At 40.3% G+C, this 72089-nt stretch overlaps 2 protein-coding genes across 3 annotated transcripts; one reads left to right on the top strand and one right to left on the bottom strand.

The window, feature by feature from the left end:
• The first annotated feature begins 14539 nt into the window (after nucleotides 1–14539).
• Nucleotides 14540–17817, top strand: LOC101704572 (uncharacterized). The gene is made up of 5 exons (XM_087199879.1): nucleotides 14540–14677; nucleotides 14768–14919; nucleotides 15247–15595; nucleotides 15873–16032; nucleotides 17255–17817. The coding sequence occupies exons 2-5, from the start codon at nucleotides 14869–14871 to the stop codon at nucleotides 17268–17270; spliced, it is 576 nt and encodes a 191-aa protein (XP_087056005.1). The 5' UTR covers nucleotides 14540–14677; nucleotides 14768–14868; the 3' UTR covers nucleotides 17271–17817.
• Nucleotides 17818–22889: 5072 nt separating this feature from the next.
• Nucleotides 22890–67608, bottom strand: Kiaa1210 (KIAA1210 ortholog). Of its 2 annotated transcripts, XM_021250136.2 has the most exons (12): nucleotides 67471–67608; nucleotides 66580–66650; nucleotides 57882–58050; nucleotides 50496–50622; nucleotides 50106–50201; nucleotides 47179–47334; nucleotides 37131–37322; nucleotides 34351–34459; nucleotides 28321–32472; nucleotides 26979–27175; nucleotides 24635–24740; nucleotides 22890–23076 (listed from the first exon to the last, which is right to left on the bottom strand). In XM_021250136.2, the coding sequence occupies exons 2-11, from the start codon at nucleotides 66638–66640 to the stop codon at nucleotides 24657–24659; spliced, it is 5343 nt and encodes a 1780-aa protein (XP_021105795.1). In that variant the 5' UTR covers nucleotides 66641–66650; nucleotides 67471–67608; the 3' UTR covers nucleotides 22890–23076; nucleotides 24635–24656. The 2 variants fall into 2 exon arrangements, with proteins under 2 accessions (XP_021105795.1, XP_021105797.1); XM_021250138.2 differs by lacking the exon at nucleotides 22890–23076 and having other exon boundaries at nucleotides 23423–24740.
• Nucleotides 67609–72089: the final 4481 nt, after the last annotated feature.

Below are 72089 nucleotides of genomic sequence, written 5' to 3'. Positions count from 1 at the left end.
GCCTTTCCTCTGTAATCAGGAGAATGAAAAGGATGTTTCTCTCACTACTAGTTTTCAATATAATATTTAAAATGTTAACCAGAGCAACTAGGCCAGAGAAAGAAAGAAACAGGACACAAATAGGAAAGGAGGAATTCAAAATACACTTGTTTGGAGATGACATGATTGTATACCCAGAATATCCTAAAGAATCCACTAAAACTCTCTTAAAATTGATAAATTAAAAGTGGCAGGATACTAAATCAACATACAAAAAGTGGCATCTTTTTTATACACCAATAAAGAAGGTGCTGAAAAACAATCCCATACACAATGGCCTCAAGAAGCTCTAGGAATAAACCCAACCAAGGGGATGAAAGACCTCTACAATAAAAATTATATAATATAAGGAAGAAATTGAAAGACTCTAGAAGATGGAAAGACCTCCCATGTCTGGGGATAGGGAGAATGTAATAGTGTTAAATGGCCATATTCCCAAAAGTGATCTATTTATCCAATGCAATTTCCATCAAATATCAATGACATTCTCCACAGAACTAGGAAAAACATTCCTAAAAATTATTTACAAGCACAAAATAATCCCAACAGCCAAAACAATCCTAATCAAAAAGAGCAATGCTGGAAGATTTGCAATACTAAATTTCAAAATATATTATAGAGCCATTGCAAAAAAAAAAGCAATATATGCACACCCATGTTTATAGCAGCACAGTTTGTAATAGCTACATCTTGGAAACAACCCAAATGCCCATTAACTGACAAATGCTTAAAGAAGATGTACTTTATTTTTATACAATGGAGTACTACTTAGCCATAAACAAGGATAAACTTGAGACATTTCTAAGTAAATAGGTGCACCTTGAGACCATACTCTTAAGTGAAATAAATTCGACAACATGTATAAATATTGCACTGTTTCTCTGGTGTGAGAAACTGAAAGTGTAAATAAGGACCAAAATGTATAATAGATACTGTGAAATAGGAAGAAAATGTTCAAACGGGAAGGGGAACTAGGGAAGAGGGAGGGGAGAAGGAAGGAAGGGGAAAAATGAGAAAAGAAGGAAAAAATCAAAACAAAGCTTTTGTAAATAAGGAGGGAAAGAGGGATTGAAGGGAGGTTAGGGGAATGGGAAAAATGAAGAATCCAGATATATCATGTACAGGTACAAATTCCCTATGATGAATGTGATTATTATTTATATCTAAAATGTACCAATAAACTTAATTTAAAAATTGTGGTATAGGTATAAAAATAGACACTTAAACCAATGGAATCGAAAAAGAGGACAGAATAATAAACCCATGCATCTATAACCATCTGATTCCTAACAAAGGAGTGAAAAGTATATGTTGGTAAAAAAAAGACAGCCTCTTCAACAAACAGTGCTAGGGAAACAGAACATCCACCTATTGATAATGGTAACTAGATCCTTGTACAAAAATCAATTCAAATTGGATCAAAGACATTAATGTAAGACCTGAAATTTTGAAAATACTAGACAGAAACAGGAGAAACAATTCAACATATTGGTAAAGGAAATTATTCCTGAATAGGACTCCAATAGCTCAAAAAAATAAGAGACAAATGAGATTACATCAAATTAAAATGCTTCTATCTGGATGTGGTGGCATATATCTGTAATCCCAGCACTCTGAAAATCTGAGACAGCCGGATCACAAGTTTGAGCCCAGCCTGGGCAATTTAGTGACTTGGTGAGATCATTTGAAAAAAAAAGTAAAAAGGGCTAAAGGGAGAGGTATCATGGTGAACTAGAGGCAGCGGCACTCAGAAATCCTCAGAAGACGCTCACCAAGATCTGCTGGTACTCAGAATTAAAGAATGAACAAAAGCCAAACACAGGAAGGCACCTTGAAGGAGAAGCCCACCAGATGAATTCTAGTACCAAGGGTTTTTAGAGAAAGAAGCAGAATCACCTCTTGATCTCACCATTGCTTACAACCAGGTACAGTAGACATGTCGTCTTGGGAAAGGGAGAAGCCTCACCAAGGCCACTGCTATTGGTGCCCACATTAGCAGCCACTGACTAGCACCCACATGTGCTAGCTCTCTTCCCACTGGGAGATGGAGCAAGATATTTACAGGACAGAGCCTCCTCAAGGAAGGTGTGGGCCAGAGAAACATTCGGGACGGGGGGGGAGGTGACTGAGTTGAAAATGGAGAACCCTAGGGACAGAAAGAACAAGGGTCCTAGTTAGGAACCAAAATTAGGTATTGAGGGATCCGTGGGATGGTGAGTCACAGGGGCATGCAAGAGTCGTGACCAATGTGTTCCAAGGCTGGAGAAAAAAACACCAGAGCTGTGCCCAAGTGGGCACTGTCTCACCACTCCCCAAAATGCTGTGGAGCTCTTTGCCTGTGTGCTATGTTGCCTGCTGCCTGCATTCCAAATGCTGCAGAGCTCAGCACCCATGCAGAATTGATTCCACCACCCACCAAAAGCTGTTGAAATATGCACCTAGGTGATCTCCCTCCAAGTAACCCTCAAATACTATTGAATTCCTACCAGAAGGGCCCTCCTCATCAAGCCTTAAATGTCACTGACATCTCAGGCTTGATACAGATTTTTGAGAGGTGTAGTCAGAGAGTTTGGCATAGGCAGAAAGCAGAAGTGTGGTGCGGTCAGAAGGTGTTGCATGGCATGCTCACTTGGAAGGCTGTAGATAGAGCAGACATGAGTATCATGGAGGGAAGAAGACAAAGGTTGAGAGAATCCCTCCAAGGATCAGCAGAAGACTCAGTGCTTAAACCAACCAGCCACACTGTGACTCTCTCTGCCCCTATACAATTAAATATGTCTAATCGTAAGACGGAAGCAAAAATCTCCAGCCAGTCACATACTCAAGAGTGCAGCTGAAACTGAACAGAGCTCTGGCTACAGAGGGAACAAGAAGCAGACTCAGCAGTTTATCTGGATCTCCCAGGCACTTCGCTCATTGGTAAGCAAACGGTAGTTGTTTTCTCCTTGCAAAGCGGTGACCTGGACTGACTGTATTACACTGAGAAGGATAAAAAGGTATGGGAATACCACAACATAACCAAAGTCAAGGTCAAATCACACACTAACTAGAGATCTCCACAGTAGGGACACAGTTTTTCTACCCTAACTGATCTTCAACCCTAAGCACAAGGACAATAGGAACATGAGAAAACAAGGCAAAATATGCCTCCAAAACTCTTAACTCCCCAAAAGATGATTGAGTGGGCATTGAAGTGGAGGAAGTTTCTGGCAAAAGACTAAAAAAGCAAATGGTTAAAATGTTTGAAGAGATCAAAGAAGAAACAAATGACCAAATGAATAGGACATTCAATGAGCTTAAAGAAGATGTAAATAAATAGATAAGGGTTTTAATTTATGCAGTGATCAATAACCTTAAAAAGACACAAACAAAAGTTGATTAATTAAAGAAGGCAATGCAAAAATTTTAAAGAATTAGAGATTATGCAGAGGAATCAAGCAGAAATCTTGGATATGAAATATGCAATTGAAAATATGGGCAATGAGAATGACCAGTCTGAGGAAAGACTGTCAGAACTTGAAGATAATGTTGATGTAATAGAGCATACACACAGTGATACCTACAAACAAGAAACCATGAAGCTGGATCCAACATGCTAAATGACAAAAAAAAGAAAAACTAAAAAAACAGAAGACATAAGCATTACAGGAGTTAGGGAAAGAATAGAATATGACACCAAAGGTATAGAAAAAGTATTCTTCAAAATATAGCAGAAAAAGTTCTAAATCTAGGGAAATAATTTAATAGCCAGGTAAATGAGGCATATATTACCCCAAATATCCCTGACCAGAAAAGAATCTCTCTGTGACACATCATAGAGAAAATCCCAGAAATTCAGCACAAAGAGAGACTACTAAAGGCTGCTAGGGAAAAACATCAAGTAACTTAAAAGTGAAAGCCTATTATAATAATAGCTTATTTATCAGTACAAAAGTTTTTCAAGACCTAAAAGAAAATAATTGCCATTCCAAATTACTATATCCTACAAAATTGACAAAGAATTAAAGACTTTTCATGTAAAAAGAATCTAAAGATATTCCTGACCAGCAAACCAGCATTGCAAAAAGTATTGAATGGAGGGCCAGAGATCTAGCTCAGTGGTTCCGCCACCTGCCTCGCAAGCACAAGGACCCGAGTTCAATCCCCGGTACCAAAAAAAAAAAGTACTGAATGGAATCCTAGACAGAGTTAGGCCAATATCACTAAACAGTCCAAAAGAAAAAAGTATATCTAAGTGGGAGAGTAGTTAAACAAAAGGAAAAAATAAAGAAATCAGCACTGGAAAAATAATGTAATGACAGGATTCAATAAATACCTTTCAATAATAACACTCCATATAAATGGTTTTAACTCTGCTATCAAAAGGCACAGACTGGCAGATAAAAAGCCAAAACCAACCATGTGCTGCATGCAAGAGACATACCTCATCCACATAAACAATCAAGCAAATGAACAAATACATACATTGAAAGGACAGAATATGAGCTTTTGGAGAAGCCTTAAGAAAAGATGAGAGAACAAGAAAATTTCATACAACAGCTACCAGATGACACAAACACTAAAGTAAGGTTAAATGGAGTTAGAGAGAAATTAGAAGACAGCAACATGGAATAAAAATATGTTTACAGAAATCATAATGGAAAATTTTACAAATATGAGGAAAGATTTCAACATATAGGTAAGCTACTATGATGAAAAAAGATACTCCCCATGACACATATTATTCAAAATCCCAGATGTCCAACAAAAGGACAGAACCTTAAAAGCTGTCAGAGAAAAGCAAAAAAAAAATCACCCATAAAGGTAAACCCCTCAGGAATACAGCAGACTTCTCAACACAAACTTTAAAGCCCAGAAGAGCTTGAAGCAAAATGTTTCAGGCCCAAAAAGCAAACAAATTTCAACCCGGACTAATATATCCTGCAAAACTATCTTTCCAAATAAATGGAGTAATAAGGACATTCCATGACAAAAAAACACCTCAAGAGATACATGAGAGCTACGTGAAAACTAAATATCCTAGACAGAGACAATGAAGCCAATGAATCTATCAACTAAAAAAAGCCCAGGACCTGATGGTTTCACTGCTGAATTCTATAAGAACTTTAAGGGTGTTTTAATACCAATAACCTACAAAATCTTTCATGAAATTGAAAGGGAAGGAGTGCTTCCAAACTCTTTCCAGGAAGCCAGCATTACTCTGATCCAAACCAGAAAAAGACCTAACTAAAAAAAGAAAAGTACAGACCAACCTTCTTAAATGAATGTAGGTGCAAAAATCCTCAATAAGGTATTGGCAAGTAGAATGCAACAAATCATCAAAAGGATCATACAACATGACCAAGTAGGCTTCATCCCACGGATGGAAAGATGGTTTAGCCTGCCGAGATAAAAAATGTAATACATCACATGAACATAAGCAAGCACAATCACCAAACGATCACATCAGTAGATGCAGAAAAAGCTTTTGACAAAAATCTAACATCCATTCATGATCAAAACTCTGAAGAAAATAGGTATAGAAGGACCCTTACATCAATCTGATAAAAGCCATTATGACAAACTGAAGGCCAACATCATATTAAATGGGGAGAAGCTGAGCGCTTTCCCTCTAAAATCAGGAACAGGACAAGAATGTCCACTACCACTACTCCTGTTTGATATAGTTCTCAAAACATTAGCCAGAGCAATTAGGCCAGAAAAAAAGGATAAAAGGGATACATATATATATACATATGGAATTAAATTATAATTATTTGCAGATAAAATGATCCTTTACATAGGAAACACAATTTCATCAAAAGACTTCTAGAATTAAGAACTAAATCAAGTAATGTAGCAGGATATAAAATCAACACACAAAAAATCAATAGTGCTCCACTCACTGAGAAAGAAATTAGGAAAACTATACTATTCTCAATAGCTTCAAGAAAAATTAAATACTTTGGAGTTAACCTAACCAAGGACGCGAAAGACCTCTACAAAGAAAACTGCAGTACTCTGAAAAAGGAGATTGTAGAGGACCTCAGAAAATGCTAAGATATCCTCTGTTCCTGGACAGGCAGAACCAATATAGTCAAAACGACCATACTCCCAAAACTGTTATACAGATTTAATACAATCCCAATCATAATACCAACAGCATTCCTCACAGAACGAGAGAAAAGAGTCCTCCAATTCATATGAAACCAGAAGACACCCAGAATAACAAAAGCAATCCCAGGCAACAAGAGCAAAGGAGGAGGCATCATAATGCTTAACTTCAGGTTTTAATACAAAACTACAATGATAAAAACATGATATTGGCACAAAAAGGACTTGTGAATCAATGGAATAGGATTTACAATGTAGAAGTGACTCTAGACCCATTCAGCCACCTGACTTTTGACAAAGGGGCCAAAAACATGTGCTGGAGGAGAGATGGCCTCTTTAGCTAATTGTGCCAGGAAAACTGGCTATATGCATGCAGAAGATTGAAGTTAGGCCCATATCTCTCACCATACACTAAACTAAAATCAAAATGGATCAAATATCTAAAGATGAAAACAAAACACTTAACCTACTGGAAGATAAAATAGGTAAAATTCTTGAAATCATAGGTATAGGAAAGGACTTTTTGAACAGAACACCAGTTGCACAAGAAATAACATCAAGAATCAATTGGGGCCGGGGATTTAGCTCAGTGGTTTCACCGCCTACTGTGCAAGCGCAAGGGCCCAAGTTCGATCCCCGGTACCAAAAAAAAGAATCAATAAATGAGTCATATCAAATTAAAAAGCTTCTGCACAGCAAAGGAAACAACTAACAGAGTAAAGAGACAACCTAGAGAACGGGAAAATTTTTGCCAACTATTCCTTGACAGAGGCCTAATATCTAGAATACATAAAGAACTTAAAAAATTACACCTTCCAAAAATAAAAGACCCAATCAAAAAATGAGCCACTGAAATCAATGCCTACATCTCAGAAAAAAAAGTAGAAATGGCCAATAAATGCTTGCAAAAATGTTCAACTTTGCTGGCCATTAGAGAACTACAAATTAAAACAACACTGAGATTTCATTTTTCTCCAGAAGAGTGGCAATCATCAAGAAAACAAATAATAACAAATACTGGCATGACTTTGCTGAAAAAGAAAGCCTCCTACATTGCTGGTGGGAATGTAAACTAGTACAGCCATTATGGAAATCAGTGTGGAGGTTTCTCAAAAAACTGAAAATAGAAATTCCATTTTAGAAATTCCTAGAAGCTGTTCCCCTTCTAGGTATCTTCCCAAATGAACTAAAGACATCATATTACAGCAATACATGCATACCAATTCGTAATAGCTTAATGTTGGAAGCAAACTATATCTCTTTCACCAGATGAATGGATAAAGAAAATGTAGTATTTATACATAATGGAATACTACGTGGGTATAAAGGATAAATTTGAGACATTTATAGAAAAATGAATGCACCTTGAAAACATAATGTTGAATGAAATAAATCAGACACACAAGCTTAAATAACTTAAGAGCAAAAGAAAAGATTGATAAAAGCGAACAGGGCAAAAAAAAAGCGAATAGGGAACTAGATCTTTTGCAAATGTGAAGGGGGAGTCAAGTGATGGAATGTGGGGTAGCAGGGCAGAGTATAGGATGCAAAAAGATTTAAAATGCATCATGTACATGTACCAAATACAATGAATGTAATCATTATGTGTTGCAAACATGAACTAAAAAAATTAAATTAAATTAAATTAAAATGAAGGAAAGAGATCTAGAGAAGGAGGGAGAGAGGAGGGAGTGGAGGGAAAGGGAAATGAAAAGAATCAAGATATGTTAAATACATGTACCTACTCCCTAAGATGAATGTAAACATTATGTGCTACAAACATGTACTAATAAAAAACTTAAAAATTAAATAAAAGCATTCTCTCTAAAATCAGCAACAAGACAAGGAAGGGGTTCTAGTCTCATCACTTCTGTTCAACATAGTGCTCAAAACTTTGGTCAGAAAAATCACACAATAGAAAGAAATAAAAAGGGAATGAACAGGAAAGTAAGAAATGAAACTACTTTTATTTGCAGATGACGTGATCTTTTTCATAGAAAACAAAACAAAAAACCCCCCAAAACTCCACCAGAAGATTCCTAAAACTAATAAATTCAGCAAAGTGGCAGCATATAAAATCAATACACAAAAATCAATAATATACCTGTACAGCAACAATGAACCCACTGAGAAAGAAATCAAGAAAACAATGCCATTCATGGTAGCTTCAGAAAATTTAACTACCTAGGAATTAACCTAACTGAAAATGTGAAAGAAATGAAAACTATAGTACTCTGAAAAAAAGAGATTGAAGAGAACTTTAGAAAATGGAAAGACATTCCCTGTCCTTGGATAAGCAGAACCACTATTCTCAAAATGGTCACATTACCAAAAATGATATATAGATTTAATGTGATTCTAACCAAAATGCCAATAGCATCCTTCACAGAACTAGAAAAAAATCTTAAAATTTGCATTGGACCAGAAGATATTCAGAATAGCCAAAACAATCCTGAGCAAAAAGAACAAAGCAGGAGTCATTACCATCCTGGACTTCAAGTTATACTACAGAGCTACAATAGTAAAAATAGCATATTACTGGCACAAAAACAGACATATTGACCAATGTAATAGACCTGAGAGTGCAGAAACAACCTTTGTACCTTCAGCCATCTGGTTTTTGTTTTTTAAATTTTTTTATTAGTATGTGTTTAAGAGACATAGTAATAATATTTATCTTGGGGCATTGATGCATATTGATAGCTCACCTTGATCATTTTTACTCTGCCTCCCCCCTGCCCATCTTTCCCACATCTCCTTTCCATCTCCAAAGTGTATACTGCCCTTTTTCTTCCCATCTCTCTTTCATTTTGCTCTTTACTTATATTTTGGGCCTCTCAGAGAAAGTATGTGATATGGAAACTTCTGTGTCTTCTTTATTTCACTTAGTAGTTATAATTTCAAGATCCACCCATTTTCCTTCCTGCAAATGACTCAAATTTGTCCTTTATGGCTGAGTAGTACTCCATTGGGTACATATACCACATACTTTTTAGCCGTTTTGTTGGTGGGCAAATAGGCCACTACCACAATTATCTATTGTAAATTGTGCTGCTATTAACATGGGTATGCATGTATCACTGCAATATGATGACTAACTCTTTTGAGAAGATACCCAGAAAAAGTGTAGTTGGGTCAAATGGGATTTCTATTTTTGGTTTTCTGAGGAATCTCCATACTTATTTCCATAGTGCTTGTCCTAGTTTACATTCCCATCAACAATGTAAAAGGATTCCTTTTCCCCACAACCTTACCAGCATTTGTTGCTTTTTGAGCTCATGATAATAGCCTTTCTTACTGGAGTATGGGAGAATCCTAGTGTTGCTTTGATTTACATTTCTCTAATTGCCAAAAATGTTGAACAGTTTTTCATGTATTTATTGATCATTTGTACTTTTTATTTTGAGAAGTGTCTGTTCACCTCAATTGCCCATTTTTGACTGGGTCTTTTAATTTGGAAGATTTAATTTTTTTCAGTTCTTTACATATTCTAACTATTAGTCCTTTGTCAGAGGAGTAGATGGCAAAATTTTTCCCATTCTCTAGGTTGTCTCTTCATTCTGTTGGTTGTTTGCTTTGCTATGCAACAGGCTATAAATTACAACCCCAGACTTCAAGTTATACTACAAACCTAAAATAATAAAAACAGTACAGTGCTTGCAAAAGAAACCACCAACAGAGCTAACAGACAACCTACAATATGGGAAAAAAATTTTAGCAGCTGTACCTCAGACAAAGGACTACTATCTAGAATATATAAAGAATTGAAAAAAAATCAGACCCCCCAAATTCAAAAACCCAATTCAAAAATGATCATCTGAAATGAACAGACATTTCAGAGACAAGGAAGTAAAAGCAGCAAACAAATATATGAAAAAATGTTCAACATCACTCGTCATCCGAGAGATGCAGATGAAAACAACACTGAGGTTCCACTTCACCCCAGAAAGAATGGCTGCTATCAAGAAATCAACAAACAACAAAAGTATGTGATATGGCAGGGTTGTGGGGAGAAAGGAACCCTTCTCCATTGCTGGTGGGAGTGCAGACTGGTGCACCACTGTGGAAGTCAGTATGGAGATACCCCAAAGAACTAGGACTAGAGGTCCCATTTGACCCAGCTATTCCCCTGCTGGGTATCTTCCCTAAAGAATTAAAAGAATCATACCACAGTGATATATGTGCACCCATGTTCATAGCACCACAGTTTGTAATAGCTAAAGCTTGGAACCAGCCCAAGTGCCCATCAACTGGAAACGGGATTAAAAAAAATATGGGTTTTTTGGGTTTTTTTTTGATACCGGGGATCGAACTCGGGTCCTCGCGCTTGCAAGGCAGGTGGCAGAACCACTGAGCTAAATCCCCAGCCCAACATGGGTTTTTTATAAAATGGAGTACTACTCAACCATAAAGAATGAAAAACTAGAGTCATTTATAGCTAAATGGATGCATATCGAGGCCATCCTCTTAAGTGAAATAAATAGGACACACATGTGTAAATACCGAATAGTTTCACTAGTGTGAGAAACTGATAGTGTAACAAGAGTTAAAATGATTAAAATGAATAATTGATAATTTGAAATAGGAAAAAAGGTCCAAAGACGAAGGAGTGAAGGGAGGGGAAGGGGAAAGGAAAAGAGGGAAAGAAAAAACTATGAGAAAAGAAAAAAAAAAGGAAATAAAATCTATGTAAATAGGGAAGGGTGGAGGGGATGAAGGGCACACAGGTAATGGGGAAAAAAATAAGAACCAAGATATATCATGTACAGGTACAAACACCCAAAGATAAATGTAAGCAAATTGTATACCTAAAGTGTACCAATAAAATGTACCAATAAAATTAATTAAAAAAAAACAGTACAGTGCTGGCACAAAAATTGACATGTTGGCCAGGCATGGTAGTGCACACAATAATCCTAGCACTTGGGAGGCTGAGGCAGGAGGATTGCCCTGAGTTTGAGGCCAGCCTGGGTAACATGGTGAATTCAAAACTAGCCCGGACTACACAGTGACATCCTATCTAAAAAATAAAAACTAAAAACCCAACACGTTGACCAACACATTAGAACTGAGAATGCAGAAACAACCCCATGCACATTTAGCCATGTGATATTTGACAATGGAGCCAAAACTATATGCTGGAGAAAAGATATCCTCTTTAACAAATTGTGTGAGGAAAACTGGTTATCCACATGCAGAAGAAGGAACATAGAATCATGTCTCTCTATCCTATCCTAAAATCAAATCAAGATTGATCAAAGACCTAGATATAAAAAAAACACTTAATCTTCTGAAATGTAAAATTGGTAAAACTCTTGAAGGCATCGACATAGGCAAGGACTTTCTGAGCAGAATCCCAATTGCACAAGAAATAATATTAAGAGTCAACAGATGGGATTGTATCAAATTCAAACGCTTCTACACAGCAAAAGAAACAACCAACAGAGTGAAGAGATAGTGTACAGAAAACTCACCAGAGGAGGTGAGCTTGGAGCCAGGCTCGCAGTGGTGTTCACTGCCATCCCTGACATTAAATGCAACCCCATTCAGGTTGTATGGGTTGTGTGACCTTGAGTCCCTCCCCTGTCCCACTCTGACCCTGATGGTATGTCTGCAAAGGTAAAGATGCGGCCATTTTTGTCGACTAACAGAGAGACTAGGGTAGGAAAAGAGTATCTTTCCATACAAAAATCTGAAAACGCATGTTGTGCTTGGAGACGATAAGATCAATGTTCTGAAAAACACGTGAAACAGCTGGAGATGAAGAGAAGGGCACCAACTGCACACCAGAAACAGGGAGTGTGATCTCTTGGATGAGTTTGCATGCCTGTGCAATTTCAAGCAAATAACAGGCTATGGAAATAATCTCATAGACTTTTGGGTCATATACTTGCCATAAAGAGAGTACCAGTGTAGAAGCTGGGACAAGTCTCTCCTTGTTTTACTTCAGGTAGTTTCACTTCACTTACTGAAGGCACACTTGTTCAGCACTTCCCTTGCTCCTTTGCTTTCTGGTGGCAACCAATTCCCTACTCAAAAACTTGAAGCCAACCCCAAGCACCTGGGGATAGCTTGCTGCCACTGCGAAAGAACCATCTCTTCTGGGAGCTGCTTCACTCTTTCACAACATCTTGCTCCATGGCATGCCCAGTGTCCAATTCTATCTACTAGTAAAAAAAAAAAAGAAAGACAATCCAGGTGTGCCCTTCATTGCCAGAGAATTTTAAATTGACAGCAATCATCATGCTGACAGCCCCACTGACAAGTGCAGGAAGCACTGGAGAGAAAGAGATTGAGTATAGACTAGTGTCTTGGCAAATATATCAGAACATTGACACTCCATGCACTGGGGAGGGCTCAGTTTCCAGAGGTCTTGGAAATCCTCTCTCCAGAGGGGCACAGGCACTCTGGGGGATGATGCCCTCAGATATGGACAATAAATAGTTCCACCATATTTGCATTTTTTCAGTTAAACAAGCAACAGGTACAAATGGCAGTTCCAAGACATTGCATAGGTACATAAAAGATACCCAATGAATGTGATAAATGAATAAATGTATGGTTAAATTAATAGTTGTTCAGTTTAGCAGATGAAGAGTATCAAGGGGCAATGACCAGGCAAGTGGGGAAGGGAATGGTGGCACAAAGAGGAGTATGCGTTTGTATGGAAGGCAGAAAACCTACTTAGTAATAATTATTATTAATAATAATCAGTAGTAGTATCAATTATGGTTGCAATTTCTTTTCCAGGGCCACTTGCCATTCTGCTCTGCAGAAACCATTTCATTCCCCTGATAAGCGCGCACACACACACACACACACACACACACACACACACACACAAAGTGCAGACACTGCATTTGTCAAGGTTTTCCAGAGAAACAGAATCAATAAGACATATACATATTTTATACAATTTATTATAAGGTACTTGCTTGTGAAATTATGGAATTATTTATTATAAGGAAGTAGTGTCAATGGGAAACTTCACTCACATAAACTTAACCATTGCAGTCCTGAGAACTTTTTTCAGAAACAGAAGCCAAATATCCCAATTTGTCCTTCCACATAACAATTTTATGGCTCGACAATGGTAAAGAGAGTTTCTTTGTGTGTGACTTTTTTGAGCTTGGAGCTGATACTGAATTATTTTTTGTTGAGAAAAATCTCTCTCAATTATTACTGAATTATTATTGAGTTATTATTGAATTTAACTTTTAAGTTTGATGTTTCTTAATGAATTCAACCTAAAGTTGCAAGGTAAAGAGTGCTTATATGAAATGTACTGTGGTAAAGTCATTTCAATGACAGCAATGTTCCTTGAAACAAAGTAATGTGAAGCTATGTTTTGTACTTCCCAAATTGTCAAAAGTTAAAACAAGTGAAATCTCCATTCTCACACAAATGTGCAACGGGTATATTGCCCAAGCTCAGACTACATTTCTAGCATTTTTCCCAGATGTAAATGGGAAGGAAATTTCCATATTTCAAACTCACTGAATTGTACATTTAAGAAGCTTCCACCTACCATGAATTGTAAGTAATTAATTTGCAATGTAATGAGATAGAAAAAGGCAAGTACCAGGAGAAGAGACTAATAGAATTCTATAAATGCCTTCCAAGAGATTAATATGCTCAATTAAAATAATTTGATTTATATCAGCATTTGGAAGTACTAGGCTGAATCAGGAGGATCACTGAGAGTTCAAGGCCAGCCTGGGCTACATAGTGAACTCAAGGCCAGCCAGAAGTACATAGCGAGACCCTGTCTAAAAGAAAAAAAAAAGAAGAAAGAAAAGAAAAAGGAAGTACCTATCTCTTTAGTTGATATTAGTATGTGCCAATATCTACTTGTACAAAGATATTTTCAAAGATGAAGCTCATTAAAGCTTCATTGCTGATCAGCAGGTGAATATTTACAATTTTGATGACAGAGAACACACTGAACCCCAAGTAAGCAAAATGTTATTCTAAAACAATCCCATTAACGTTGTTAGCAAACCTGTATTATTTTTAAATGTATGCAATTACAATTGTAGTTTTCATTTCAACAATAAAATATTTGAGGAAATTTGTTTTCTGTCCTATTATAGAAGTACTTTAATACAACCTCCCTTTTGCCTTCGGGTCCTCCATTAAATGTTTATTTTCTGCCCTTTACAGATGGTTCCCCAACTCAGGGTGGCATCACTTTGCACCACTTTTTTTTTGGTCAACAATTGTAAAAGTGAAAGGGTAGGACTGGTGTGGACCTAAAGGGTAGCACTGGTTTTTACCGCCTCACTCCCCCCGCCCAAGGATAGGTTATTCTGAGTAGTCCTAGAATGCAAGAGCCTTGATCATTCATTGGATGCAGGGCATGTCAATCTTAACTTTTCAACAAATGAACTTAGAGCTTGCTACGACCCTCATGATCCCACCCTCCACCACCTGCCTTGTGGTAATTTTCCCGCCCAGTCCAGATCGTCAGAGACACCATTTTGAGTGGCTGCTTTCCTGATCGCTCTCCTGCCCTTCCCATTTCGAGGCTTCTCCAGGCACCAAGGTAGACTCTTGTACCGTCAGGAGTGGGCTCTCCTGCCACCCCAACCCCACACCCCCCTTGGGCTCACTGGCATTGGCTTCTTCTCAACAGCTCCCTGTCAACTGCCAACGGTCTCCAGCGAGTGGCCGCCATCTTCGCCGCTGGTGGCACCGTAGCCTTAGCGCAGGCCCTTTGAGGCACTGGCTGGTGTCATGTCTGCCTCAGGGAATGAGGACCCGACCCCAAATGACCCGGATAGCCCGGTGAGCCCGGCGGTAGAGTGGGCTGTGGCAGCCGGAGTGCGTGAAGGGAAAGGGCCTGACTCTGGCACGGGTGGGGGCGGCGCGGCCCAGGCGACCTGTGAGGCCCAGGTCACAGAACCTGGGTTGGCAGGGGAGGTAGTGGGGCCCGAGGCAAGGTCCCTTTGCTTCTCTTCACTCCCCTCGATGGGGCCAGCGGAAGAGGAGCCGCAGGAGGAGGTGGAGGAGGAGGTTAGGGACTGCGGGGCGAACCAGGTCGTGGACGCCCGGCAGTTCCCCTTGGTGAACTTCCAAATCAGCTTCCTGGATCTGGTCCGCTCCCACCTGCAGCGCATCTACTATAAGAACCACGTCCTGATCCACCCCTACTGGAACGCCCTCATGCTGCAGCCCCGCCCTCCCCGCTCCGCCTCCCACCTCGGCCCCGGCCCAGACCCTGACCCCGGCCCCAGCGAGCTGCCGGTGCTCCACATGCTCCCCTGGCCCAGGGGCGTGGCGCCGCGCCAGGACGAGGGCCAGGACGAGGACGAGGGCCAACCAGAGGCGGTGGTCTCCATCCCCGACCTCGAGGAGGGCGACCCCACCGCTGTGCTGGCCTTGACCTCAGAGGAACCATTGAAGGAGACAGCAAAGAGCAGAGAGCAGATGGCGGACTCCAAGGGTGAAGAATGGATGGAAGGTGGGGCGACACTGGCCAGGAGAGGGGACCGCATGCTGGGGATAAGAGGCGGGAGATGGGCCGTGGCCTTAGCTTAGGCGGAGCTGTTGGCCCTGCTCCGTGCTGGCCATGGGTGGGGAAGCAGTGGGTCGAGCCCTGCTCCAATTTAAGGCTATTCTTAGTTACTTGAGTCTGCTACTCCTTCTGAGGGTAGAGTAAGATGCTGTTACTGGTTATGAATTGGGCTGTTTTTTCCATGAGTATCTGCTCCAAAGGTCTGTATTATTTTTCACTAAAGCAGTAAGTGAAAATCTGTTGGAAAACCGGAGAGATGATGACGAAGATGTTGGAGGTGAGGAAGAGAAAGAAGCAAAGGAAGAAAGTGAAAAGGAAAACAAAAATCAACAAGAACCTGAAAAGGACCCAGACCCAGCAGGTGGTAGCCTGGGAAAAGCCAGGTATCTGTCTATAGATTTAAATATCACTCAAAATTCCTGGTATTTATCTGTGACAGCTTTAAGAAAAAATTGTAGTAAAGTAAGAGAATGTTTATTTAAAACTAAGTAAAAACACCATTTTACCCACTTAGAATGTTACTGGTAAATTCATATACCTAGTAATATAAAGTACAGTGCATTCTAAAATAATATTTCATGACTACTCATCTGTCCTTATGAGGTCTTTTGTCCTCTAGCTGTAAGACTGCTAATGGGTGGTAAATGCATCAGACCTAGTACCTGAGACCACTATCTGTTTAGAAAACTGTTGCCAGAAGCAACTGCTACAGTGCCTGGACCAGGCACTATTTGGACCTTCATTTCATTACTTGGCCACAGAAATGCAGTCTTCCTGTACTAACCAGGAGCCCCAGTGTCTTTTAGGATATGACTACTGACAGCAAAAGGTTAGCAACTTCAAGTAGGACCATATTTAATAGTTAATACCTAAATACTTGTTTAGTTGTATATTTTTGCATTTTACATCAGTCGGAGGAAATAGACTATGATTCTTTATCACTGAATGGTATTAAGTATATCTTGTCTTTGAGTATATTTATTTATTTATTATTTGGTTTTTTGAAACAGGGTCTTGCTATGTAGTTCAACCTGGACTTGAACTCAATATGTAGCCCAGGCTGGCTTTGAACTCACAGTGATCCTCTTGCCTCAGCCACCCAAGTGCTGGGATGACAGGCATGCACCATCACGCCCCAGCATCTTTGATTATATTTAAATGATCAAATTTTTTCTTTGTTTTTCCTTTTTGCATTTTCACAGCTGTGCATTTCATAGCAGCCTCTTTTTCATATAGTAAGTATAGAACCCACTGGGAGGGCAAGAGAATAGTATTATTTGTGCAACCTGCACAGACTTTTAAAGCTAGAGAGATGTATTTAAATGCCAGAATGGGCTTTCCAGTTAAACAGATAAGACACAGAGAAGACCCTGAGCATTTCTGGCATTAGGCAAGATGGGCATAAGGTTGGTGTGATCACGTGATTGAAGTCCTTGGTTGCACGAGTACACTGATGTCCAAGAGCTTGAAGTACAAGAAGGAAATGGATTGTTTTTTCTACTAATGCAGCGCAAAAGCAACAGACATACATAGAGGCTGACTATTTTCTTAGATAGAAAAACAGTTAATGTTACATAATTGGTAATTTTCTCTCATTTTTATCAGTACTTCAGAAGACTAGAAAGAAAAGGATGAAGAAAGAATCCGACGTGTCACTCTTTTTCGGTTTTTCAGTGTTTAGCTCAAGGGAATCTCATTAACTTCAGCATTAACTTCATTCCAAAGTTTATCATCCCAATATGATGCCTGACTTTTCTCTTTATGTGTTACAGATTCACTGATAGGATTTGTTCAAGTTAAAAATAAGTTTGTTTTAAATGGCAAAGTGGAACTATAGGCAGATCTTTTTGAAAATAACATTCAAATCCGTTTTACCTTTTCTATCTTCATTTGAAATGAATAACTTTCCAACACTTGGTAAACTTATTTTAAATTCTTTTATTGCAGCATAGTTAATTAGAGTGTGAAGTTTAAATTTTTTTCTAAGGAGAGAGATGGATGTCAAGCCTTTCTTTAAAACTAAATTATATGTCATTTAGCCATGTATGGCTACTGAGCATGTAAAATGTGACTAGTCTGATTTGAAATATGCTGTGTGAAAAACTATCTTAATAACTAATTGCATATTGATAATATATTAGGTTAAATAAAATGCAGTATAAAAATTACTTTACCAGTTTTTCTTGAATTTTTTAATGTGACTTCTAGAACATTTAAGTTACACGTGTGGATCCAGTTACATGTCTGCTGGACAGAACTGCTATAGAACGTAGTTTTGAAGGAAAGCTTATGAGATGGCCAAGTTGCCTGGAGGCCACAAGGTGTTGCTGAGCCTGGGCCCAGACTTTGGTTTAGAGGAGTAGCTCTCCAAGTGTTGTCTCTGGACTAGCAGCATCAGCACCACTTGAGTACTTGGTAGAAATGCAAAGTCTCAGGTAACACCAATTACCTCTGAATCAGTAATTTTGTGGTGGGGTGAGTGATCCATCTTTGTTTTTTAATCAGCCCTCCTGGGGATTCTGATGCCCACTGAAGTTTGAGAACTGCTGGTTTAGAACAACAGGGGAAGTAGCTGAAACTCACCTGACGTAGGACTAGCCTTAATTCACTGGCCTGGTACTGTTGTAGACAAACTGAACAGGAAGTGACACAAGGAGCAAAAATCAGGCGATGGCAGCAGAAAAATGCATAAAAGAGAAAGCTGGGCCCAGAGGGATATAAACAAGATACCATACATGTATGCAAATGAAGTCTAAAAGCCAAGCAAAATGTAGTGATTGTGCACACATGTCTGGAGTAACAAGCATGCACATGAGAGATGCACACGAAGGTAGCATGTGTGGGTGTGGTTGGGAAAAATAAACACCTCATTTAGGGTAGGGAAAGAAAGGGGGGAGGTGGATGCATGGATACTTAATAGTATTCTCTATTCATTTGTGTAGGTCTGAAGTACTTCTTAATACAAAATGAAATAAAAAGAGAAAAGGGAGAGAATGGGTTTAACCTCTAGACTTTAAGTGGGGGAAAGGCAGTCATATTTAACCTGAGTAGAGGATCAGAGATCAGAAAGGTACCAAGGTTTGAGGCTAGACTGCCTCATTTTTGCATTTAGTGAAGATTTAGTTGGTGCTATCTTGGTAGCACTGATACTTTCTCTCACCTACTGTGAGATCATGTTTCATATTCCAGTTTATACTCGCATTTTTTAATTGAAGTTGAAATTCACTTTAAAAAATTAACCATTGTAAACATTTCAGTGATGATTAGTGTGTTCACAGTTTTATGCGTCTACCACCTTTATTTAGTCCCAAAACATTTCCATCAGATTCAAACCATATACTCATTAAGAAGTCACTCTCCATTCCCCCCTCCCTTCACCTCGTCTCTATTGAATTACCTATTCTGGACATTTCATATAAATAGCTTTTTAATCTGGTTTATCCACTTAGCATAATGATTTCAAGATTCATTCACATTGTATCAGTACTTCATTCCTTTTTATGGTAAAATAACAGTCCATTGTATTTACATAATGCAGTTTGTTTATCCATCCTTCTGTTGATGAATAGTTGGGTTATTTCCACCTTTTAGCTACAGTGAATAGTGTTGGTATGAACATGCAAGCACTTATGTATTATTTATATGTGCATATATCTACTCCCCTCACCATGCCATCCCCTGGATTATGAACTTTTGAATGGTTGAGAGCTTAAAGGGTTTTACTTTCCCCTCCCAAAGCCCTAGGCACTGAGTTCTCCACGTACTAGGTGTTCACTTGGAGTTGATTAAAGTGAAGTAAATGTAACACTTCCACAATCCGTTATATGGTCATCACTGTTGATGCTTTAAAATGTACCACCATACAGTATTCCTTATGGAATACTTAGACTTCTATAATGAGACAAATACAGGGCCCCTTGTCACTATTACTTAAATGGAAAGGGTAGGCTAATAGACAATTTCTATATAGTGTGATTTGAGGGGTTCCAAACTGGTTTCCATTTATTCGTGTTTATGTTGTATAAGTTAGTCATATAGTATTGTTCCCAGAACTAAGCAAGAAGGACATATTTCCCGAGCTCCAAGTTTTAGAGGCTCTACTTTGGCTCGCTTCTAGCCATGCTCCTCTCCATAGGGCCAGAAACCTATGGGAACAAGGGCTATTGCCCTGCCAAACCATCCTCCTGAATAGTTCCAAGCCTGATGCCAGGACCTGCATGCTCCTCCTGGAACTTCCCTTGGGAAAGCTGACTTTCCTACCAGGATATGTGCTCCTAGACTTAAAGGGCAGGTGTATGCCTGGAACAGGGCATGGGCCTGGTCTGGAAGCCAGGCCAGGGGCAGAGGAGGGGAAGCAAGAGAGGTAAAGGAGAAACATGAGACTTTAAGGAATATGAAAATTCTGAAATCTAATTTGGCCTTTAAGGCCATCATGAAAGAACATTTGTCACGGAAAGAGATAAATCATGAAATAAAACATGTTATATTAGTTGATTTAAATATGGATCCCCAACTGAACTCATGTTCTGAACCTGGGAAAATATCTGGCTGGCCAGGCTAAATATCTGCTCTAGAGCCCTTCTCCCTCACTCACTACACGCCATACTGGGGGCAGTGGTCCCTGTTTTTGGAAATGGCTTGTTCCAGGAATCCAATCATGCCATCAGATTTAGACTTAGTTCCAGAGCCAGGCTGGAGTACAACCGGCAAACATGAAGTCCCATTTATTTACCCATCTGCACCCCACACACGTACCTGTCACTTTGTTCTCCAGGTGTTCGTATCCAAAACCTCTCCAGCAGCACTTTCCCCATAGCAGTTCCCTCTGGAAGCCACCAGCTCGGCAGCACACATGCACGGAGCCCTTCCTGTGCAGCACAGCCTCAAAAGGACGTTGTGCTCCTCTGGCAGCCCTCGGGCCTGAGTTCTCAGTATGCTATTAAATGTCCCTCCCCACGTCACAGACAGACCAAAACAGACTACAGAACAGGTTTTATTGAATTTATTTGCTTTGCATAGATCAAAAATCAAGAAAGCTAAAAGAAGCTGAAAATTTACCAGAATACGCCCCTAGACATTAAAAAAAAAAAAAAAGTCTTCACTAGAAACACAGCTTTAACAGTGGAAAAGAAATCATTAATGGAATTCTCAGAGTGAGAATAACCTAAAAGAGGTCTACTCCTGAGAAAATACCAGGATATCTGAGTAAAGAGCATCTACATAAAGGAACTGTTCTCTATGGGAATATAAAGGGAATAAAATCCAGTCAGTCAAAAACCTAGCATTATCAAAAAGATAAAGATACAGTATCAGGAAAAATAGATGTTTTGTAGAGAAAATGCAAAACCCCACATTTGGTTGACAGTGTCACATGATACCATCATCAGCAAAACCCAACACCAAGTATTTAAATTAACTCTGAGATCTCATTGTCTCCCTAGACTTTTTTGCACGGGGTAGTATCCCACTCAGAATACAAAGGTACAATTACAAATCAAGGCCCACATTTTTGTTTGAACAAAGTAGCCCCAAAGTGACAGGCAGATATGCTAATAGCTACCCTGAGAAGTCACTTCTGTGTCTCTAGGGAAATGAGCTAGGTTTGCTGCCCAGGCATCTGAACATCTAAAGGGAACTCTCTCTCTCTCTCTCTCTCTCTCTCTCTCTCTCTCTCTCTCTCTCTCTCTCTCTCTCTCTCTCTCTCTCTCTCTCTCTCTCTTTCTCTCTCTCTCTCTCTCTTTCTCTCTCTCTCCCTCCCTCTCTCTATGCCTGGTGGGCTTGGGGGGTGGAATAAAGTGATGCAGGTGGAAAGGAAGATGCATCTATGTTGCAGAGAGTCTGGATGGGACAATAGTGTGGTCTGCACCTTGGAAAGCAAACAAGTTGAAGGATGGACTGGGCTGCGTAAAGGAGGCCCTCATCTTTACTCCTCACTCTGGGAGTTCTTAGTGGAAGCTGTGCCAGCAAGGAAAAAAGACTATGGCAAGATAGAAAAGGAGCCGAAATATGTTTGGCTACTGCCCCTCCCCTTATAAAGAGCAGCCTTCTCATCCTGAGTCTTCCTCTCTCTCTCTGCCCTTTTGGCCTTCCCTCTTCCTCGTGGATGAGGGTGGGGGATCATTGGGGAGGTGGGTGCTCTCTGACCTAGTAAATTTGAGGAGTGTCCCTCTGGGAACAAGGGTGGAGAGGGTGGTTTCATGGCTTAAGGCTTCCAGGTAGCAGAAGGTTCATGTCTCTGTGGATTCAGCATGGAGGATTTGCTTTGGGCTAAATCCTTGTGAAGCAGAGACTTCGGTGGGGGAAGGGATGGGAAGATGATCTGCATGGAGTTCTCCACCTCAAGGCCAGAGCCGGAGGACAAGGAACCTTCTGGTGCCTCCGAACTCAGGGTGGTCAGCTTGTCATCTGCCTGATAAAAGGACAGCTCTCAACATCTGGTGAAGGTTGACTTTTGACAGGGACTTCAGTGCTTAAACAGAAGGATATGTACGACTGAGTGATGTTGGGACAAAGGGCCAGAAACAGATGCGCTAACCATCCAGAGGAGTAGAATAATCTTCAAGAAATGTTCTGTGTGCCAGGGGGCCACTCACTACTGCCAGGCCTGCCATGGCTTGACAAAGAGGGAGCTCGGTATAAGTGCTCTGTGTGTTACTGTCACCCACTATCATTAGGGGGACACAGATACAAGGGGAGGTGCTTCAATGGGTAATGGGCTGATTAAGGGACTGGGTGTGCAAAATTTTTCTTTGAAACCCAGAATTTTCACTTCTACCACATCTTGTACAAGCCTTTGCAAAGTTTGAAGCAGCAACCAAATAGCTCAGTATTTATCTAGGCTCATAAAACCTAAAATCCAATCCCTGGGGCAAATAATCTGAACGTTTCTATCAGAATTACTTTGCGTAGTTGAGGGAAATACAGTCTTTTAGTTTCTCTAACAAAATGGTTTTGCTTTCTTCCTTCTAAGGCACACTGTCCAAAGTAAAAAGATTTCAAAATTCTACAGCAGCACAAATATTTCCATAGTTTTTATAGAGAAAATACTAGCGCTTTGGATGGTGGCAGTGACTATATTGAAGGTTATGCATTAATGGTATTTATTGCATTCAAATAATTAAAAGTTTTAATTCTCATTTCTAAAGCTCTTTTGCTTAATGTAATCATTGCATAAAATTACTATAGCTATTGGCAATTGTCATTTAAAATGCTGACGCTCCACCCAGGAGCCATTTATTGCATGACCTCTGCTATGTGGCTCCATGCTTTGGCTTTCTTCTTGGCCATGGAGAACCAGACAGGCTCAGCAGGTTCCTTCAACTCAACTGACTCATCTAGGTTCTGGAGCCCAGATGGAAGACTTAAAGATTGTTTCATTTCTTTTCCCGTGCCAGATGTGGAAAGCATCTTCTGACCTTCAAATACAACTGGAACCACAGAAAATAACACACAAGCCATAAGAAGCCCCAGCAATACTGGGCTATATTTATAGGATGAAATAAATTGTTTTATCCTTTCAAGTTTCCACTGATCCCCCTTCTCTTAGTACTTTGCTATTCCTGCTCCCGTGGATGCCAGGCTTCTAAAAGTGCATAGGCAGTGCCATGAGTGGTCTGTCAAAGGGTAAAATCAACATGGCTATGACCACAGGGGCCTGGGCATGGGAAGGCCTGAGAGGTAATTCCTAAAGCTACAACTGCCAGGATTTGGTGCTTATTAGATTGTCCTACAATTTTGCACTGAGACTAGAAGGGAAATATTGTATCTGTTCAGTTTTTAAAATCTCATACTGGATAATGTTGTTATTTGTTTTGCCAGTCCATGATGTTGTATGAAATGAAATAACAGATGACTAAATAGATCTAGCTAATAAAAGCCAATGCTAAACAAGGATGTACTGAAGACCCTGGCCATGCAGACTACTTCTCTATTTCCCAGTTCCTCTCCCTCCTTCACCTTGCTCTGGGGCTAATTGACTCAGTGGCCTACACTCAACAACCAGTAGTTCTCAATCCTGGCTACACAGAATCACCTCGGGCTTCTTAAATATTTCTGATGCTCATGTCATTTCCTGAACCAACTGAATTAGAATCACAAGGGATGGAACCAGGGCCATCTGTAATTTTTAAAAAGCTTTACCAAGTGATTCTAATGCTCAGAGTCGAGACCTACTTGATAGGAATGTAGCACCCATAAGGCATTGAGCAGGCCAATTGCTGCTATTTCATGGCCAAACAATGGGTTCCTGAATTCCTAGTCTGATTTCTTCATGAAAGGGATAAGAGAGAGGACAAAGATGGTTCAATATGAATCAGTCCTCTCCTCCTGTTGAAAGAAATCCCTCTGGAACACAACTCTTATTGACGATACCACGTTCTATTATATCCCTTCACAGTATTTTTTCAGCTGTCAGCATTTCCCCACCTCTCACACCCTTGTTCAGAATGCAGAGAACTGAGGCAGGTGGGACACTGCATGCCTTTAATCCCAGCACTTGGGAGGTTGAGGCAGGAAGATTTCTATGAGTTTAAGGCCAGCCTGGGCTAAACACCAAGTTCAAGGCTGGCCTGGACTACTGAGCAAGATCCTATGGATTATTTTCAACAGTTTCATTGGAGGGATAGCAGGTAAAAAAAAAATACTACTCTGCTATGAGCTGGAAAGTGACTTGGTACTTTCCTCTTGCAAACTCAATTCCAGGAAAAGTTTAGTGAGTGACCACAGTTTTGTGCCTCAACAGCTTCTTTAGTGAGGTGAAATACTGGAAGAACCCCTGAAAGTTACATGATGGACTTATATTAGTTATGATAATTAGATTTTCCTAAAGCAAGCTAGCATCTGTTATCATCTCATGGAAGTCATGAGATAATCATGAAGCTGAATTGGGGAAAGAGAGACATGTATTATCTGAGCTTGAAATTGCAAATGTTTCACAACATTCTTCCAGAGCTATTTTTTTGGGGGAGTCAGGGTATGTGCTTCTACCTGACTTGGTAGACTTAGAGGATTACATCTGTGCCTTCTTCTCCTGTTTGTAGATACTGGAAGTGAGAATCTTTTTTGGTTGGTTTTCAGGTGCAGGGCCAGCTCCCTTTAATACAAAAATGAAAACAGAAAGCATGTAAGTCTTAACATAAAACCAGCAAATTACTTACTCAGAACATCATATGGTGCAAACCCTTTCCAGGGTACTATTAGTTCAAGACTAATCAAGAGAAAAGAGATAGATGATGTAGATATGGATATGGATATAGATATAGATATAAATAGAGAAGGAAAGAAATAGCACTGAGCCCCTTGGTTTGGAATTTATGTTCACAAAACCTAAGTTAGCTTAAGCTTATCACCTTTCAGACCTAGAAGAAAAAGCTGTCTAATTAAACAAATAGTATAAACAGAATAATATGAGAATTATTTCATGTAAGAACAATCGTTTCCCCAGCACTTTACCAGCTCTCAATAGCAAGCTAACAGAATGTGATGGTTACAAACAGGTCTGTTCAATTCACTGAAGTGAGTTCATAGAATTTCTACTTTGCAAAACTTGCTGAAGTATGACTAGAAGCACTTCTTTCATTGGAAAGCTATACAACTGTAAGGCTTTTCAAAATTTTACAGTTTAGGATATTCAAGTTAACCTCTCCACAAGTGGTCTAAATTAATGACTTTACATACACTAGGGTATTTTCCCTGAAAGAAAAGCTTTTTTTTTTTTCATACTTGGGATTAAACTCAGGATCTTTTGTTTATTTACTTTTGACACAGCATCTCGCTAAGTTGCTAAGTTGCCCAGGCCCCCTGGAACTTGTGGTTCTCCTACATCAGCCTCCTGGAGTGCTGGGAAAAGAATCTTTAAAGCAGAAAGTTAAATAGATCTTCACATGATCCCTCAACAAATTTAGTAACCACTTAAAAGTTGAGGATCTTAGGGCCGGGAATTTAGCTCAGTGGTTTTGCTGCCTGTTGCTCAAGCACAAGGACCTGAGTTCAATCCCCGGTACCAAAAAATGTTGAGAATCTTAGATATATTTCTTGTATGTAAATTTAATAATTTTTTGAGTCAGTTTTCACAAGAAGGGAACAAGGCATCATCCAATTATCCCTGATCCCATTAGCTTAGTTCATCAGATATTTTAACATCCAAGTAGGTGCCATACCAAACCAAATCTATACGTAGAAATCCAAACATCAAAGGCATAAATTGTTGTGTACTGATATGGAAAGTTTCTCAGAAACAAAATGTTCAATGAGAAAGTAGTACAGTAATCCTTATTTATCTGTGTGTACTCACTTTCCATAGTCTCAATTACATGCAGTCAACCACAGTCCAAAAAATAAGAGGTAGAAAATTTCAGAAATAAAAAAATGTTAAAGTTTTAAATTGCATCCTATTATCGGTAGCACAATAAAATCTCTTGCCACATCACTCCCACTGGGACCAGAGTCATTCTTTTATCCAGTATAACCACACTGCATATACTGCCCACCTGTTAGTCAGTGAGTAGTCATGGCAGTTACATAGCAGATTTACTGTAGTGGAATCACAGTGTCTGTGTTCAAGTAACCCTGATTTTACTTAATAATGGCCAGAGAGTTAAAATAATGATGCTGGCAATTCAGATACACCAAAGAGAAGTCATAAAGTGCGTCCTTTAAGTGAACAGGCAAGAAAGAAGAAAAGTACAGAAAGAAAATCATATGCTGACATTGCTAAGCTCTACAGTAAGAATGAATCTTCTATCTGTGAAATTGTGATGAAGGGAAAAAAGAAATTCATGCTAATTTTGCTTTTTCACTTCAAACCTAAAGTTATAGCCACAGTGCATAATAAGTGTTTAGTTAAGATGGAAAAGGCACTAAATTATAGAGTTCAGTACTATCTGTGGTTTCAGGCATCAACTGAGGGTCTTTCCATGTATCTCCTGTGGTTAAGGGGTACTATTATATTTATAGTTTGATTCTTATTTATAAGACATATGTACATATTTATAGGTATAAAACATCTGTAAAGATACTCAACTCTTATCCCAGTGGTTACCTTTGTTATTTTTAATTGCTTTTTTCTATTTACTCCTTATTTGTCAACAAATTTCATGGAATCCTACTCTAGAATATTTAGGACAGGGTTTGATTTATAGAGCCCCCCCATATTAATTACTTTTCATAAACCCTTTAAATGCATAAGGCAGGTTATATTTATATAAGTACAAAGCCTAATCTTGTCCCCTGAAGAGTCTTCCTGACTTGATTAATACTCTCAAATTGGTTTGGGGGGGTGCTGCATGTCTGGCAAATTCCCAATGGAAACTTAATCAGTGGCTCCAGCAACCTTCTGGAATGTTTTCTGGGCTGCCTCAGGTCTTATCCCATGTCTAGGCTCCTTGGTCTCAGTCTTGGCTCCAGCTCTGCTCTTGGTTTTGGTCTCTTTCACAGGAACGTAGACCTGGGAGCCCTTGTGTTTCTGCCTTGGCATGGTAAAGCAAGCTGGATCTGAGATGTAATAATCTGATTGCCGACCAGGTTTTCCTGAGAAAGGAATAAAAAGAATTAGAATGGAAGCAAAGCAGGCAGGGGTTTATCTGGTGGGGAGTTACCCACAATGATGTCCCAAATGTGTTAATTGCCAAATGAAAATAAATAAATATCAAGTAAAGAAAGATCCTGGCAAGGCAGGAATCCCTGGGTACTTAAGAAGCTGTGCTTAGCCAGAGTAGGGATGCATGCCTGTCATCCCAGCACTTGGGAGTCTGATGCAGAAGGATTGCTGCAAGTTTGAGGCCAGTCTGGGCTCTACAGTGAGTTCAAGGCCAGCCTGAACTACATAGAAAGACCCTGTCCCCCAAAAACAACAACAACAAACTCCATAAACAAAAGAAACACTGTGCTCAAAAGTGAGCACAATGACCTTTTACTGGACCCTTACCTTCCTTTGTCTCCCCAACCCCAAATCAAGGCAAGATGATGGTTGTCAGGTGGACTGGGACAGGTCCAAAATGGTCAGAGGCTTAGGCCATTGATGTCACGCCTCCAACACTGAGGAAAATCTTATAGAATGTGTTATTATATAGTCCCTCATGCAAGTATGTGGTTTCACAGGGATGGCTAGAGGAATCGACAAGAGTATGTGTGGGTGAGAGAGAAGGTACAAAGGTTTGGGCAGAGAATCATGCTCAAAAGATCACCTAGCTCTGAATCTCAGGCATTCCAGGTGAGCGAAGAAGCTGTGGAGGTACATTTACAATACATTAAGATTTCAGGCCAAGAGTCTCAACGTAGTGCGCTTAATGAATTGGCCTTTAAAACCCCATATAGTTAGGAGGGGCATAATACATATAAAAGCATTTTGACAGAGCATACTATTCCACCCAAAAGTATGATGTACAGAGGGTGGAGCAGCGAAAATGGGGAGATGGTCACCTATCCATTATGGAATGTGGAGGGATGGCCAGCACAACACCCCCTTGCCAATAGGTAGATTCAAGATTAACTACCTCCAAATCTATGAATTGAGAATGTGGCACTACCCGGCCCCCCAAACCCCATGCCAGCCCTATCAAAGAATCAGCACAGTAGGAAAGGCTAGAATAGACTCTAAGGCCCATTCAAGGCTCTTCTTTCCAGTTCTTTCCTCCCCTTGGTACCTATTTGTCCTGGAGAGCTAAAACTCTCACCTGGGGTCTTGTAAGCTGGTTGCTTCTTGGCCACACCTTCGTATTTGGCCCTGCTCTGATGCTTCTCCACAAAGGTAGTTTGTGTGGTGAGGTTGTCTGTGGTGTTCAGGTGCACCTGGGAAGTACCTCTTCTCATTTGCTGTTCTCTGCCTCTACTGGATGAAATTGGGCCCAAGAGCAGTGAAGGAAGCTGGGTAAAGCTATCTGGTTTCTCGTTCTTATACTTGTGTGGAGAAGACATTCTTTTCCATTGGACTCCAGAAAGATTTTCAACATCAGCTTCATTGGTGGGTAAATTTGAATGACCATCATTTCTATCACCACTCTGAAGAATTTCCTCCTTATAGTAAGTATCCCCAGAAATGGGTATTTTCCAGGTAGGAGCAGTGATAAAATTCCCTGGCTTAGGAGCTGAGGTCGGGATGCTTTTAGGGAAATATTTGGAGCCTTGGCTGTGTTTCTTGGTTTTCTTTGGAGAAACTGGGCCTTTTGGTAGGGACCAGCTTCCAGGGTTGTTCTCAGAAATGGTTACCTCAGCAGCGGCACTCATGGCACTTGAATAAACCTGTTGCTGATACTCAGCATTTCTAAAAGCTTGGGAAAGATGCCTAGGAGGTTGGTGTTCCTCAAGATCACTCCACTCTACAGGGATATTCACTGAGCCTGTTGGTGGCTGGAATTCAGACCAATACAAGGCTTCAAAAGGGTGTCTGGATTGCACTTCAGAACTCCTCCACTCTTCAGAAGAGATGTCAGAAAGTGAGGAGGCTTCTTGCTGGTACTTAAGCTTCCCCGGGGCCTTCCCAGAAGGTCCCTGCCATTTAGAACTGCTCTGTTTCATAGAAGCCCTCTCTGAAAATGACAGACCTTCTTGTGGGTCTGCAGGCCACCCCAGGGACTTTAAAGCAGGCTTCAAAGAAATGCCTTCTGCAATGTCAGGATTCTCCCAATCTGAGAAAATTTGGTGCTCAATTTCAGGACTCAACAAAGATTTGGAAGGAAGATTTGGAGACAAAGGATCCACATAAATTTCCCTCTCAGCATCAGAGCTCTCTGAAAAGATTTGCTGTGCCATGAACTTCGAGAATGAGCCTGGAGGACTCTTGGGAAGCCACAATTTCTTAGAAATGCTTTCTTCAGCAGCAGTACTCTCCAGGATTGAGGGTATTTCCTGAACTTCAGACCTCACTAAGAAATAGGTGGGATGTTTGGGAGACAATGACTCCTCAGAAATGCCTCCCTCAATAGTAGCACTCTCAAGACTTGAGGACATTTTCTGGACTTGCTGTCTCACAGTGGCCTGGGGAAGATGTCTGGGAAGCTCCCTAGGAATATTCCCTTCCATGGCAACATTCTCTGGACCTGCAGAGACTTGTTGCTCAAATTTAGGGTTTGGCCATGGCTGGAAAGGGTATCTGGAGGACACTGGCCCCAAAGGACCACACCATTCTTCAGAAGTATTCATTGAATTTGAGATTTCTTGCTGGATTATTGGTCTCCTCAGAGGCTGACAGTATATGGAAGGCTCCAAGTCCATAGAAATGTTCCCCTCAGTTGCAGTGCTCTCCAGACCTGCAGAGACTTGTTGCTGAAATGTAGAGCTCACCCATGGCTGGAAAGGGTGTCCAGGAGGCATTTGCTCCACAGAACTGTTCCACTGTCCAGCAGTGCTTACCAATCCTGTGAAGACTGGTTGCTTGACAACTGACCTCCTTGGGGGCTGAGAAGGCATTCTGGGAAGCTGTGGGCCCATAGAGATGTTCCATTCAGCAGTAGTCTCTGGACCTGCAGAAACTTGCTCAAATGTAGGTCTCAGCCATGGCTTCCCAGGGTCTCTGGGTGGCACCAACTCCTCAGAAATGCCCCACTCAGCCTCAATGCTCTGTGGACCCACAGAGCCTTGCTGCTTACATCCTGGGCATATCCAGATCTTGCAAATGTGTCTAGCAGGCACTGGCTTCACAGCATTGCACCATTGTGCAGAAGTGTTCACCGACTCTAAGCTCATCTGTGGCTGGAATTTAGGCATCACCAAAGCCTGACAATGGCACCCAAGAGGCAGCTGCTCCACAAAAATGCCCTGTTCAACACCGGTGCTTTCTGAGTAGATTGGCTGGACTTGAGGATTTGGGAGAGAGTATTTGCTGTACTGTGGTTCCACAGAAATGGCCTCAGCAGCAACACCCTCTGAACCTGATGACATGCTTTGTTGGACTATACAGTTCATCAAGGGCTGGGGAAGATATCCAGGGGGCAGTGGCTCCACAAAAATGCCCCCTTCTTCCACAGTTGGGCTCTCTGAAGATGAGAAAACTTGTTCTATTTGAGGGCTCACCCATTGCTGGAAAGGGTGTGAGGGATGCCTTAGGGCCATGTAAATTCTCCCCTCAGCAGAAGTGCTCTCTGGATATTCAGAGGCTTCTTGCTCAACTATTGGTCTTGTCAGGGGCGGAGAATATCTGGGAGGCAACACCTCCATAGAAACTTCTGCCATAGAAGTAAGTACTGGACCTGAGGAGGATTTTTGCTCAGCTGTAGGATTCATTAGGTACTTAGAAGTCATTCTGTGAGGCAGTGGTTCCATAAAACCGCCCCACTCAACAGCACTCTCTTCATCTGCAGAGACTAGTTGCACAAATTCAGGGTTCACCCATGTCTGGAAAGGGTGGCCAGGAGTCACTGGCTCCACAGAACCATGCTGTTCTGCACAAATGGTCACTGAATTGGAGGAGATGTGTGGTTGAACAATAGGCCTCACGATGGACTGAATAGGGCATTTGGAAGGCATCTGCTCTTCCCAAGCATTCTTTGGAACTGAGGGCACTTCTTGCTGGTCTTCAGGTTTTTCCAAGGCCTGGTTAGGGTATCTGAGAGGTAGACCTTCCTCTGAGCTGTGCCAGTCCTCAGCATTGTTGTACTTTTTAACATAACCATTTGATCCTGTGGAGATTTCTTTATCCTTGGGCTCCAGGATTACTTGGGAAGAACATCTGGGAGCCAGCTGCTCCACAAGAAAACTTTCTGACTCTGAGAAGACTATTCTATGCTTCCCCAAGGACTGGGATGAGTGACCAGGACCCGCTTCCTTTGGGATACTCTCCCTGTCAGCAGTACTCTCTGACTTTGGGGAGCCTTTTTCAGGTTCAGGCTTTCTCAAGAACTGGGAAGAATATCCAAGAGCCAACTGCTGCTCCACACTGTTCAATTCCACAACTAAAATTTCTGATTCTTCAAAGACTTTTTGTTCATCTTTAGGCTTCTTAAAGGACTGGAAAGCATGTCCAGTGGCCAGCTGTTTCTCAGAATCATTCCCTTTCTCTGACACACTCTTTGAATCTGGAGAGACTTTTGCAGTTTCAAGCTTCTCCATAGACATGCCTCCCTCTTCTGTGGTACTTGTCATATTTGAAATGCTCACTGTACAGTCCTGGAGAACATTTCCAGGAGGCTTTTCTTTGGAGACAGTTGGGACATTCTCTGTTTTAGAGTAGACATTTTGCAAACCAAGGCTGGAAGCTTCTTCTTCTTCTGATTGGATAGGAGAAGGATCCCTAAGCACCTGAGCCTCTGTTGTTACTAAAAAAATTGCCTTTTTGGGGGTTGTAGAAGGTCTTCTCACTACTGGCAAAAGAGAAGTTCTGGATTCTGTCATTTTGGCTAAAGAAGCCCCATCTTCATGGTTTGGTGGTGGACCACTAACCATAGACTCTTTTGTGTCTTCAGGTATGGATTGTGATGCTAATGCTTTTTTGGCTTCAAAATCTACACTAGCATTTCTCCTTCTCATATCACTTTTATCTGAAAGCAGCTCCTGAGAGATAGTGATTTCTGCTTGTGAAGTTGTCAGCTGCTCCAGGGCTTGCTTCTCTGAGGGCGGGTGCCAGGAAAGGCCATCTCTGGCAGTCTTATCAGTAGATGGAGACTCAGGTCTGTCACCCAGGCCATGACTTTGACTGGATTGTGTAAAGCTTCTTCCTTTGGTTCCATATTGATTTGTTATTGAAACACATGTTCCTACCCTTTTACATCTTCTGCCATGAGCTGCTGACACTGGGTTGCTCAGGTTCCCAGCAGCATTAGTGTTTGTACTCTTATCCATTGTCTTTTGATCATAAATCTCAGTATTGTTGCTCTGTTCCTGGCCAAAGTGGCCTGTACCAAATAGAAACAAAAAAATGAGAAACATGTATACTTTAGCCTTCCTAAACAAAAATACTCTGCCCTAGCCCAATGGGTACCTACTTGCTACTCAATTCCCTAGTATGAAGAGGCAGCTTCTCAGAAGACAGACAGCAACCTGGTCACTATTTAAACTTTCTGCAGTTGGAACATTTTAAATCAAAGGTAAATTTAAATTTCATAAACTGATTCCAGGGTTGCCGCATCATTTTATAATTAGTCTGGTTCACCATTAGATATGAGGAACATCAAGAAACAAATTTTGAGCTGGGCGTGGTGGTGCATATTCTGGGAGGCTGAGGCAGGAAGCTAGTAAGTTGAAGCCCAGCCTAGGCAATTTAGAGATCTAGTGAGACCTTGTCTAAAAATAAGAAATAGAAAAGGGCCGGAGATGTAGTTCAGTGTGAAGGCCCTGGGTTCAATTCTCAGTACCAGGGGACTGGGGGTGGGGGCAAATTTTAAACTCATAAAAATGATTATCTTTGATGAAACTGACTGGGGCAGGGAAAAGGGATATTTTTACTTTCTGATTAGGATTTCTATATTCTACTTGATATTTATCTGAACTGCTTGAAATTCCTTATCAAGTGCTCGTATGCTTTATTTTTTAGAAGTGTCAACAGGAGCTGTCTGGAAGGTAGGATTATGGCCTCCTTTTCTTTTGCTTTCTACTCTTGTGAATTATAGTAATCCTATGTAATGTATATGCAAAACAATACTTGATCATCTTAACAAATGCATCAGTCCACAGGCTTTAAGGCAAACACACAAGATAGCAGCTGTCCAGATTGCTGCCCAGGTGGGAGGGCCCCTCCTTGGTCTTCTTCCTTCACCATCCATTGTATCCCTGGCTCCATCTAGTGGTTCCATATGGGAATACATCATTGAGAAGCGCTGGCTGTGCTCCAACCATTCATTCCCACTTATGGAATGCCAACCAAAACATCTGCCTCTACTGAGTATTGATTCAATTCTACTGAATATCAAAGATAACTATTAAAAATAAATCCAACAAAAGATTAATCATTTAATCTTTCTTTCTTCCTCTTTCCTTCCTTTCTTTCTTTCCAGGACAGTTTTGTGGTTCTGCTTTCATGGGAACATGTGTTCAGGAATATCCTATGTCTGAACCCACATGTGAAATCTTTCGTGGCAAAAACTTGAAACAACTATTCAACTTAATTTGTGGAACTAGATTTTTGTTTTATCAAATATTGCTTGAAATTAGCTTGCCATTGGCTGGAGCCAACATGCATGCGCGCACGCACACACACACGCACACACACACACACACAGATTTTCACTGTAGTGGTTTTTGTTTGAGAATTTGATAGGCTACCAAGGACATCTTCCTGGAGCTGCACAAGCCCTCTTTTCCCGTGGAGATGGGAACAGGTCTCACTGTTAGGACAAGGCCTTTCCTCTGTACTGGGAGAGAAAGGCAATTTTAAAAACAATCCTATTTTTGCCCATTCTGTTATTCTTCTCTGGTTCTGCTGTTGAAGTCACTAACTACATTCTGATACCTGGCCTTACTGAGGAACTCAACATGTACATTGACCTCAAAGAAGAGTAAACAAATTTGCAAACAAACTAAACACTTCTTTGGTTGGAATTCATTGAGGTAAAATAGGTGCCCAGGCATGATCTTTCACCCAAATCCCATACAAGCGGTTCTTGCATTAATTTGGCAGTTTGAATGGAGAAGCCTGCCCCTCTAGTATGCATCTTAAACTGAAAGCTCTCTGAAGACCAAGTGTAGCAGTCCAGGGTAACTCTTGTCCTGTCACATTGTACTGTGCAATCAAGCCTGTAATACATGTTTCTGAGAGAGAATGAAGATGTACCAACCTGCACCTTCTATTTTCACCTTCTTTAGGTCAGCTTCTTTGGGTTTGGTTGTACTCTTTTCTCTTTCAGAAACCACTGAAAGATCTGGCTCCTCCTTCTTGTTGTCCACCTAAAACAGGGAAAAAAGCTTGAATCTTCCTGATGCGTTCTCCATTCACTCTTCCATGGTTGCTCTCCCCCCAAAATAGGTTCATAACAATACCAGTAAAGATGGGAGTTATTTCTAATGGCATGCATCTAGAGAACCCTTGGGATCATTATACCTATTGGAAGTGGTTCATCCAGATCTGGAGTTCCTAATCCCTGCATAATGTGCTGCAGGGATTAATTTACAACACCTTGGAAACTACTGAATCACCCTGGAAGGCCACAAACCTGAACATGAGGTTATTGGGCCTGACAACAATCATGCCCTTGGCAGCATTGCAATTCTCAGATTTGCCTCACTGGATCATGATCCAAACTCAAATCCTGTTTGGTTTCTTTGCAGGGAATTAGTAAAAACATGAATTATGTCTTTCCAGTTCAAAAGAAGAAAGAGGTTTGGGGTTTTGTTGGAAGAGGAGACAGAAAAAGACGAAGGACTCAGTCTTTACACTGAATGGGTTGAAATGGGTTTAGTGTAAACAAGGTTTTCAGATAACTATAGTGCAGCTCTGGAATTATCCAAGTAGCACTACCCTGAGCAGTGTCTGGGGTTTGCTTAGTGTAAGCACTTTATGGCAAATATTTAAAGATAAATGCACAACTTTTTATAATCCTGTTCACAGTGCCTATCCAAACCCAGTGCAAAATCATTTATTTTTGAGCAGATGAGGTCCAATAAACCTGAGTTTAAATTTCTTCTTCATCATTTACTTGCTGTGTGACCTTGAGCAAGTTGCTCTCTGAATTTATATGTCCACATCTATAAATTAGAGGTCAAGAGTCCTGTGGGACTTGCACATCTGAGAAATTGCAGAGCAGGATGAAGTAGTAGCAACCCTGAGTCATAAGTGATCCTGGACCTTTTTGCATTCTTCCCTGTGTGAGGAAGAGAGTCATAGGGAAGAAGTAGATGTCCCTGCCCGCTCAGAAGCTGCTGCCCAGAACTTTTCTCAGTTAGGTTATACAGAAGAAGAATGCAAGGCCAACATTCCCTTTCTCCCAGGTTTGTGGTAAGGTTTCTAGGGGGAATAATGCATGTATAGTTTAGTGTCTAGTAATTGGTCACCCCCTTGCATGACATCAAACCAAGGAGATCATCTCAGGGCCACTAGCAGTCCTCATAAACTCTCCTGCTCCTCCAACTGTTCTTTCAATTTATATTTTGCCCACTTTCTAAAGCAAAAATTGCAATGTCCAAGCTAGAAGCAATGTGATGTGGTGAAAAGTGTACTGGGCTGGAAGTCAGAAGACTGGATTCTACTCCAGCTCTGCAACCACCTCAGTGTTTGACTTTGGGCAAGCACCTGGACTATTTGTGGTTAAATGTCTTTCCCTGTAAAATGTATGTACTACACAATCTTTCAGTCTCTTCCCACTATGATTTATAGCCATTTACTTTTAGCTCTGAATCACTGAGGAATTGGGTGTTTGACAAAAGTAAATGTTTCAGCTAACTGACACATCCTTTTAAATTCCAGCATCTTTAAATTCTTAACTTTTAGTGAAAATCTTTTGCAAAATGCATTAGTTCCCTATCATCTTAAATAGGGATCAAGGAACATTAATTTAATGGTTCTTGATGACTTGGACAAATAGTGAACATGATTTATTACATTGGACTACATTAATGTGCAGCCCTGAAGGACCTTTCAAGGTAGCCAAGGTTCTGTCTGTTTTCGTTTTTGAGAGAGGGTCTCACCATATAGCCCAAGCCAATGTTGAACTTGCAATTTTCCTGCCTCCATCTCTTGCATAGCTGGGATTACAGGTGTGCACCACCACACCCAGCATGAGCCAAATTCTTGACTTCTTATACTAAACAATCTTTGATTGTTCCTGTCATCTCTCTCTGTTATCAACTTTCACTTCTCTGTGTCTGATCTGTGGCCATGGTTGTTTCATTTCATTTTTATTTTTCTTTTGTTTTTTCTTCTCTCTCCTCCTCCTATCTCTTTCTCTCTCTCTCTCTCTCCCTCCCTCCCTCCCTCCCTCCCTCACTCTCTCTCTCTTTGGTGCTGGGCATTGTACTCAGGGCCACACACATGCTAAGTAAGTGTTCTGTCACTGACATACTCCTGGCCCATTTTTTGTGTGACTATATTTTAACATAGTAAGTTTGCCTAAATATAGCTCTGCTTGCTAGAAAGTCATGTGTCAGAACTCTATGGTATCTATGTGGAAGTCTGGAGGGAATAACAGCCCAGTTCTGAATGTCCGGGGTTGCTAGAGGCTTGACCTCCAAATGAGTGAGTTGGTGTTGCGATTTGTAACTCCTGGGTCTCACCTGATTAACAACTAAAAGAATCCTGATGCAGGTTAGGGTTGAATATCCTCTACAAAGAGGGCTGAGTGAATTCCCAGATGCTAAGCTAATAAACAGGTTCTGGGGGCATGAAATTATTATTTCTGCTTTCTTTATTCCCTTTTATATAAGTTCTAAATGGATAAGACTCCCCATCCAATAGGCTTGAGCTTGCCCACCCTTTTGAGTGTCAAGGTCAAAAGAGTGCCCTTGACTTTGCTAACCCATATGGGTTTCCCAAACCATACCATTTCCTAGGAGCAGTTTATAAATGTTGGACTTCAAGTTATCTTATACAAGAGTTTATTCCCAGGTCTCTTGAAGAACTTACAGTTCCTTGAAGGCTTTTCTTTTGTTGTTTTCTGGGATTTAAAGCTATCTTGTGTTGAGCAGCTGAAGAGTCCAAACAGCTCTTGCTGGTGGCTGGGCTGCTGAAACCAGCCAGCTGCTGGGTACTGCTGGGAGAGGCACATGCAGTAGAGGACCGTGAGTGACTGGGTCCAGATGATGATTCAGAGAGGCTCTGGAAAAAGTGGAAGAAAATAAATGAGCCAACCCATATGCCATCACTGGTCTCAAAGTTGAAAATGCTTCTGGGAGAAGAATTCCTAAAAAAGAAAATACCTCATGAACTACTGCCCCTTTTTCCTCCCCTTCTGATCAGTAGGCTCATTAGAGGCAAGCTCAACACCTCCATTGTAGATAAAAACAAGAAATAAGAGGAAATTTGGGTTGCTCCCCTGCTTACAAAGTATTCAGGTTCAAGCCCAGCCTGGCAACTTCGTAAGACTCTACATCAAAATATGAAATGGCTAGAGATGTAGCTCAGTGCAAAGGCCCTGGTTTCAATCCCCAGTACTGCCAAGGAAGGAAGGAAGGAAGAAAAGAAGGAAGGAAAAGAGAAAAGAAGAGAAGAAAAACAAAGAAAAAGAAAGGGATTTAGGGATGATGCATGAGATAGAAACATAAGCACTCAGTGGAGTTTGTAAGGTTAGAGGGTTAGGAGGGCATCTGGCTGGCTGAGAGGCACAACCCATGTCACTCTACAGGGATCTCTACATTGAAAAATAGATGAAGGTTGGGTGGAGGGAAGAAAATCAGGTTGGAAGAGGGCCTTCAAATTCAATCCCTGGGAACTGTTGGGGAGAGAAGCCTAGGGTGAAAAAGGTCTACTGGTTCCTTAAGGGATAATACTTGTTTTCCCCCTCTGTTGGCCTCAGTAGGGGCCAGCATCTCATGAAGAAAATACAATGGTGAATTTTAGTCTTCTCTGCTTGGACGCTTTGGTCCTCTACTTAGTTTCCTAGTTGCTATGCTGAGTGAGAAACCAGTAGGGATTGGGCTTGTGGGGAGGCACTTGGGGATATAAGAGGTAGAAGTCATAATTTATAAGCAGCTTGAAGAAACATCTATCAAAGCCAGCACATCTGCCTGAGATGATGATTGGAGATGCTTCTTTGGATTCTGTTGTTGCTGTAGCTGTTACTTGCCTTCCATGACTTTACCACTATGGATAGTAAGTCTGAAATCATGGCAAAAATAAGAAAGCCTCATGCCTGTAGGTAGTTGGGATTTGACTGAAGCCCCGAGACTCAACTTTCTGCCCGCCAGCCTACCACCTAACTTATGTTAACCTGATTCAATTCTTTAATAGAGAATTTATGTTCCAGAAAGACAAATTTTTGGACTGGGCTTTGAAATGCTTTTCTCCCTTTGTGAGTTACTGGGGATTGAACCCAAGGCCTTTGCACTGAGCTATATCCCCACTCCTTTTTATTTTAATTTTTTAAATTTTGAGATCATGTCTCAGCAAGTCACTAAGTTGCCCAGACAGGGCTTGAACTTGTGATCCTTTGGCCTCAGCCTCCCAGAGGTTGGGATTATAGGTGCATGCCATAAACACTGGTTTGAAATGTTGACTTGAAATAATTTAACTTTGTGAGCTTACTCCAATCGATAGAGAAGAAACTACATGTTTTAAAATGTGATCTAATTTTGTTGATGACAGAAACTAAGAAAAAAGTACATAGTTCTATAATAATAGTTGGAGACTTCAGCACCTTACTATCAATAAGGAATACACAATTAGACATAACATCAATAAGGAAACATAAACTTAGAATAATACTATAAGTGTCTTAAACCTAACAGATACACAGAACTCTCCAACAACTGCAGTATACACACTTTTCTGAAATGCACGTGGAATATTTTGTTGGATAGACCATATGTTAGGCCACAAAATGAGACTTAATAAATTCAAAAAGATTGAAATTTTGCGAAGTATCTTCTCTAATCACAATGGAATGAAATTAGAAATCTGTAACAAAAAGAAAACGGAAAAATTCACAAATAGGTAGAAAGAAATTAAACAGTATATTCTTAAGAAACCAATGCCCCCAAGGATGGAGGAGGAGCCTACTCCCTGAGCAGCAACAGCCCCTGGCCAACTGTGAGCTTGCAGATTTTGCCCTCTGGCCATGGCCACCCACAAACTCCAAGCTCATTAGGTGTTTCATTTCCCCTTGACACTGGGCAATACAGGCACCAACTAACTGATCAACCTGATTGTAGATGAGGTCAACCCTCTGAGAGAAAAGGTGAACCCTAGAGACTTTACAGCTACAGGTAGAGATAAAAGATCTGGCAAGCAGCATCAGCTCCAAGAAAAGCCCACACAGAAAACTGTGACTTGCTGGATTCCAAGACTGTAGATCCCGGAAAGAAACCATTCATTCAAAAACACAAAGGAATTCTTTTTAATGACTCATCTTTTTTTCTTTTTCTCTTGATTTTTCCTTTGTTGGCTTTTTTGGGGTTTGGAGTTTATTCTCTCTCTTTCTTTTTTCTCCTTTTAATTTTTTTCCCTTCTTATCTTTTTCCTTTATTTCGCTATTTTTTTCTCTTCTTTTTCTTCTTCATTTTTTTCTGTTACTATTATCTAATAAATCTCCTTTTACTCCTCAATAGGATCCCCTATTTCGCTTTTCTATCCTTGCTGTCAACTTCCATTGATAAGTGCTTCAAATTTTACTTTTTTCATTGTTCAGTTCCCCCACCCCTCTATCTTTACTAGTACAACCATTAAACTTTATTGATCTTTAGACAGTTAATTCTATGCTATTAGGGTTGAATAATGTTCTATTCTTAATGGAGGTACAGTTATTCCATTTATTAGATATTTTCTGTAGGTCAGTATCTAGTTTGTCTGGTACCTCCATTCATGAACTTAATTCATTCCACAATCCTGGAAAACATGGCCACTTTTGTGTTGGTGTGGGAAAGATGGCCGTGGTTGTGTTTGTCACCTGAGGTACAGTTTGCAAACAAAAACAAAATTTTGCCAAACACTTCTGTTCACAAACAATAGCATTTGTGAACCAAGGTACCACTGTGTTATAATCATAGATGTCTTTCCTATGGTTAAGGATTTATATTATTGGTTCTTAGGTTAAGTCAATATCTAGTTTGTTTTTAGTGTTATTATTGTTGATTTTATTACTAAAGCCAAGCAATATAGTTGTTGTTGTGTATTGGTTTTCTCTGTGTGCCAATATCTTGAATGCTTTTCTGTCATTAAAAATACTAGGGTCATTTCTTGAAGAAGTGGATACTGGGCCGAATACACTGCAGCCTTCCTCCTCCCCAATAAACAAAGGTAGTTAGATCCTGGGACAGAGATAAAAGCTTATATTTAGCCATAGCCAGAGGGCATCACTGAAAAGCAGACATCACCTAAAATGGTCTCCATACTACCAACCTAGACTTCTACTACAATCAAACAGCAAGACACAGCAGAAGAAAGAAAGAAAGAAAGAAAGAAAGAAAGAAAGAAAGAAAGAAAGAAAGAAAGAAAGAAACAAACAAACACAGGAAGATAAGACAATAAAATGCCTCCCAAAACTCCTAACTCCTCCAAAGTTGACCCTCAGGACATGTAGGGGAGGAAATGAAATGCCCCACAGATGAATTATTCAAAAGGGTAAGAGAGGAGATGAAAAAACAGATGAATAAGGTGTACAATGAGTATAAAGAAGATATAACTAAACAGATATTGGACCTAGTAACAAAACAATCAGCAAGTCTGTAGAAAACACTAATAAAAAGCTACCTGAGGGCTGGGGATTTAGCTCAGTGGTTCCACTGCCTGCCTCGCAAATGCAAGGTTCCTTGTTCAATCCCTGGTACCAAAAAAAAAAAAAAAGCTACCTGAGCTAAACAAAATGATACAAAACATGAATGGCCAGCATTAGAAAGAACCAAAGTCCATTAGAAGGTACCAAACAGAAATTCAGGAGATTAAAAATTCTATCAAGACTATGGGCAGCAGACACAACCAATGTGAGGACAGAGTGTGAGACCTAGAAGACAAGGTGAGTGTCAATGTCCAATTAATGGGAGATATCTTAAAAACAATAAAAGAACGCGCCAGGGATTTAGCTCAGTGGCACCATGCCTGCCTCACAAGAGCAAGGTCCTGAGTTCAATCCCCAGTGCAAAAAAAAAAATCAAAATCAATGAGAGAACATGAAAAATGGATCCAACAGCTGCTAGATGACACAAAGAAGAAGAATCTTAGATTAGTTGGACTTAGTGAAAAATCAGAAGACAGCACAAGTGGCATGAAGCGTGTTTACAAGAATACTAGCAGAAAACTCCCCAAATAGGGAACAAGAATTTAACATACAGATAAATCTGGCACATAGCCACAATAGCCCAAATATCCACAATCAGAAAAGGACCTCTACACAACACATCACAGTCAAAATCCCAGAAGTTCAACACAAGAACAGAATCTTAAAAGCTGTTAGAAAAAGCCAATGAATCACTTACAAAAGAAAACCCATTAAAATTACAGCATATTTCTCAACACAAACATTAAAGGCCAGGAGAGCTTGTAGTGAAGTAGCTCAAGCTCTAAAAGAAAAATTCCAAGGGAAGCAGATATATTCTGTAAGACTATCTTTCAAAAACTAATGGAGAGATAAAATATTTCCATGATCAAGAAATTCATGACCACTAAACCAGCACTCCAAAAAATTCTCAGGTATATCCTAGAAAGAGGCAATGAAGCTAAAAACGTCAAAAGTTCAAATAGAATGAATACACCAGGTAGGGTAAGTGATTAATCAGGAAGAAAGTGCAGGAGACTGCAATATAGATTATGCCCCAAAGCAGGCTATAAGCAGTGCAGGCTGTAAAGAGTTAACCCCACAACTGGCTTGTTTTGAGAAGTGAGTGCAGCTGAAGCCTACATGAGAAGGTCAGAGTAACTCCACCCAAATTCCATTCTTAGAATTAAAACCTTCTTACTAGAATGACAATGTTCTAATTACAACCATATATTTTGTCTATTCTGTTCCTAATTCGAGAATGTTTTGTCTTGTCCTTCACGAGCCTTGCTTACATTAATTTCCATAGAAACTGCACGATTGCCTGTCTTCACATATAGTTCTGCCCTTGCACATAGCTTGCTTTTACCTCAATTGATTACCAATAAAAATCAGTGGCTTGGACTTGCCAATGCCTTTGTTGGTTGCACAGGCATTGGTCATCCTGGTACCCTGCTTTCTGTCTCTCTTAGTTTTGTCTTTTAGGTTTTTTTCCCTCAGGCCTATGTCATACACTAGGCAGGAGACTGGAGCCTACTGCAGAGGTTTTCAGTAGCATTTCAGGGGTCCCCAGTAGGGAAGAAAAAGAAATCAGCAATAGAAAAACAATGCAACTATTTCACAAAACTGTACATGAATAAATGAGAATTCAGAAGAAATGGATAGATTCCTAGATATACATGAATTACCAAAACTGAACCAAGAAGATATAAAAACTGTAAATAACTCAATAACAGGCAATGAAATTGAAGCAATAATTTTTAAAAATCCTACCAACTAAGAAAGGCTCAGTTTCTAATGGATTACTGCTGAATTCTAGGGAAGATTTCATGTCAATACTCCTCTATCATTTTGATCAAGTTGAAAAGGAAATAATACTCCCACAGTCATTCCTAGAAGCTAGCATTACCATAATTCCGAATCCAGACAAGGATCCAACCAAAAAAAGAGAACTACAGGTCAGTCTCTTCAATGAACACAGATACAAAATCCTGAACAAGACTTTGGCAAAAAGAATGCAACAAATGATAGAAAAGATTGTACATCATGACTAAGTAGGGCTCATCCCAGGGATGAAAGAATGGTTCAACATATGCAAATCAATACACATAATACATCACATAAACAGAAGCAAGGATGAAAATCACATGGTCATCTCAGTAGACACAGGTAAAGCCTTTGACAAAATTCAACATCCAGTTGTGATAAAAACTTGAAAGACCTTATGTTAATCTGATAAAAGTATCTTATGAGAAACTGATTGCCAATATATTAAATGAGGAAAAGCTGAAAGTTTTCTCTGTGAAATCATGAACAAGGCAAATATGTCCACTATCAACACTCCTGCTCAATATAGTACTCAGAACATCAGACAAAACAATCAGGGAACAGAAAGAAATAAAAGTGATGTGTATAGGAAAGAAAGAACTCAAATTATCATTTTTGCAGACAACATGATCTTTTTCATAGAAGATCCAAAAAGAATTTCACCAAAAGACTCCTAAAATTAACAACCAAATTCAGCAATGTAGCAGGACATAAATCAATACAGAAAAATAAACAGCATTCCTGTACACCAATAATAAACTTACTGAGAAAAAAATTAGGAAAAGAATACCATTCACAATATGATTGAGAAAAATTACTTGGAATTATCCTAACCAAGGAAATGAAAGACCTCTACAATGAAAACTACACTATTGTGAAAAAGGAGTTCAAAGTGGACATTAGGAAATGAAAAGATATCCCCTGTTCCTGGATACATAGAATCAGTGTAGTTAAAATGGCCATATTTCCAAAACTGATGTACATATTGAACACAATCCCAATCAAAATACCAATAGCATTCCTCAGAGAACTACAGAAAACAATCCTAAAATTCTCATGGAACCAGAAAAGACCTAGAATAGCAAAAACAATCCTGGTTACCAAGAGCAAAGCAGGAGGCATCAGAACCCAAGATTTGAAGTTATATTATAAAGCAACAGTTGTAAAAGCAGCATGATACTGACACAAAAACAGACATGCAGATAAATGGAACAGAAAAGAGAACACAGGAACACATTCAGGCACATTCAACTATTTTATCTTTAACAGAGGAGCCTATGTATGTGTTTATATATATTTTCAAAAAGCCATCATAGCATTATCCACAATAGCCAAGAAGTAGATGAGACACAAATCTCCATCAATGGATGAATAGCTAAACAAAACATGATAATACATACAATGGAGTATTATGTAGCCATAAACAAGAATGAAGTTCTGATATACATTACAACATGAATGAACTTCAAAAACATTATGGTGGCCCTACCAAGGTCCTGAGTCACACAGAACATGCCGAAACACCCCGCTGCAGACAGGCAGCCACCTGGTTCCACACTACAAAGATGCAGAGGACACCAGACCACCAGACCAAGGCACTGAGTCCCACTGCTCCCGGCCCAGAGGCAGGGGCTTCTGAGCCATCGTCCCACTGCTCCTGGTCCAGAGGAAGGGGCTTCCCAGTAACCATCACTCCCGCTGCTCTCAGCCCAGAGGAAAGGGCTTTTGGGCCACCTTCTGTCCCGCTGCTCCTGGCCCAGAGGAAGGGGCTTCCGGGCCACCATCCCTCCCACCTCTCCCAGTCCAGAGGTAGGGGCTTCTGAGCTGCCGTCCCACTGCTCCTGGTCCAGAGGAAGGGGCTTCCCGGCCACCATCCCTCCCGCTGCTCCCAGCCCACAGGAAAGGGCTTTTGGGTCACCATTCCTACCGCTGCTCCCGGCCTCTGACCCACCTCTCCCAGCTCAGAGGAGGTAATCCGTGCAGGCGCTAACAGCCACCTGCCCCGGTCTAAATGAGAAAACATGTAAATAAGTCTCAAAACCATATTTCCAGATCACCTACAGCAACCCCAAAGGGAAATGAGAGGGAACACTCTGATACTCAACCACCTGGACCCACTGAACTGGCAACAAAAGGGGATCTGGAAAAAATGAAATCAGAAAAAATTTCTCAGATAACAGAAGAAATTGTGCCCCTAGTGCAAGACATGATTAATAAATCTAGAAAGAAGCTCAAGAACATGAAGGAATCCCAACACAGGAAACAAATGGAATCCATAAAACAGATGCAAATAGATTTCCAGGACATGAAAAACTCCATTGAAAATCTACACAGCAGAATGAGCCAATGTGAGGACAGAATTTCAGATATAGAAGAAAAGATTGCAATTAGTGACCAGGAAAAGAAAAATTGCTTCAAAATTATAAGGGAACATGAGAAATCAATCCAGCAGCTGCTAGATGATGCAAAGAAGAATAACATAAGACTGATTGGGCTCAATGAAGAAACAGGAGAGAGTGGAGATGACATAAAAAATCTCTTCACAGAAATAATGGCAGAAAACTTCCCAAGCAGGGGAAAAGAGCTTGACATACAGATAAATGAGGCATATAGGACTCCAAATAGCCTTGGTCAAAAAAATTCTACACATAGGCATATAATTGTTAAGATTCCAGAAACACAACAGAAAGACATTATGGTAAGTGAAAGAACACAAAGACTGCATATTGAATGATTCCATTTATATGAAATGAACAGAATAGGAAAATAAAAATACAGAAAGCAAATTAGTTGTCAGGAGCTAATGAGAAGATAGAATGGTACATCACTGCTTAGTAGATATTGGGTTTCCACTTATGAGAACCAAATTGGTTCTGGACCTAGATAATGGTGATGGTTGCATGACATTGTGAATGTACGTAATGCCACTAAATTATATACTTTAAAATGGTTAAAATGGTAAATTTTATGTCATCTGTATTTTCCCACAATAAAAATGTTATTTAATTCAATCCTCCCACCAATTCAGAGTATCCCAACTCACCTGATTTAGTGGTATTTTGCAGAAAATATATATAATTATGACCCAAGTTCATAAATCAGTGAATATCCATCCACCTACTGCCAGTCTGTGTTTTAGATCCTAACCTATTTTTTGACATATATAACCAATGGTTGTTTTCATTCATGGGATCATAGGTTAGGTTCTAATCTATTTTTTGATGTATATAACCAAAGATGGTTTCCACTGATAGGATCCTTTGACATCAAAATAGAGTTTTATTCTGACTGGCTGTACTAGTCACTTTCCTGTTGCTGAGGCAAAATACCTGACATGTGCAACTTAAAGTAGGAGAAGTTTATTTTGGCTCATAGTTTTAGTGAGTTCAGTCCATGGTCAGTTGGCTCCAAGGCAGAAACAGCATGGTGGATGGGCACGGTGGGGAAAACCTACACAACTCATTGGAGCCAGGAAGCAGAAAGAGAAGGGAGGAGCTGGGAACAAGAAGACACCCCTCCAGGTCATGCCCTCAGTGATCCACCTTTTCTGACTAGGGCCTGGGTCTGGACATATAACACTTTTGGGGGACATTTTAGATCTAATCTATAATACTGATCAATTATTTCATTATAAATTGTTTCTGTTTATTTTTTAGCTTCCAAGTTTATTCTAAAATCTATATCAGTCTAAAAGCCTTCCACATATAACCCAACTAATTAAGCACATATCAATTTGAAAATGAAAGTATTGATATGAGTAAAATCTACTAATTTGCCAACTGTTGATAGATATTACTTGGTTAACAGACCTGAAGATAAACATACACACATATCCTCTCATGTGTCAACTGATATTTCATGTGGAGGTGTGTCTATAAAATAATACTACATGGCTGAACCTTTGAGATTTTGAATTTGAAAGTATAGAGGCTTTGCTCTAAAAAATTTCTATGTTTTTTAAACTGAGGGTAGTAGTACACTCCTGTAATCCCATACTCTGGAAGGCTAAGGCAGGAGGATTGCAAGTTTAAGCCCAGCTTAGGCAACTTAGCAATTTAGTGAGACCCTGTCTCAAAATAAAGTAAGAAAGGGCTAGGGATGTAACTCAGTATGAAGGCTTCGAGTTCAATCCCGAGTACTTCAAAAAATCTCTATTTTTGTTTTCATAAAATAACTGAAAACATCTGCAAACTACTACTTTTTCTCAAAAACTGTCCTCCATTGTTTATAAATTTAAAAAGTGATTATTTGGTTTGTAGCACTGGATGGAAAATGTAAACCACAGTGCGAATCAAAGCCAAGAATGGCAGCTCCTTCCCCAAACAATCACTCTAACTTCCCTCTTACATTGAGTTATAGCAGTAGAAAAGAGAATGTAAGAAGAAATGACATCTGTGATGGGTGACTCCCTCACCCTGTCCCTTAAAATGTAGCTAATACCTTCTTTTCTGTCAAGATCTTTTTTGATGAAGCCTTCATTTGTGGACTTTTAGGTGACTCATCATCAATAGAGATTTCTTCCAAGTCCTTAGAAATTGTGTCAGATCGGATAAGTGGTGGGCTGAGGCTGGGTGGGCGTGGACGCAGTGGTGGGATCTGTCAAAGGGGAGAATAGAAGGAAAAAGTTGAAACTTGTGTGATTTCCTTCAGGTTACTGCTGCTGTTTCATTCTTTAATTGTTGAAGAAATAAAAACCTTGTTAGAAAATAAAATAGGCCCAGGAAAGAACCACTTACCTCTCTGTTATCACTTGGAGTACCTACCTAAACCAAAGACTGCCAGCTTTGATTTACCCTCTGAGTTGCTGCACACATTTGGCAATCTCCAAAGGCAGCAACTTCAAGTTGCCTGTGTGATCAAAACCAGTGTTGTCTCCTTACTGATGTTAACTACAAATCTTGCTTGATTTTGGTATTTTTAAAAAATTTTGTGTCTTGTCTTAAGTCTAATTCTTGGAGAGGTGAGTTTGTGGGGAGAATCTAAGTCTGGGCCTGACATCCAAGCTACACTCCTTGCTCCTATTATTCCAAGAATTGTCTGGACTGGAATCTGACCATGTTGATTGCTTATCTTAAGCCTGTCAAGATTTATCTTTCTAGAATTTTTAAGAAAATTTATAGACCTAGGCTAAGGGTATAGTTCAGAGGCAAAGTGCTTGCCTAGCATGTATGAGGCCTTGGGTTTGAACCCTGGAAAGAAGGAAGGAAAGGAGGGAGGAAGGGGGAAGAAAGGAAAAGTAGAGTGGAGAGGAGAGGAGGGGAGGGGAGGGGAGGGGAGGGGAGGGGAGGGGAGGAGAGGAGAGAAGAGAAGACAAATCTAGTCCTGGTTTCCTAAGGAGATGAAACTTGGTCATTAGGATCTTTTGGGGATTTAGCAGACTAATTTAGGAAGGAAGGAAGGAAGGAAGGAAGGAAGGAAGGAAGGAAGGAAGGAAGGAAGGAAGGCAGCCAGCTATGGATCTAGTTTTGGTTTCCTGAAAGGATAAAAATTTGCCATTTGGGTTTTCTTTGGAGCTCAGTAGACTAGCTTAGTTAATTCTAAGTTTAAAGATCATGGTAAACTTGACTTGGAGACATTGGTCCTTGCCATGGTCTTCTTGATGTGGATCAGAATCCTGATTTTATCCTTAACAAATATTGGATAGGCATTTATAATATGTTACACCTGAGTCCAAAAAAATGGCCCTACAACAATGAGACTCTGTCAGGAGCTCGTGGGAAGAGGCCAGATCAACCATCCTCAAACTCAGTCCTAATAACAGATATGGCTGGCGCTAGTTCTCTTAGTGGCAGGGCAAGCATTTTAAAGGTCTACACAGCTTAAAAGGCTGCGTTCTTAACCACTGTGTTCTCTTGTCTCCAGGGAGGAGAGGTCTCATACTGAAGGTCAAGTTCAGGCAATTTAAAGGCACAATCAGAACAGACGGTATGCCTACTTTCTTAAGAAGAGCAGCAGAGGGAGAGTTGGGCCTGAGAATTATAAGGAAAAACTGTTTTGCAGTCTTGTTTTTTTAAATAACTGAATTTAATTTGATTCAACAGCAGGAAAATGCTAATAATATGCTGTCACATCTTCTTAATTATGTGTGCTCAAGTAAAGAGAAGATAAAATGTCTTAGTAATCTAGGTACCCACATTCCTAACACTTCAAAGGTAACTATCTGGCAGGGAGTAAAACTGGCTCAGTCTTGGTATTTCTTAGTTTTATTTTGTTTTACAGTACTAGGGACTGAACCCAGTGTGTTTACACTGAGCTACATTCTCAGCCCTTTTGTTTTTTTATTATGATACAGAGTCTTAATACAGTAAGTCACTAAATTGCCCAGGCTGGGCTTGAACTTGGAATTTTCCTGCCTCAACCTCTCAGACTGCTGGTACTACAGGCATGTGCCACCATGCCTGGATTAACAGAGGTTGCTGTGCAGACACCAGAGCAGGTATGTGTGGTATTTAGCAGCCATGTCAGAAATAAGCCCCACTTACTTTTTTATGGTTTCTGAGGTACTGGGGATTGAATCCAGGGCCTCCCGTATGTAAGCAAGTGCTCTACACTGAGCTAAACCCCCAATCCTCCCACTTACATTTTGCCAAATGCAAAACAATCAGCTTTCCAGTGGAGAAGTTCTCCTCCTTGTATGGTTTCCCCAGTTACACAGGGCTTAAAGAAGGAAGAGGCAGCTGGGAAGGGTCAACTCCCTGGCAATGTCTCCAGCTCTATTGAAGCATTTCCAGTACAGAGCTCCAGAGGAGTCTGGGTGAGCAATGGCTGTCTTCTATAGTTTATAATAGCTGGGTGCAGTGGCACATGCCTGTAATCCCAGCACTTGGGAGGCTGAGGCAGGAGGATTGCCATGAGTTCGAGGCCAGCCTGGGCTACATAGTGAGTTCAGGGAGAGCCTGGACTGCACAGTAAGACCCTGTCTCAAAAAAACAAACCACAAAAAACCAAAAAATATAGTTTATAATTAGCTGGTGGTAAGACATTATCCTATGTCCATACTATATTTTATTGGGGTTAAAAATGTGCCTTGTCTAGGCAAAGACAAAAGATTTGAGCATTTTAGAAAATGGACTAATGAAAAGACCATGCATTTTGAGGTTAACATATCTGTGTCAGATTTCCAAGTCTATAACTTATTGCCTGGGTGAGTCTAAATGACTTTTTTAACCTTCCTGAGTCTTCATGCAAACCTCACAAACAACTCCCTGAGATAAATATTAATATCAAATTAATTGTAGATAAGGAAAAGAAGTCTCAAGTGAGGTTAAACAACTAACCCAGGGTCACGTGTCAGGAAGTGGCAGAAAATGCAAGCACAGATCTGTCTGACTTAGCTGTCCCATGCTCTGAACAATTCCACTCATTACCTCAGTGATCTTGGAACCTGCCACCCAGACTCCACTTCTGGGCATAGTTCCAGGCACAGCTCCACTTCTAGGCAGAGTTTTGAAGGGCTGAGATCTCTGTAGAAGAGAGAGACAAACTCAGAGGTTGATGTGCTAAAACACAAACAGTGTATGTCACTGCCAAAATAATGAAAGTATTATTGGGATATAAGAAAAGTAAATATGGTAATACCAGCCAACACTGTGTGCTGGGGAATAGGTAAGTTATATTTGTTTTTCATTGCTAACAATAGTCTTGTAGAGTGGAATCAGCTAAGAAGCACACACACTTCTTAGGGGGCAGGGTAAGAACAGGGAATGGAAGAAGAGAAGTATTCTAATTAGACACTGATAATTCAAGTCCACTATTACCCGCAGAGTTCTGCCCCTCTGGAACTCTGTAGAAGGGTACATTTCATTTGCTGATCTTTCAGGCTCAGTATCCAACATGAAGATGCTCTCATGGGACAGGGCTTTGTTCCCCATGCCGCTCTTGTTTCTGGAGAGAAAGGAAAGGTCCTGTAAAAGCAGCCTAAAGGACATAGGAGCTGAAGACAAATGTATATTAACAACATAGCCTGCCAGAGACACCTCAGGAGGAATGTGGGGAAACATACACTGACACAAAAAGCTGTCCATAAGATATGAAGTGAAAAAATAAAACGTAGTATGCATCCACTTGATATATACACATATACACATATATCACATACATCTATACATTTTGTCCAAAGAAAAGCATAGAAGGACATCCACCAAATTACTAGTGGTAGCTCTCTTCCTCTGCAGAATGGCAGTACAGGGAGGGGAGGGACTTCCATTTCTTACTTATGTACTTCTGTATAATTTCAATTCTTTATATTATGAATATAACTTTTATATAAAACTTTCACTGAAATATAGTTTACATACCATACAATTCACTCATTTAAAACATACAATTTTATAGTGGCAGTCTTGGGAAGTGGGTGGAGTTATTAAAGATCTCTCGCATCCAGTTTTCTCTTTAGTGTCTTCATTTTGATTTGAGATATCAAAGATTTTCCCAGATGTAAGAGATTGTCATTCAGCAGTTTTTTTCCTCCTACACACAACAGCTCTGTGATACACCTGTCCTATTTTAAAATTCATCTCATACACCATTCATGTCCCTCTTCTCCCCGACCTTGCTAAACCCAGTTGGAAATCCCTTCTGATTATGAATGGAACCAAGTTAGTTTGATCACAATTATGTGTTAAGGAAAATCAGGGAAAAGTTACAAAACAAATAAAAAACTAAAGGCACAAAAGACTACTTTTGAGATGTGGTGACATATTTTACAATATAAAAGGCATCACAATAAAAGAAAACTACAGACAAATATATATTATAAATACAGTGCACATGGGTTGTTCTCGAAAATAGACCACATACTCACTCATAGAACATGTTTAAGTAAGTGAAAGGAATTGAAGTTATTCACTGTATATTATCAGACCATTGTGCAATGAAACTGGAGATCAATAGCAAAAGAAACCTCAAGAATTTCATAAACACAAGGAAATTGAGCAACACACTGCTGAATAACCAATGGGTCACAGAGCAAATTAAAGATATCAGACAGTTCCTACAATTAAAGACAATGTCAATACAACATATCGGAATCTATGGGACACAATGAAAGCAGTCTTATGAGGGAAATTCATAGCAGTGAATACTCATATTAGGAAAACAGAATGAGCCCAATTAAACAAACTGATGCTGAACCTCAAGCTTCTAGAAAAAGAAAGAACAGGGCACACCCTACCGAGGTCCCCAGTCGCCCAGAAGATGCCGAATCACCCTGCTGCAGACAGGCAGCCACCTGGTTCCACACTACAAAGATGCAGAGGACACCAGACCACTAGACCAAGGCACTGAGTCCCACTGCTCCCGGCCCAGAGGCAGGGGCTTCTGAGCCATCGTCCCACTGCTCCTGGTCCAGAGGAAGGGGCTTCCCAGTAACCATCACTCCCGCTGCTCTCAGCCCAGAGGAAAGGGCTTTTGGGCCACCTTCTGTCCCGCTGCTCCTGGCCCAGAGGAAGGGGCTTCCGGGCCACCATCCCTCCCACCTCTCCCAGTCCAGAGGTAGGGGCTTCTGAGCTGCCGTCCCACTGCTCCTGGTCCAGAGGAAGGGGCTTCCCGGCCACCATCCCTCCCGCTGCTCCCAGCCCACAGGAAAGGGCTTTTGGGTCACCATTCCTACCGCTGCTCCCGGCCTCTGACCCACCTCTCCCAGCTCAGAGGAGGTAATCCGTGCAGGCGCTAACAGCCACCTGCCCCGGTCTAAATGAGAAAACATGTAAATAAGTCTCAAAACCGTATTTCCAGATCACCTACAGCAACCCCAAAGGGAAATGAGATGGAATGCTCTGATACTCAACCACCTGGACCCACTGAACTGGCAACAAAAGGGGATCTGGAAAAAATGAAATCAGAAAAAATTTCTCAGATTACAGGAGAAATTGTGCCCCTAGTGCAAGACATGATTAATAAATCTAGAGAGGAGCTCAGGAACATGATGGAATCCCAACACAGGAAACAAATGGAATCCATAAAACAGATGCAAATAGATTTCCAGGACATGAAAAACTCCATTGAAAATCTACACAGCAGAATGAGCCAATGTGAGGACAGAATTTCAGATATAGAAGAAAAGATTGCAATTAGTGACCAGGAAAAGAAAAATTGCTTCAAAATTTTAAGGGAACATGAGAAATCAATCCAGCTAGATGATGCAAAGAAGAATAACATAAGACTGATTGGGCTCAATGAAGAAACAGGAGAGAGTGCAGATGACGTAAAAAAATCTCTTCACAGAAATAAAGGCAGAAAACATCCCAAGCAACAAAGAAGACCTAAAAATTCTGAACAACAAAATATCAACCAATGAAATCGAAAATGTAATTAAAAACTTACCAACGAAGAAAAGCCCGGGCCCTGATGGCTTCACTGCTGAATTCTACAAGACATTTAGAGAGGAACTGCTGCCACTACTGTTTAAACTCTTCAGTGAAATTAAAAGGGAAGCAATATTCCCAAATTCATTCCTGGAAGCAAGCATCGCCTTGATCCCCAAAGCAGAGAAAGACCCAACCGAAAAGGAGAGCTATAGGCCAATCTCACTAATGAACATAGATGCAAAAATCCTTAATAAGATAATGGCAAACAGAATGCAGAAGATCATCAAGAAGATCATACACCCTGATCAAGTGGGATTCATCCCAGGGATGCAGGGATGGTTCAACGTACGCAAATCAATAAATGTAATACACTATATCAATAGAGCCAAGGACAAAAAACATATGATTATTTCCATACACACAGAAAAAGCATTTGACAAAATCCAACATGCATTGATGATAAAAACCCTACAAAAAATTGGAATAGATGGTCTCTACCTCAAACTGATAGAAGCCATCTATGAAAAACCAACAGCCAATATCATACTAAATGGTCAAAAACTGAAATCCTTCACACTAAAATCAGGAACAAGACAAGGATGTCCACTATCACCACTCTTGTTCAATATAGTTTTGGAAACACTAGCCACAGCAATTAGACAAGAGAAAGAAATAAAAGGAATAAAGATAGGAAATGAAGAAGTCAAATTGTCATTATTTGCAGATGACATGATACTGTATATAGAAGACTCCAAGGACTCCACCAAAAGTCTTCTAGACTTAATAACCAAATTCAGTCAAGTAGCTGGTTACAAGGTCAACACACAAAAATCAATAGCTTTCCTCTACACAAATGACAGACTCACTGAGAGAGAAATAGGGCAAACAATTCCTTTCACAATAGCATCCAAAAAACTGACATACCTAGGAACCAACCTAATGAAAGAAATCAAAGACCTCTTCTCTGAAAACTATGGCACTCTGAAAAGAGAGATTGAAGATGATATCAGAAAATGGACAGACATCCCCTGCTCCTGGGTAGGAAGGATTAATATAGTGAAAATGGCCATACTTCCAAAACTGCTATACAGATTTAATGCAATTCCAGTTGAGATCCCAGAAGCATACTTCATGGACCTTGAGAAAAAAAATCCAAAACTTCATTTGGAACAAGAAGAGACTCAGAATAGCAAAAGCAATTCTAGGTAACAGAGACATGGCAGGGGGTATCACAATCCCCAACCTGCAACTATACTACAAAGCTACTGTGATTTAAAAAAACAGCATGGTACTGGCAAAGAAACAGACCTGAGGACCAGTGGAATAGATTAGGAGATGCAGAAACAACGCCAGACACACTCAGCCATCTCGTCTTCGATAAAGGAGCCAAACACCCTCACTGGAGGAAATAAATGGTGCTGGAAAAATTGGGCTTCAACTTGCCAAAGATTAAAACTAGACCTATATCTCTCACCATGCACTCAACTAAAATCAAAATGGATTCAAGATCTAAATATTAAAATAGAAACTCTGAACCAGTTGGAACAGAGGTTAGGTAGAACTCTTGAAGACATCAGTGTAGGAAAAGATTTTATGAACAAAACCTCAGTTGCCCGGGAACTAGCACAAACAATCAACAAGTGGGATCTCTTCTTATTAAAAAGCTTCTGCACAGCAAGAGAAACCACCAGCAGTGTGAAGAGACAACCCACAATGTGGGAAAAAATCTTCACCTGCTCTTCCTCAGACAAAGGTCTACTATCTCGAATCTATAAAGAACTTAAAAAGATCAGACCTCCCAAATTTAAAGACCCAATTGAAAAATGGGCATCTGAAATGAACAGACATTTCTCAGACAAAGAAGTAGAAGTAGCAAATAAATACATGAAAAAATGTTCAACATCACTGGTCATTCGAGAGATGCAAATGAAAGCAACGCTGAGATTCTACCTCACTCCAGAAAGAATGGCTGCTATCATGAAATCCACCAATAACAAATGCTGGCAGGGCTGTGGGGAAAGAGGAACCCTGCTCCACTGCTGGTGGGAGTGTAGACTGGTGCAAGCACTGTGGAAATCAGTATGGAGATACCTCAAAGAACTAGGACTGGAAGTCCCATTTGACCCTGCTATTCCATTGCTGGGGTCTTCCCCAAAGAATTAAAAGAATCATACCACTGTGATATATGTGCGCCCACGTTCACAGCACCACAATTTGTAATAGCTAAAACTTGGAAATAGCCCAAATGCCCATCAACTGGAGACTGGATAAAGAAAATGTGGGTTTTTTTTATAAAATGGAGTACTACTCCGCCATAAAAAATGAGAAATTAGAGACATTTATAGCTAAGTGAATGCACATTGAGGTGATACTCTTAAGTGAAATAAATAGGACACACATGTATAAATACCGAATAGTTTCTCTCGTGTGAGAAACAAAGTGTAAATAAGGACTAAATGTATAATAGGTAATGTGAAATAGGAAGAAAAGGGGCAAAGTGGAAGGAAGTGGGAGGGCTAGGGGAAAGGATAGAAGGGAATGGGATTAATATGAGAAAATGGAAAAACAGGAACAAAATCTTTGTAAATAGGGAGGAATGGAGGGGTTGAAGGGAGGGCTGGGCAAGGGTGAAAAATAAGAACCAATAGAGATTATGTAAAGGTGCAAATTTCCAATGATGAATGTCATTCTATTGTATACCTAAAATGTACCAATGATTAGAATGAATAATCAATAATGCAAAATAGGAAGAAAAGGTCCAAAGGGGTAGGGGTAGTGGGAGGGGCAGGGGAAAGGAAAGAAAGGAAAGGAAAAATGCTGAGAAATGGAAAAAGTGGAAATAAAGTCTTTGTAAATAGGGAAGGGTGGAGGGGGTGAAGGGAGGGCTAGGAATGTGGAAGAACTGGGAACCAGGATACATCATGTAGGAGTACAATTCCCAGTGAGAAATGTAATTGTGTTGTATACCTACAATGTACCAATAAAAGAATTTAATATAAAAAAAAAAGAATGGCTGCTATTAAGAAATCAACCAGGGGCCGGGGATTTAGCTCAGTGGTTTCACCGCCTGCTGTGCAGGCACAAGGACTGGAGTTCCATCCCCGGTACCAAAAAAAAAAAAGAAATCAACCAATAACAAATGCTGGTGGGGATGTGGATAGAAAGGAAGCCTTCTCCATTGTTGGTGGGAGTGCAGACTGGTGGAAGCACTGTGAAAACCAGTATGGAGATACCTCAAAGAAGTAGGACTAGAGGTCCCATTTGACCCAGCTATTCCCCTGCTGGGTATCTTCCCCAAGGAATTAAAAGAATCATACCACCGTGATATATGTGCACCTATATTTATAGCGCCATAGTTTGTAATAGCTAAAGCTTGGAACCAGCCCAAGTGCCCATCAACTGGAAACTGGATAAAGAAGATGTGGTATTTTTTTTATAAAATGGAGTACTACCCAGCCATAAAGAATGAGAAACTAGAGACATTTATAGCTAAATGGATGCATGTTGAGGCCATACTGTTAAGTAAAATAAATAGGACACACATGTGTAAATCCCAAATAGTTTCTTTAGTGTGAGAAACTGAAAGTGTACATAAGGATTAAAGTGAATAATTGACAATTTGAAATAGGAAAGTGTTCAAAGGTGTAGGGGTGGTGGGAGGGAAAGGGGAAAGGGAAGAAGGGAAAGGAGAAATTATGAGAAAAGAAAAAAAATGGAAACAAAATCTATGTAAATAGGGAAGGGTGGAGGGGGTGAAGGGCGCATAGGTAATGGGGGAAAAATAAGAACTAAGATACATCATGTACAGGCACAAGCACCCAATGATAAATGTAAACATATTGTATACCTAAAATGTACCAATATAAGAATAAAAAAGAAATCTAAGTGCTGACTATGCAGCTCAGTGGTAGAACACCTGCATAGCATGTATCAGGGCTCAAGTTTAATTCCTAGTACCAAATAATTGCCTTCAAAAGCTACTAGAAAGAAAATAAAAAGATATTACATAATGGGAAAGTATATTTGAAATCATATATCTGACAAGGGATTTCTATCTATAATATATGAAGAATTCTTCTTATTAAAAACTCTTACTACTGAACTATTAAGTAATTCAATAATAAAAAGAGAAATGACCAACTAAAAATGAACAAAATATCTGAATATACATTTCTCCATAGAAGACATATAGATATAGATGGCTAACATCACATGGAAAGGTGCTCAACATCATCAGTCAGGAAGGATATACAAATTACAACCATAATGAGGTGCTATTTCAAACCCATTGAAATGGCTAGAATAAAAAATTCAGATAACTAAGTTTTGGCAAGGCTATGGAGAAACCCTCCCTCCCATACACTGCATTTACATGGTAATGTAAAATGGTAAACCACTTTGGAGAATAGTCTGGTGGTCTCTCAAAAGTTTAAACATATAATTACCATCTGGCCCAGTAATTCTACTCCTATGCATACAACCAAGAGGAATAAAAACATATATCTGCCCACAAAATTGTTCACAAATATCGATCGCAACATTATTCATAACAGCTCAAAGACGGGAACAACTCAATATTGAGGAATGGAGTGTGTATTCATCATGCTCCACCCCATTGTGCTGTGCAGCCCAGACAACAAGCATGTGTATACACAGAGATGAGGATCCCTGGACACAGCTGCATTGGCAAAGGCTGCAAGCGTGGCCCCCAGAAGAAGGGAGGTCAAAAGTCCCTGAGACTAAAAGTTCATTGGTGATTTGGCTACCAGAAGGGGACCCAGATCTAACTGCCTGCCCTGGCCATGACCCCACCCTCTGCATTCCATCTCAGCTTACCTAGGGTCATTTAGTTCACCTTCCTGGACTGGTTCCAAAGAAGAAATATAAATATTGCTGCCAGACAAGCTTGGCTTTAACATCCTCCTTCTCAGAGCATCTTCAGTCTCTTTTTTCTTCTTGTTGACAAAAAAGCTCTTGAAGGCTTTAAATTTAGATTTCTTCTTTCCTGAAAGTGAGAAACGGAAGTGAGGCAGAGTATGATGGAAGAAGGGAAGGCAGGAGAAGAAACAGCCTGTGTGACAAAAATGAGGACTATGATCCCAGGGGCTTATAGATCTCACCCCCAGTTCCCACAGCAGCATTCATTTGCTTTGCACCCCTCTTAGGAACTCAGTAACCAAGGATACGAGTTGCTTGTGAAAGAAGCAACCCAGGCCACAGCTTGTGAGCTTTTGGAGCCCTCCATTCAGCTCAAGCTCATCAGGTGTTCACTTGCCTCCCAATTTCAACTGTTAACACACACTCTCCTCTTTTTTTGTCCTAAGAAGTTCATAGGTGTGAAGAGATGATTGAGCCACTGTAAGTACTTGGTACCCCCCTGACTGCACACCAGTGGCTGGAATCATGGCAAATCAGGGGGGATCCAAGCTTCTACATGTGAAAACCCTTCAGACCCCTTAGAAATCCAGGGGGAGGTGATACCCCCAGCCTGTGTGCTGACAGAATGCAAACTGGAAGGGCATGTGCAGCTGGCCAGTGTGGAAGGAGTTTATGAGCAAGGGAGAGGGTTGGGAATCAGAAAGAAGAAAGGGCTGCCTAGGCAAAGACACTGCCTGTGCAAAAGCTATGTCACAGTCAGGTACCAAAGGGTGTGTGTGTGTGTGTGTGTGTGCGTGTGTGTGTGTTTGTGAGTATTTTGTGTCTTGTTTAACTATTTCCAATTGGTTTGGATTATCTACAAGGTTGCTGCCCTTTACACTTGTGATAAATGAAAGTTTTCTCTCTATGTAATAATGGCCAGGACAGCAGTGAGGAAAATGCTCCTGAAGTTCTGTCTGTTTGGGCCTTCTTTAGTTTCCTACTGAGCACATACATAAGGTATATGTTTATCAGGGCCCAGATGATAAGAAGGGGAGGGAGTTTGTTTACATTTTTCAGAGGGAAAGAATTAGCTCTTATTGGTTTTGCATGCAACAATTTACCAACTCAGGTGTGTCATCCCAACTCTCAACAGTCTGGTGTCTGGATCGCCTCATTAGCATGAAGATACTGTGCTGGCATGAAGAACCCAGATGGGGAGTCACTAATGCAGCAGCCATTATAGAAGGTGTGATGTGTCATGGAAAGCACCACCCAAAGGTCTGAAAACTCTAGAATACTACACTTGAATCTGATATCAATTAGCTCTGTGACCTTCCCTTGGGTAAATTACTCAACCTCTATGGGACTCAGCAGGAAAAAGAAGGGATTCCACCGGATCAGTATCTTCCAAAGAGTGTCTGGAGGGATGCTCATAAGTTTTGTTATATGAAAAAGTGATCTACAGACCATTCAGTCTGGAAAGTGTTCAGTTAAACAACGTTCAGTAGTCTGCTTTCCAATAAGACTTTTCTAAAACTTCAAAATGCTGATGTGTACAGCAAAGCTCCATGAAACTGGGCAACAATGCTATCTCCTAAATGGATGTAAGAAAAATGTCTGGTCATCACCTGTTTCTAGGTAGGAAGGATCAATATAGTGAAAATGGCCATACTTCCAAAACTGCTATATAGATTCAATGCAATTCCAATTGAGATCCCAGCAGCATACTTCATGGACCTTGAGAAAACAATCCAAAAATTCATTTGGAACAAGAAGAGACTCAGAATAGCAAAAGCAATTCTAAGTAACAGAGACATGGCAGGGGGTATCACAATCCTTAACTTGCAACTATACTACAAAGCTACTGTGATTTAAAAAAACAGCATGGTACTCTCAAAGAAACAGACCTGAGGACCAGTGGAACAGATTAGAAGATGCAGAAACAACGCCAGACACACTCAGCCATCTCATCTTTGATAAAGGAGCCAAACACCCTCACTGGAGGAAAGATAGCCTCTTTAATAAATAGTGCTGGAAAAATTGGGCTTCAACTTGCCAAAGATTAAAACTAGACCTATATCTCTCACCATGCACTCAACTAAAATCAAAATGGATTCAAGATCTAAATACTGAAATAGAAACACTGAACTGGCTGGAACAGAGGTTAGGTAGAACTCTGGAAGACATCAGTGTAGGAAAAGATTTTATGAACAAAACCTCAGTTGCCCGGGAACTAGCACAAACAATCAACAAGTGGGATCTCTTCTTATTAAAAGGCTTCTGCACAGCAAGAGAAACCACCAGCAGTGTGAAGAGACAACCCACAATGTGGGAAAAAATTTTCACCTACTCTTCCTCAGACAAAGGTCTACTATCTTGAATCTATAAAGAGCTTAAAAAGATCAGACCTCCCAAATTTAAAGACCCAATCCAAAAATGGGCATCTGAAATGAACAGACATTTCTCAGACAAAGAAGTAGAAATAGCAAATAAATACATGAAAAAATGTTCAACATCACTGGTCATTTGAGAGATGCAAATGAAAACAATGCTGAGATTCCACTTCACTCCAGAAAGAATGGCTGCTATCATGAAATCCACCAATAACAAATGCTGGCAGGGCTGTGGGGAAAGAGGAACCCTGCTCCACTGCTGGTGGGAGTGTAGACTGGTGCAAGCACTGTGGAAATCAGTATGGAGATACCTCAAAGAACTAGGACTGGAAGTCCCATTTGACCCTGCTCTTCCACTGCTGGGAATTTTCCCCAAAGAATTAAAAGAATCATACCACTGTGATATATGAGCACCCATGTTCATAGCAGCATAATTTGTAATAGCTAAAACTTGGAAATAGCCCAAATGCCCATCAACTGGAGACTGGATAAAGAAAATGTGGGGTTTTTTTTTTTATAAAATGGAGTACTACTCAGCCATAAAAAATGAGAAATTAGAGACATTTATAGCTAAATGGATGCACATTGAGGCAATACTCTTAAGTGAAATGAATAGGACACACATGTATAAATACTGAATAGTTTCTCTAGTGTGAGGAACTGAAAGTGTAAATAAAGACTAAAACATATAATAGATAATGTGAAATAGGAAGAAAAGGGGCCAAGGGGAAGGGGAAGTGGGAGGGGTAGGGGAAAGGAAAGAAGGGATTGGAATTAATATGAGAAAATGGAAAAATGGAAACAAAATCTTCGTAAATAGGGAGGAATGGAGGGGTTGAAGGGAGGGCTGGGCAAGGGTGAAAAATAAGAACCAAGAGAGATTATGTAAAGGTGCAAATTTCCAATTCTGAATGTCATTATATTGTATACTTAAAATGTACCAATGATTAGAATGAATAATTGATAATGCAAAATAGGAAGAAAAGGTCCAAAGGGGTAGGGGTAGTGGGAGGGGCAGGGGAAAGGAAAGAAGGGAAAGGAAAAATGCTGAGATATGGAAAAAATGGAAATAAAATCTTTGTAAATAGGGAAGGGTGGAGGGGATGAAGGGAGGGCTAGGAATGGGGAAAAAATAAGAACCAAGATGCATCATGTAAAGTTACAAGTTCCCAATGAGAAATGTAAATGTGTTGTATACCTACAATGTACCAATAAAAGAATTTAAGTAATAAAAAAAAAAGAAAAATGTCTGGCAAAATACACTCTGGGAAATGCTACCTAGGGGTCCCTCTGCCTCTGAAGTGTTATGCCTTACCTGTCTACTAATTATTTCTGGGTCTACCTGTTAGAGAGGCTCCTAAACTTTAAGGGCTGCCATATATCCAGTTTCCCATCAATCAACAATTCTTGTCTCTCATTTTTCTCTGGATACCTAAAACTTGAATATTACCATCACAAAGTTTTGCATCTGAATACTCTCTGTCCATTCATTTATTCATTCATTCATCTAATCAAAAATATTCCTTAAGGGTAAGCATTTACCATGTTCTAAGTATCAAAGAAAAAGGAATAAGATACAGTCCCTAAGTCTTAGCTCCCTCTCTCATATCCAGGCTGTAGGCAGGCCCTTTTTAACATCCATCTTAGCAACTAGCATAGTGCAAGGACACAATATCACTCAAGAGACATCTGAGTACAATGAGGGGTGCAGAATACCAACACAGTTGGTTACTTTCCTTGAATTGAGACTACTGAATAGAATCATCCTTAAACATCCTGTAATTTAAATACTAGCCCTTCTTGGAGTTGATGTGAATTGTAATTAACAGGTAGAGAGCTTAGCATAGGACCCTGCATGTATTAAGTGTTCGATAAATGTGTGCTGGCAACAGGGACTCAACATTGTTTCTAAAGACTAGAATCAATTCTATCTGTGTTCATTAGAAACAACCCCACATTTATAACTCAATAGTGAACTTTAAAATATTCCTGATTAGAAACAGAAGCCATCATGGGATGGGGGAAATGAAAGACTATAGGAGTGTTTGCTTGATAATTTCTACTTAAGTAACTTCTTGTTTGGATGAGTTGGGCAATTTCTCATCTACTAGGGTATGCCTACATAAGGTCATGGTTAGCAATTCTACCTAGAGAGAGAAAAAATAAGAATGGAAATACAACATTATCTATGTCCTTTCCCCAAGTTCTCTTCTTTAAGTTTTTCAGAAAAAAAATTAATTAACTTCTATGATAATAACTTAAAATATTGAAAATGATATTTTACTTCACAGAACTACTGTGAGGATTCCATGTGAAGGTTCTTGGAAGTACAGAGGAGACTGGCTCGAAAACCACCTGTTTTGTTCTTTGGCCTTCTCTCTTAATCTACCCCCACACAAATGACTTCTAAAATCTGTGAAATTGTGAAGGAGTTATGTAAAATTATAATTGCTGTACTCACAATTTCATAGTATTGTTCTGGAAAATGTGTAACAACTTGCTGTCTGGGAGAAATGCCTTGATCTGTATTACTTGTCCATTTGTGTGATCTAAATACTCCCACCATGGGCAATTTGAAACTACCAACACTCTTAAAAAGTAGGAAGAGATGTTCACAGTCATCTCTCAAGCCACTCTGAGCCAGTTCCACCCTGCCACTAAATAATTCCTACCAGGGAGGATGAGTTGAGCAGAGGAGCTCTCACAAACAGGAAGGAACATACTATATTTAGCCTTTGGGGAGGTTGCCATTTTCCAAAAACAGAAGAAACAAGATTTATTGATTCTTGACAGGTGGGTCTCCCTCTTCTAGCTTTCTGAAAGCAAAGCAACTTTATCCTCAGAATATAGTATAAAGGATATTATAAACATTCACTATGCTTAGAAACATGGTGACTGTTGCCTTTCTAGCCTTAACAACATGGAAGGAAGAAACGCAGAGCTACAGAATTTGGAGTTGCAATCTCTCTCTCTCTCTCTCTCTCTCTCTCTCTCTCTCTCTCTCTCTCTCTCTCTCTCTCTCTCTCTCTCTCTCTTTCTCTCTCTCTCTCTCCCTCTCCCTCTCCTTTTGTTTTCAGTGCTGGAGATTGATTGAACCCAGGACCTTCTCACTGAGTTACATACTCATTCCTTTTTTATTTTTATTTTTTTTAAATTTTGAGACAGGGTCTCACTAAGTCACTAAGTTGCCAAGACTGGACTCGAACATGTGATCCTCCTGCTTCAGCCTCCCAGAATGCCGGGATTACAAGTGTGTGCCACCACACCATAATAAACCAGCAAAGACAAAGAGAGTCAGACACTGATACCACTGAATAGCTGAATAAAAATACTCTAATTAACTCTTCAGCTTGTGAAACCAATTTTACCAAACATAACTTTTACATGAGCAGACAAAGTTATATGCTAACACATTTTATGTTCTTAAATTATGACCTTAAAACTGTAACAGGTGCTAAAGTTAAGTATGCATATATTCCAACTTCCCCCCAATTTTTCCCTCTTTGTTGAGAAGAAACAACTTATTTTCCTACAAGGATTCAGAATACCTTAAGTAATATGTGTCTCTTTTTAAAAATTAATTTTCTTGATACATTTTAGGTATATAATATTCAACATTTATCATTGAAAATTTGTACCTTTACATGATGTATCTTGGTTCTTATTTTTTCCCCATTCCCCTGCCCTCCCTTCAACCCCTCCATCCCTCCCTATTTACAAAGACTTTGTTTCCATTTTTTCCTTTTCTCATATTAATTCCATTCCCTTCTTTCCTTTCCCCTACCCCTCCCACTTCCCCCTCCCCTTTGCCCCTTTTCATCCTATTTCATATTATCTATTATACCTTTTAGTCCTTATGAAATAGTAATGTGTGTCTCTTTCAACCACAGGCACTAGAGAATGCTTCCAGCCACCCTTGGGGATAGCTCTGAGTATGGTGGTCGTATAGGAGTAGCTTAGTTAACAGGGAGCTGAGGCAACACCAGAAGAAGGCAACTGCCCAGCATGGTGGGTTGGCTGTTTGTTGATCCACAGCAGTGGCTGGGAAGCTAGTCACAGCCTTAGTGAGCAAGCCATTGCCAGGGGTGCAAAATCAACTATAAGAGTCTAAGTCTTCAGTCTATTCTGTGTGCATGTGCATGTGCGTGTATGAATGTGTGCATATGTGTATATATGTGTGTACGTGCACGCATGTGTTTGTGTGTAGTGTTAGGGATGGAACCCAGGGGCTCACATTTGCTAGGCAAGTGCTCTTATCACTGAGCTACATCCCCAGCCCCTTCAGCCTGCTTTTGATTAAGAGACCTTCCTATTCCCAACTACAACAGCCCTCATTTATGAACAAGAGCTCTGGTCTTGGCTCTGGGAGTGAGATAAAGCCAGATATCATCCACAAGCTATGCTACTTTTGAAACCCTAATGGAATCCAAGATAGTTGCCGTATGTTCAAGTGTATAAGCAGCCCTTTCATCACACTTTCCTTTTCAAAGGGCTGTCTTTAAACTTCCAGCAGCTGAGTCCTTCCCAGGTTGATTTTCAATAGTTACTAAAAGCACAAATGGTAGATAGACCTAGAGTAGGTAGGGCTCAAAATCCATATTTACACCCAGCAATATTCATATAGGTTTCCTGTACGTTAAATAACTCATGCCAGGATAAGTTGTAACAATTATGGTCAGTGAACAGAGAGCTGAAAGCTACCTGGACTTCTCCTAGCCATTGATTTTGCTGGCCATGCCAAGGACTATATATGTATTTCCAAACAGCAGGTAGTTTTAAACACCATCATCCCATGCATTGTGTCACATGCCAGAGAACAGCCCACAGAAGGATGTTTTCCCCCAGAGAAGAAATCACAGCAAAACCTAGTGAAGAAGTTGTTGCTTCAGGGTTGTACATTTGCTTATCCACCATGCACACAGGCATTACATAATGATGACCTTGTTCTCTTCCACTGCTGCTTGGAAAGGAAACATTTCTAATTAACCTTTCTTCCCTTTGACCTCCCAACAGCTAGCACTGACTAGTTTGAAAAACATATCTAAATATTTGATCTTAAAGTGAAATTCTGAGAACAGAGAAAAGGCATTTTCTTACCTCCACTCTTCATCAAGATGCACTGCATTGCCGCCTTCTCTTGCAGGCAACTGTCTAGCTCATACCCAAAAGGATAGGTCAGTTGGTTTGGGAGTTGGGTCTGCCTTGGTGAGGGGCCTTTCACTCATCTGTTCTTCTCATTCATTTAGTAAATGTGGTGGAGCGCCTGATCACCCTCTCTGAGACCCACCACTAAGCAGTGCTAATGTGGAAGTGAAAATCTAAGCATCCCCTGTCCCAGAGAGGCCTTGAGTCAGGCCTTCAGGAACTCAAGCCAGGGTCCCCTCCCTCTGTCTTTACCAGGCAAGAGGCAAGTCTTCTGCACCACACCCTACTAAGGAAAACTCAGCAAAAAACCAAAACAACAACAACAAACCCCAATTAACTGTTAAATTCAGTTCTATATTTAAATTCAATGTCTCACTTTATGTTTTATGATTCCTTTTTTTAGCATAGTATGTGTCAAGAATCACAGATGAGCATGGTGGGGCCCACTTGTAAGCCCAGCACTCTGGGAGGCTGAGGCGCACAAGTTTGAGCCCAGCCTGGGTAATTAGTAACATAAGGAGACTCTGTCTCAAAATAAAAACAATAGAAAAGGCTTAGGGTGTAGCTCAGTGTGCAGGCCCTGGGTTTGATCTCTAGTAATACAAAAAAAAATCTTATTATTGTGACTTATCTCTGATTCCTTTCATGATCACCTGTCACTCAGAAATAACACCACAGTTTAGAAGGCACATCTGAATAAGTGTTTCAAAAGAGAATTTTTGTAAATTGAACCTTACTTAACAGAAGCCTGTGGTGGCATCTTTTGTTTCTAACCCCATTTACTCCTCAAATTACAAATTCCTCCATTGGTTAAATCTAGATTACTATCTACAGTAAAACCTCAGTTCAATTTGTCAGATTATGGACTGTTCCGTTTATTTTTCTGATTAAGCAGAAATATTTCTGCCTGAGTAAGTAGAACCTAGTAACCATCTCCAAAGAAGTTTGTGGAGCCTTGGACAAACCTTTACACTATAAAAATTGAAGATAGCAGAGAGATTAGAAAACTGAAAAGCAAATGTGCAGTGCGCCTAATGTTATCAGAAATTTGATATAAACTTGTTTTCATGTGGCTTGGTTCTTTTCCCTAGGGGCTAACCTAGGGCTAGTTATCAAGGATTTATTGGGTTACTTACCCTCATCATTGTCCTCCAGAACTTCTAGATTGCTAGAAACTTCACTTGATGATTCAGTCATGATAGGATCACTAAAATAAAATACAAAGAAAAAGAGGATCATTTGATATCCAGAACATAGCATAATCATTTCATCCTACCCCTTATTGTTTAGTTAAATTCTTAAACTACTCAAGAAAAACTGTACAAATGGGGTTTCCATTAAGACGAATTCTTCCTTTTAAAAAGACAATTTTATTAACATGAAATTCCAAGAAGAGGCAAATGCTTAGACAGGGAGAAATTCTTGCTTAGAGATAAGGGGACAGGGTTTCTTGGGGTGATAGATGAAGAATCACTGAGCTATTCTTGCCCATTTTAATAAACATGGCACCACCCCTAGGCTCTGCCACTAAGGAAGCCTTTTTAGACATTGGAAATAAATTACCTTTGCACTTTAGAGAAGCCCATGAAAAAGGAGCCTGTTACCCAAAATGCCTGGCCACAATAGGCTACATTGCCCTTGATCCACGACTGCTATGGGTAGAAGAATTAGAGGAAATAAACACTAAAGAGAAAAATATTAAATCAAAAGGGAGAGCAAGGAAAGAGAGTATGTTGGCAGCATCTAAACACCTGAAGCATTAATCCAACAATTCATTTTAACCCTTGAGTTCACATGATCTGGTATTCTTTCAGACACACTTGCTTTAATTCCCCAAACAAATCCTAAAGGCGCTGAGAACACCACTGTCAACCAACCACACAGTTAGAACATGTAGAACCATCTGCCCTCTTAAACAAACTGGCAATGACAACAAAACACACAAACCTCTAAACCCACTTTCTGTTACCACCCTATCTCCCTGCATCTCTTCAAAGCAAAACTCAAGAGTTAGCTATACTCACTACCTTTATGTCCTCAATTCTTATTCTTGTAAGCTCTGTCCAACCAGGCTTCCAAACTCAACTTCTTCTAACCACTCCACCAAAATTGCTCTTCTTAAATCCAGCAGACATCTTCTGATGGCACCTGACACCGCTTTTGACCACTCCTTCTATCTGGATAATTTTATCATTTGCCTTTCAAAACACCACATTCCTCTAATTTTCTTCCTACCTCATTGGCTGTTCCTTCTCAGTGTTCTTGGCTGGATCTTCCTCCTCTTCCGGAATCTTGAAATGTTGTAGCACCCAGGCCTCTGTCCTTGGCCCTCTGATCTACAATCATTTCTAGACTAGCAACATTAAATAGAAATGTTAACATTAGCAAAATTACAAGCAGCATATGTAATTTTAAGTTTTCTAATAGCCACATTTTAAAAATAATGATGAAAACAACCCCCTAAAACAGGTGAAACTACTTTTAATCATGTATTTTACTTAACCCAATATAACCAAAATATTATTTCCACATGTAATCATGACATATTATTCCATTCCTCTTTTCACACTAAGCTACCACATCAGCACATTAGTTGTATCAGCCCCTTGCTCAAAAGTGCCCTGAGTGGTTTGCCTTCTAGCTCAAAGTAAAATCCCAGCCCCTTGTCATATGTGGTCTTATGTGATCTGGCCTCACTTCCATGCCCCACTGATCATTAGCCCTGCTACCCTCCCATTGTGTCCCTCTGCTCCAGTCTCACTGAGCTCCTGGTAGTCCCAAACACATCCAGCCCCTTTCAATCTCAAGATCTTTGTATTAGCTGCTTCTTCTTCCAGGAGGGCTCTTTAGACAGTTGCATGGCTGGTTGGCTCATTTGTAGCATTCAAGCATTCACTATCACTTCCCCCAGAGACAATTTCCATGATCATTCTAGTTAGAGCACTCCCCACCTCTCCATCACATTATCCTTTATCAACATCTTCATATCACATGTAACTACCTGAAATCATATTCTTTTTGTTTTTTAATATTTTATTTTTATTGCTACATATTTGCAGTATATAATGATTACATTCCTCATGGGGAGTTGGTACAAAATCAGGTTCTATATAACTAATTTACTATTAGTTTCTTCTCTATCTTTGTTACTAGCATAGAAACTCCACGAGGGAAGGAGCTTTGTCTATTTTGTTCATCCCAGCTATTCCCAGAACCTAGAATGGTACCTAGAACAGAAGACTCAAAGGACTTACTGGTGGATTAAATGGGGCAGGTGAAAGAAATAGCAGACATTCAATACAATCATTTATTAAATGAGTACATAAATTCAATGAAGTAAAAAGAAATAATCTAAGAACCACCTTTTGGTCAACAGTAAAAGTTGTGGCTGTAAAGGAAATGTGGTATTTATGCACAGTGGAGAACCGCTCTGCCAGAAAGAAAGATGAACTTGAGTCATTGATAGGAAAATGGATGCACCTTGAGACCGTAATGTTATGTGAAATAATTCAGACACACAACCTTAAATGTCACATGATTTCTCTTATATGAGAAATTTAAAGCATAAATAAATTAAAGAGCAAAATAAAAAAGAATAAGGCCTGGGGACTTAGCTCAGTGGGGCCGCACCTGCCTGGCAAGTGCAAAGTCCTGAGTTCAATTCCCAGTACTGGAAAAACAAACAAACCAACAAACAAGGATATAGATCTTTTGTAAAAGGAAGGAGAGCAAGATTTGGAGGAAGGGGGAGGAAGGGAAGTGGATAAAAAAATTAAGATGTGTAATGTACATGTACCAACTCCCCACAATGAATACAATCATTATGTACTGCAAACAAGTACAATAAGAATAAATTTTTTTTAAAAAAGTAGTGGCTAGATTCTTGTGGAGGTTGAGGGGTTTCTCTTTCTACTTAACAGCCACTTCACTGATGGAAATTCTTTCCTTTCATCCACAGTCTGACCTTATTAAAGAGAGCTTTGCTTCCTTTTATGATTTGGATCTTAAATGTCCCCCAAGGCTCATGTGTTCAAGGATTGGTACCCAGTGCAGCTGTGTTCAGAGGTAGGGCCTTTGGGAGGTGATTGGATAATGATGGTTCTGATCTCATCAGTGGATTAGCCCATTTATAGATTCATAGCTTAGTGGGTTTGGGGAAAGGGGTTTGTTATAAAACCAAGTTCTCTCTGCTTCCTGGCCGCCATGAGCTGAGCAGCTTTCTTCCAACCACATCCTTCCACCATAAGGTCCTGCCTTAGCACAGGCCTAAAGCAACCTGGCCAAGTGAACATGAACTGAAACATCTGAAACTGTGAACCAAATAATTCTTTCCTCCTGTATGTTGATTTCTCTCAGGTATTGTGTCACAGTGACACAATGCTGACTAACACTTCTCATGTCTCCTCACAGAGGTGTCACTGTGTTTCTCTCATGCGTCTCATTATTTCTGATATAAATTTAAAATGAATTTATTCCTTAATCATACCAGGACAATTAATGAGTATCTGGTCTATACTTTCATTTATGATACTCACCCAAAAGTGTTGCCTTACTGGTGTCTCAAAAAAGTGACAATGTCATGAGCTTCCCCTGCTAAAGCTTATTCACCAAATTCCTGCTGTTCACAGGATAAAAGCCAAGCTCACAACACTCAAGGCCATCTGAAATTTTGGGCTCCCTGCGCCCCCACTCTCCACGTAGTCCACCTCCACTCACAGGTCGCCCAGAATCACCATGTTCTTTTGTTTCCTCTGTGTTTTGCACAGGCTGCACACTTGGCTAGAACACCATCCTCCTAATCCCTATGTCCTTGAAATCTGACACATTCTTCAAGACACAGCTCAAAGGCAACAATTTCTGCTCCAGGGCATTGGCCCTATGCCCATACCTTTGCTATAGCTGCTGCCACCTTAAGTACAGGGACATCATCAGCACCTATCACAATACTAAGCACACAGAAGGTGCTTACTATATGGGTTTGTAGAAAGATGAATTCAGGAGTAAGTAGGAAAGGCTATTAGAGTGGCACATAGAAATCAGTGGAGAATGTGGCCCCCTTGTTGAAACATATAGGGACAATTTGAGACATGTTTTAAGTAAAGGACCCCTCTGCATGAAGTCCTATGGAAAAGCCGGTGAGCTTAGTAAGGAAAGAGGGAAGATAAGTTTTTGTGCAGTGCATAAGAGAGCTTCAGAGCTACATCCAAAGAGCATTAAGTCGTGCAATAATGGTTATCAGGAACTCTGGCCCAGCAGGAATATAAAGTTGCATTATCAAGTCATTATTAACATGCATGTTTATTCTCACTTAAGCCCCAGGGCTGTCTTTTCCTTCACTGCCCTCTCAATTGAGGGTCAAACAGGCCTCTAGAGGGAAAAAAGAGGAAAAACAAGGAATAAAGGCCTATCTTCCAAGGTTGCTAAAATTGTTTAACCACAGCCTGATGTAGGTTCAGAATTAAGAAGATTTTGCTTGGCAGCTTTGCTGCCTTCCTGGAATGGAGAATGCTAATGGAAAGCAGCTGGCCTCTTGTTTTTCTTTTTTAAAAAGAAACAATCTAATAGGATAAAATGTTTTTTATAGAGTCTGGTAGATAGAATTCTAAAATGCCTCCCAAGATTTTTAGACCTGATATACATGAATATAAATGGCTCTAATCTAATCAGGTGAGACTTTTAAAAGAGGATCTAGAGGTCAGCCACAAAAGTCAAATTTGAAGCTGCAGCAGCAGATGCTTTCTTGTTGCCCTTAAAGGAACAAACTGCCATGTTGTGGAGAGGCACCTGGCAGGCTATGCAGGTGGCCTCTAGTACCTGTGAGCAACCTTCTATTGCCAGTCATCAAGAAACCAAGGACTTTAGCCCTGTGGCCTCAAAAAACTGAATTCTGCCAACAACCAATTTGGAAGATGACCTTGAACCTCAGAAGAGACCTCAGCCCTGGCTGGTTCATTGATTACAGTCTAGTCAGACCCTGAGCAGACAATCCAGTTAAGTCACACCTGGACTCTTGGCTCATGGAAGCTGAGAGATGATAAATTTATGCTGACTAAGTTCTTTGTTGTTTGTAAACAGCTATAGAAAAGTAATAGAGTCCTATAGGCCCCAGCTCCAATTAAGAAAGAAGCTCAAAGTGGGGTAGGTTTGGAGCCATATAAGCTGCAACATAGAACTGTGTGCAGAAGTCCATGAGAGGATCATTTGCACCCCACCACAAACACTTCTTTATGCAGAACCTAAGTTGCCACTTTCTCAATTGAGTTGTGAACTGCAAACCTTGACAAAATGTGAGAACATACAACACCCCCCTCAAAGGTGCATCTTGTTTGAAATAGTTTTCCCTAACCCCAAGACAATATCTTCAACCCCTTTCAACCCCTATACTTTGCACTTTCAACTAGTGGTGTGTATATCTGCCAAACAGTGGATGGAAGTCCTGGAGCTAATCATTGTGAGGCATGGCACGGGGAGAGAACACAGCTGATTAGCTTTCTCCTTGAGACTATTCACCTAGCTCTACAGGAAGTTTCTGAGGCCAGCATACTAATTTATAGAGGAACCTGGGATCCCACTGACATGAAAGTATCGTATGAGTGTCCTACACTCCTTTTATTTATTTATTTATTTTTGGTACCAGGGATCGAAC

Source organism: Heterocephalus glaber, unplaced genomic scaffold, assembly GCF_053883595.1.
Source record: "Heterocephalus glaber isolate CG9 unplaced genomic scaffold, H.glaber_assembly_v1.0 deba00001730, whole genome shotgun sequence".
NCBI classification, from domain to species: domain Eukaryota; kingdom Metazoa; phylum Chordata; class Mammalia; order Rodentia; family Bathyergidae; genus Heterocephalus; species Heterocephalus glaber.
The sequence above is the reverse complement of the archived record's forward strand: the minus strand, read 5'-3'. Positions and strand labels throughout refer to the sequence as shown.

Bases quoted from the DNA above. Each gene is read 5' to 3' on its own strand.
- LOC101704572 (XM_087199879.1), top strand. From the start codon at position 14,869: ATGTCTGCCTCAGGGAATGAGGACCCGACCCCAAATGACCCGGATAGC. The intron at 14,920-15,246 runs GTGAGCCCGGCG...TCCCACCTGCAG, and splicing joins CAAATGACCCGGATAGCCCG to CGCATCTACTATAAGAACCA. The intron at 15,596-15,872 runs GTGGGGCGACAC...TTTTCACTAAAG, and splicing joins GGGTGAAGAATGGATGGAAG to CAGTAAGTGAAAATCTGTTG.
- Kiaa1210 (XM_021250136.2), bottom strand. From the start codon at position 66,640: ATGACTGAATCATCAAGTGAAGTTTCTAGCAATCTAGAAGTTCTGGAG. The intron at 34,460-37,130 runs GTAAGTTCTTCA...TCCCTGTTTTAG, and splicing joins AGAAAAGCCTTCAAGGAACT to GTGGACAACAAGAAGGAGGA. The intron at 24,741-26,978 runs GTTGCTGGAGCC...TTTGTATTAAAG, and splicing joins CCCAGAAAACATTCCAGAAG to GGAGCTGGCCCTGCACCTGA.